This window comes from Wasmannia auropunctata, unplaced genomic scaffold, assembly GCF_000956235.1.
Source record: "Wasmannia auropunctata unplaced genomic scaffold, wasmannia.A_1.0 LD336090.1, whole genome shotgun sequence".
NCBI classification, from domain to species: domain Eukaryota; kingdom Metazoa; phylum Arthropoda; class Insecta; order Hymenoptera; family Formicidae; genus Wasmannia; species Wasmannia auropunctata.
Window position 1 is genome coordinate 3,768,726 of NW_012026800.1, and position 72,089 is coordinate 3,840,814.

General features: G+C 42.5%; 4 protein-coding genes across 6 annotated transcripts in view; 1 reads left to right on the plus strand and 3 right to left on the minus strand.

The window, feature by feature from the left end:
• The window catches only part of LOC105447957 (dipeptidase 1), a 76,305-nt gene extending 74,890 nt beyond the window's left edge, over positions 1 to 1,415 (plus strand). Inside the window, exon 10 of the mRNA XM_011686294.1 lies at positions 1,217 to 1,415. Within this exon, the coding sequence (XP_011684596.1) occupies positions 1,217 to 1,333 (117 nt within the window). The 3' untranslated portion in view covers positions 1,334 to 1,415. The remainder of the gene's footprint in view (positions 1 to 1,216) is intronic.
• Positions 1,416 to 11,132: 9,717 nt separating this feature from the next.
• On the minus strand, positions 11,133 to 35,180 carry LOC105447958 (cAMP-responsive element-binding protein-like 2). The gene is made up of 4 exons (XM_011686295.1): positions 35,001 to 35,180; positions 19,587 to 19,680; positions 13,657 to 13,778; positions 11,133 to 12,071 (listed from the first exon to the last, which is right to left on the minus strand). Exons 1-4 carry the CDS (start codon positions 35,037 to 35,039, stop codon positions 11,964 to 11,966), a joined length of 363 nt encoding a protein of 120 aa, XP_011684597.1. The 5' UTR covers positions 35,040 to 35,180; the 3' UTR covers positions 11,133 to 11,963.
• A 955-nt stretch (positions 35,181 to 36,135) lies between these two features.
• Positions 36,136 to 46,449, minus strand: LOC105447959 (ubinuclein-1). 2 transcript variants are annotated; one of them, XM_011686296.1, is made up of 12 exons: positions 46,080 to 46,449; positions 42,831 to 42,953; positions 42,655 to 42,756; positions 42,290 to 42,553; positions 42,033 to 42,207; positions 41,510 to 41,942; positions 41,254 to 41,415; positions 41,037 to 41,117; positions 40,749 to 40,784; positions 40,108 to 40,224; positions 39,791 to 39,970; positions 36,136 to 39,079 (listed from the first exon to the last, which is right to left on the minus strand). In XM_011686296.1, the coding sequence occupies exons 1-12, from the start codon at positions 46,272 to 46,274 to the stop codon at positions 37,825 to 37,827; spliced, it is 3,123 nt and encodes a 1,040-aa protein (XP_011684598.1). In that variant the 5' UTR covers positions 46,275 to 46,449; the 3' UTR covers positions 36,136 to 37,824. The 2 variants fall into 2 exon arrangements, with proteins under 2 accessions (XP_011684598.1, XP_011684599.1); XM_011686297.1 differs by lacking the exon at positions 40,749 to 40,784.
• Positions 46,450 to 46,840: 391 nt separating this feature from the next.
• On the minus strand, positions 46,841 to 51,605 carry LOC105447960. Of its 2 annotated transcripts, XM_011686299.1 has the most exons (10): positions 49,589 to 51,605; positions 49,318 to 49,470; positions 49,185 to 49,246; positions 48,908 to 49,097; positions 48,675 to 48,838; positions 48,221 to 48,573; positions 48,029 to 48,141; positions 47,777 to 47,884; positions 47,473 to 47,696; positions 46,841 to 47,149 (listed from the first exon to the last, which is right to left on the minus strand). In XM_011686299.1, the coding sequence occupies exons 1-10, from the start codon at positions 51,151 to 51,153 to the stop codon at positions 47,136 to 47,138; spliced, it is 2,946 nt and encodes a 981-aa protein (XP_011684601.1). In that variant the 5' UTR covers positions 51,154 to 51,605; the 3' UTR covers positions 46,841 to 47,135. The 2 variants fall into 2 exon arrangements, with proteins under 2 accessions (XP_011684601.1, XP_011684600.1); XM_011686298.1 differs by having other exon boundaries at positions 46,841 to 47,696; positions 49,589 to 51,604.
• Positions 51,606 to 72,089: the final 20,484 nt, after the last annotated feature.

Sequence of the window (72,089 nt, forward strand, 5' to 3'; positions counted from 1 at the left end):
ATTTTTTCATATCCCTCTTGGTATATGAAACATTCATTTCTTTCATTTCTCTTCGGATATTGCAGATGCAGCGTACCTTCAATCTTTGTATCTGTTTAATTAATGAAGATACATCTACTCACAAACCTCTATTAATTCTCCATCAGAATATATAACGGAATTCCCTGTACGTAATTAAGAGACGAGAGTAAAAAATGTAATAATATCAAATAACGAAAAATCAAAGCATGAAATTTTTCAACCCTCTTATCGTCGATCTCAATTTGCTGTTGGCGCACATAAATTACTATCGATACAGCAGAACCAAATGCGTTAATCTCTTCTCGGGATAGCGACTTTCGATCCACGCCCTGTACATCGGCGGCGATTTTTCGTCATCACGCGCGGAATAGGGCGGGCATGTCGCGAGCATCGCCTGCATCGCTGACGCGTTCGTCAGCCGTCGAAAGCTTCGTTTTCGGGTAAAGCTCGTGCAGGGTGAGGTTAATGGGCTTCACCCGAAAATTGATGGCCGCCGTGCATGCTCGTGTGAAATACGCGCATCGCGCCGATCTTTTTCCCTCGCGCGGGCGCGCGCGCGCTCGTCTTTGCCTTTCACGGGCGCGGGAGGGGCGCGCGGCCTTTTTATTTCACTCCTCTTACAATCGCCAGGCGCCGATTTTTCCTGAGAACATTCGCGGGATGCCCGCGGTCTTCCATCTTCACCGCGGCCGCCCCTCTCCGCCTCCGCGAGCTTTCAGCAGCGACGTCAACATTCATCGGGTTTTTTCACGAGCCACCGGAATGCACCGGAAGAAAAATGGGGGGAGGGCCCATCTTCAAGCGGATGAGGAGCATTACAAGCATACGCTTTGTAAACCTATCGATCTGCTCTCGCTGATACGGGCAATTTAATCTTCTTACGTGCGTCTAAGCGTTTCGAAAGCCTTACGTTTTCGAATTTGGGTATACATGCATGGTAATACTAGGGCGGCTCGCTTCGTCCACTTGCGACGATTCATGGACGTATAGGCATGCGGATTACAATGAGTGATCGACGACTGTATGACTGTGATTGGTAGTACTGTTCCATGTGCGCCAGACGCGCTTCGATGCAGGTCGGCGACTATGGTAAACGCGTATCAAAGGGCTAAACGTATAAATCACCGTAAGCCACGCTTTAGCAGTCAATAAATCACATTTACTACATCGCCGAATTTCTCTGTTGTGTGTGCAGATTCGCGACAACCTGGCCGCGGAGGGTATGGAGCCGCTGGAGGAGGAGATCCCGCAGGAGGATATAATCGGTCGCGATTACTGCCGTTACACCATAAAGCGCCTGATGGCGCCTTAAGCTGCCGGAATCCTCTCGGCGAAGCGCCGAGCGAAACGTAACTCGCAAACGAGTCGAGTGATCGAAACGGAAACAGAGAGATAAGAGACGGAAAGAGGGAGAGAAGGGGAGAGACGGAGAGAGAGAGAGAAAGAGAAATAGAAGACAGAGAGAAGCGAGAGAGCGGAAGGCAAAAGTTCACTGCCCCAGCGGGAGTAAAATTCACCCTTTACAACTTTACCCCAAGTTCGCGACCCGTTGCGTCTCCTAGAGACGACACGGTATCCGCTGCACATACAAATATGCACACGTTCTCTCTCTCTCTCTCTCTCTCTCCCCTCTCTCTCTCTGTCTTTTTCGATCCTCCTCGACGTTACACACGATTCTCATCTTTGTACGTAAGTAGGTAGATAAACTCGATTTCCGCCAGGGATCCCGGAGCCATGAGATATATGCAAATGCTCGCGAAGGATATATCGGGACGGTCAGTGGAAACGTCAGTACGTCAGTACCGCGACTAAGGGCACGACGCGACGCCGCGAATAAAAATTGCGGTTAGATTAACAAGGGGACGCGTCGCTTAAGTTATTCCTAGAGATAAAAGTATAAGAGATCTAACTCGCAAGTTTTACTTCCGTATACGTCTTTTAGCTTCTATCGCTCGATCTTTACGCGCATGTAAAATTCTCTGCGTTTTAATCATCCGCGTATCTGTTGTGTGTAATATGTATGTATAATCTCTGTTATGTACATACATGACTCTCTCTTGTTACATATTATTGCTATCGTCGGAGCAATATTTACCGCAATTAATTCTCGCTAATAAATATTTTAACAGCGTTCGCTCGATGTCTCTCGAAGAAAATTTCTAATAGGACTTTTGAGTAATTATTCTTAATTGCTTCTACCTATATAGAGATTAGGGTCCCTATTTGGAAAATTTAATTGTGATTCAATCGACTTGCCTATTTATTAAAAAATTGAATTCTAATTCAATCTTGCTTGCCGCGAAATTTGAAAAGATCCTCATATTTATTAACTGTGTCCAGTCTAATCGATAATGAGCAATAATAATGGTACGCCGTGTATTAATGAAGCGATGGCCCATTAATTTGAAACTACCACGAGTAGTGCTATTGTAGTGCTATTGATTACTCGAACGAGCTATTGGCGAGCCATTGTACAATTTAATTACTTACCCTAGAAGCAAAATCAAATGTATGATGAAATACATGCAGAAATTACGCTAAATGCGCTCGATAACACCAAATGCACGTGCGAGCTTTATATAATAACTCAAATTAGTGCTGTCTGCATCATAACTCTCATTCACAAATTTATCTAATTTATCATGCATTTACTTCGAGGAACAACGCTCCGCGCACAATCGGAAATTTTTTAAACTTTGAATAAATTTTAACAAATAAGGGAGTATAGGATTTTGTAAAACGCGATCGGAAACCACTATAGGTATCCAATTACTGTGTTGCGGTACTGATACGTACACTCGTCATGCGATAGTCAAATGAGAAAGCGTATCTCGCGTGCTTCGTTGGTAAAAGGGCCGGCCAATTGACTGTTAGTCAAGCTGTTAATGCGGCTGAGAAATGAGCTCGAAGCGAGGAGGGGGCGAAATATATCCGAAACTACAGCACGACAACGAGGCGGAAACATGCACCTTATCACTGCGATACGAAGACCAACGCGTTTGTATAAACGTTTAACAATTTAGCCACGGGCATACTCGATGTTAAAAAAAATAAAAAATAAAAAATTTGTACTCAGCGATTTCCTCGTCGAAGCCGGAACCAAAAAAAACTGTCCTAGTCAATAATTATGCTATGTATACATCACGACCGATTACTTACGACGAAACTGTCGATTATTCGCGTATGAGTGGACGATCGTTTGAGAATGGTAAAATCGCGTAAACGAGAAAGAGTGAGTGAGAAAGAGAAAGAGAAACGCGTGCTTTGCGTGCGTGCATTACTGTCTGTGCGTGTGCGAATGGCAACTTGTACATATGGTACCTGAAGTCGAAAAACATATTATTCCTCCAAGCACGTCAAGCCGGCCATGTTGGATCGGAGAAACCAGGTCACCGAGTGTCCCTTTTTAATCTAGACACGAGGCGCACACACAAAGTCGCGTCGATGGGTAGCTAAAAAATTTACGTGTGTCTCGATTGTAACTCTCGCGGTAGTTTTTTTTTTTGCGTTTGTTCCCTGACCTCTCTTTCAAACTCGCCGACCACGATTCCAGATGGTAGGCTTGACCAATCGTGATCATCGGGGAGCTACGAACGGGGCTAATCGCGAAGCGACTCTCTAGCGACCGTCGACCAGGGTTGACGGCGAGGATACGGTCGCTCGTAATAAAAATGTAAGCCTTTCCTACGATTTTGCACGATCAAAGTTGACGTCGTATACGTATACATATACGCCGTGCGCGTGTCGCGAATTTGGACACGATGAATTTTTTTAATTCTATACCGTAATTATTACCGCACCGTCGCCATACGATTCCGGATGGGGGTCGCAAGATATTTTTATCTCACGCGTACGCGCGCTCCGCTCTCGCATAAACTGTTTTACACCAAAATTTCATCATAGCGGAGAGCCCGGTGATTACATCGGAGCCTCGAATAAACGCATCGATTTCCCTTGTGCCACGACGATATGGTCGTTAATTTCTCTATTGCGTGGCAAATTCTATTTCTACGCGAATCGTTTAAAAAAAATAGAGATAAAAATGTGTTGGAAACGTATTTGCAAGTTACGTTTTTATTCGGAATAAAGAACAGAAATTTAATTATATTTTTTTTCCCGGGCAATATTATCTGGAGGATACGTGTAAAATTTGTGTAAAATCTCGGATCTCGTTTATTTCCATTCTATTGTTACGCGAAGGCAACACACGATACACAATCGAGAGTTAATCGAGTCGATCCCTCGCGCGGAATCCCATACGGCCGGACTTAACGATCGTTCTCGTGCGAAACGGAACGGGATCGACGAAACGCGAGTCTCGCAAAAAAACTAATATTCTATAAGGTTTCGAAAGTTACTGGTATCTAAAATAAATCCACGGCAAATCGGACGCCGTCGTTGCAAAAGCGACCGAGTCGTCATTTATTTCGGTCCTTTTCCCACATCTTGGTAAGTAGCATTAACAATTTGCAGCCTAAATTATTGACGGCCTTGCGAGTTTACAATACTTTGAAAAAGTTATAAGTCCCAATCAGTTGTAATTATAAAATATAAATCCCAAACAGTAAAAATACCAAAGTAAATTAGACACATAAATGAGATTAATTAAGCAAACATGATCAAATTTGATGACGATCTAAGTTACAATGGTATTCAGTAAAAAAAAACGAGTGTCCTTCACTGTTAAATATAAAAGGTTGTTTTAGTCACTAATCATGCTATGTATACATCACGACCGAGCTGTAATCCAATTTCTTGAGTTAAATAATATTTCGTTATTTTCAACTTCCATGTGTGTCAAAGTGTATTATTTTAACGCAGAATATGTGGTTAAAAAATATCTAATCAATCCATTTCTGTAGTTGAATTGTTTCTGAGTTGCTTCATTATTAAGTGCATTTACCAAAAATAAATTAAATTTGAATCAAATTTAATACATTTCTTGAATTAAATTGTTTAACTCTATTGTTTCTAGTCTTAGACGAATTTAATTTTCTTGGACCATAATCTTAAGAGGATTAATCTATCTTCCTCCGTAGAAGAAACAAAAAATCAACGATCACTGATCATCGACTCGATCATCGACTTCACGTGTGAATGCACGGTCATCGAACGGGAGACGGTGAGAAAGTTGGAAAAAAGAGAAGACGAGAGGGTCGTGTGTCCATAGATGAGCGGACGGCTTTTCAAGGATAATTAATTTCCCGGTCATTCTCGGAACCCTAACGAGCTCGTTAAAAAGTTTCGACACGTTTAGACCCGGATTCGACCATGGAAAAACCATTTAAGCTTCTTTCCAGCGTCGGACCTGCGGTGCTGAATGGACGACCGGGTTTCTTCGCGCATCCCCACGGCCACGTCTCGCAAGCAACTACTTTTTTCCCCGCTTTCCAATGTCTACCTCGCGCCGTTACGACCCACACCCTCTTGCACCCTCTGTCGCGACCCCTCGTCTCGCCGCCCGTTTCTTCGTCGTTCACCTCGCAGCCGTTCCCATCCACCTCGGCAGCAGCTTTCAGCTCTTTCTTGTCGTCGTTTGGCTGACATTCCGCCGCAGAAACAAGATGAAGACACGGGCGGGGGCAAGAGGGAAAAATAAAAAGGAGAGGGAAACTAGCCGCGAGTAAGGGAGCGTCGCGAACCACTACCGAGAGAGGGTCCCCGGAGGTACCAACCTGCGAGAGAGCCCACTCTCTCTTTGTTTCGCCTCCCGGCGAGATATCGGCTAAGTTTACTGTGGAAACTCGACCTATAAATTTCATCCCTTAATACGGAAGGGCCGTATAATATGAAACCGTCGAGTTATACCTCGCGGCGCCGTTTTAAGAAACGCCTGACGGCGTTACTCACTCGGGCCTGCTCGCGTTTCCCGGACGGAATTTGTTGGATTTGCAAAAAAGTTCGCGAACGATATTCCTGAGTGCTCCGCAAAGTGAGCGCGAGGCGCGGAGTAAAAAGAGGTCTTGAAGTTAAGAAAATTCTCTAGCCACATCTCCTGTATACAGAGAAAAAGAGAGAGAGAGAGAGAGAGAAAAAGAGCGAGAGGAAGGGAGGAGAAAACACGCGATGCATTATTTTACTTGCACGCTCATGCTATTACTCTTAACAGAAATAAGCTTGCGATGGCACATTCGCATTAAGGATTTGTCCTATATTCACTATAATGAATAGTTTAAGTATCTTTTCTCTCTTAAAACTCTAAACGGGAAAAAATAGTTAAAAGATTATTCGAGGATCCGAATAATTATTGCATGATGTATATAATAATTCGAATAAGATAAATGCGAATGTCTATTATTTTAAGTAATATATAAATAATTTTCTGTAAGATAACGAATAATCATTATATTCAAATATAAAATGATTAAAATAGAAACAAAATTATCCGGCTAATTATTCAAGTAAACGATAGTGCTGAATTATTGGAATTAATTCTAATTCTGCTCTTTATACAAAAGTATGTCTCAAAAATATCTGTACGTAAAAAATTGTGTTTCGAGTAAATGACTTATATATTTTCCGCTCTTACTTTGTTACAAATGCGGACTTATTAACGGAATTATTATATAGATACGATATTCGTTATACGAATAGTTTCACTGGTTAACCAATGCGCGCTCTGTCTGAAACTGTTAAGCGCGCAGAAAGCGCCTAGGGTGAACTAAGATCAGCGAGTCTCTTCCTTAGGTGGATCAAGTATATCTCTCCGAAATTTCGGACTTGGAGCGATACAAATATGGAGCCCCTGAATCTCAGCAGTGCCTCGAGGTGGCATCGTAAGATACCGGCGAACCTGTGTTCGCTCTGCGAAGCGCGGCGGTGGAATTAATGCCGCATTTGTACGGAATTTGGCCAACACTGGCTCGGAATTTGGCTTATACGATCAAGGAATCGTATCTCGTCGCGGTGGAAGTAGGTTTACGATTCGGTCAATCGTAAACCCTTGATTGCTCGGTCCTGTCGAGAGCCTTCGTCCCGCAAGGTACATAAACATCGTTGATTATCGCGAGGACAGTAAGATGTGGAGGCTAACTCGTCCGAGGCTGACAACTGTGAATATTATATCATAACGCGACCGATACAAGTGCCTTCGACTTTATCTCGTTCTCGTCTGTCGTAATATTTATATAAGTAGTTATTCGCTCTCCATGAAAGAAAAAAAAACGCATTCCGTCTTTCAAGAATTAGGAATAAAAGACTGATTGACATATAAGTCAACTCGGCTTGTGCTAGTTAGAGACATTTCGCGATATTTCATACCGAGGTAACATCGTCTAGATTAAATCGTACAGAAAGGAAGAAGTGCCCAGTATTTCAATTTATGAAACGAATTTTATGAATAGCCTCGGGTAATTTAATTTTCCAACATGACAAATTTTCGATATTAAATAAGTAATTAAATTAAATAAGCACTTCAAATTAAATTTCTGTATATTAAAAGTCGACTCGGAATTCGAGAGGAAATAAGGCCGCAAGGCACGACGAGTTTTATAAAATACTACATGTTGTGTATAGCCTGTTTAATTATTCAATCGCGACATTTGCTATTCAAACGATGAGACATAAAATATCGAACATGACGCGTGATCACGTATTCATATACGCTTGCTTTATTTTCTCGATAACTCGCGGAAAGAAGAGTCCACCCTCATAAAGCTTCATACATAAGAGAGAAACGGAACCGTAAGCCTATACATAATTTCATACATAATTTATGCCGCATATCCCATAAATAACCACGCGTGTACTTTCATCCTATACGCGGTATTTGCGTTCTTTGAGCGACGCGCGAAACGCACGCCGTGGGAAACGTTCCGCACTGCAGGGACTCACGCATACAATTCTTCCGTTTATTTACCCCCCTAAAAAAAACGTTTATCTTCAGCAACACATTTGAAAAAAATAAATTCAGTCTAGAGATATATCTTCCGCGACACGATTGACACTATATGATATATATGTGGGAAGCGTCAATTTTTCACGGTATACGAAGATAGATGTATGGACGGAACACATCTCGATCCCTTCGACGTCGCGAAATGCCCTATCTAGAATTTTCGATTCGAATTTTCTTAAAATGGTGTAGATATTTGGTGTAGATTATTTTGTGCAATACTTATCAGCGCTAATCGCATCGTATGTATGTAAAGATATTGCTACTCAAAGCAAGCTGCAACAGCCGCTTTGATACTTTTCGAGCTTTAACGTGGAAACAAATTTATCTTTTAAATTTTCGTGACTTCCCTTAATGCGAGAGTAATCCTCATTTTTCAGTATAAAAATTCGATATCTCGCGCGTGCAAATGACTGCAGCACACTGCACTGCCTTGCAATATCTTCGCGAAAGAATGGAACATTATAAGAATATAGATTGGATGTCGTGATCTGCTTACGCGTAATACTGTTTAAAATAACCGCAGCGACGCGATAATACGCCCGCGCGCCTATCATCCCTTCGAAGGCACATTTCTCTGCAGCAAATAAAGAGAAAAAAAACGGGAGAAAGAGAGGATAAGAGAGAGACGGAGATGGAGTTTCCTCTCGTTTCTCAGCTCACGTTCTCGGGCTTTGCGCGTCGCTCACCTCGGAAAATAGCTTCCCTTTACTTATTCTTCTCTTTTCCGCTTTATCGACTATACGTCTATCGCGATCTCCTTAATAAGACAAACCTATCGATGGATTGATGAATTGACAATATCATCGTTTTTTCAAATTTACGAATTTATCGCGAATTTGGAGTCAGTTCTGTTTTGAAAAATGTCGAGGGAATTTATTATTTAGCATAAATATCTAGTGTTACATATTTTTACACACAACTAGACCTCAATTCTGTTAAAATATAAACTTTACTGTAAATTAACGAAAGGATTAAAAAAAAAGTTTTTTAGACATCTTAGCTTTTAGACGTCTAAGTTAGCGGAGCAAAATGAGCAGAATCAATTCTAACTAATATATTTATTTGTTGTTAAAAAGTTACATTAGAATTGATTCTGTAATTTGTTCTGCTAACTTAAAACGTACCTTTTAGATAGATAGGAAATCTGTCTGAAGTTCAGCTCTCCAAAAATTCTTTTTCCCAATGGCGCTTTAGAAGCTAGGAGCTGGTGGTTCGCTATTTCACCGACAGAAATTCTAAATCAATTCTCTAAATTAATCAGAGAATCAAGATTGAAGCCTTGAAGATTGTACAGAACACGCTGAAAACGTAAAGTGCAACGAACCATCTCGTGGCTCATTATCACGTTGCACCCTTCGAGCAAAAGGTAGGTATTGACCGAAAACATTTTCGAACTATCGGAATAAATTCCGAACGTAGCGCGAGAATCCCGAGGTCGAGAGAGAGAGAGAGAGAGAGAGAGAGAGAGAGAGAGAGAGACCGCAAGTACTTTCCCGCTGGGGGATAGCCATATTTTTTCTCCTTATTTCCTGCACGTCCCCAAACGTGGCCGCTATTTTTTCACGCCGCAACGCAACTTTATGAACTCTGCGCCCGACACGTCCGTCCATCTGTCCGTCCGTCCGTCCAGCAAGAACACGCGTTTTCCGCGGTCAACGAAATTGAATGTCCGCAGTTTATGACGCACGGAATTGCGTATAATCGTAAACTGCCGGGTGTGAGAGATAGGCATACACGTGCATGGGCGCAACGCTCTTTACGATTTATGCAAGTGCCGTTAAATGCACCTCGCGTCTGAACATCTACGTCGTGAGATCAACGTCGCGAATGACGCGGAAAAATATTAGGTAATTATGCGTGCGACGCGACTTTATGCCCTTTTAACTCTATGTAACGCGGAATATTACAGATAACATGTACAAATGTGTGTGTGACTTAGTTATTTAATACATACTCAGGCGCACACACACACCACACACACACAGCGTGTAAAATATATCATCTCCGGACACTGTCACAACTAAGGCCATCGTGCCAGGAAGTACATTATGGTACCTACTATGCAGCAAGCTTAATAACAATGCGAGGCACTCGGTTCTTTGCTCGGTACTTTAGTACAATTTGATATTTACGGGGCAATATTTCAACTTTACACTCCGCCTAACACGTTGATTTATTGCGACCATGGCGAGAAAAACGACCAAGTTTTCCTCCCCCTCTCTCTCTCTCTCTCTCTTTTCCACTTCCGCTTTATAAACTGGCAAGATTTTCCTAGCGTTTCGCGCGTGAGGGACGTAGGGAGATCGATATTTCTTTCTTAATAGGAGAGCAAAGTCCGATTCCGCGTGCATTGTGGCGAGACGGTGATTTATGGGGCGACGTGATATTTGGCTAAAAATTTTGTTCGTGCTGCGTGTACGAATTTAATCTTCGCGCATTTTCACGCCACCTGCCATGCCATTTCGCTCGTATCAATGGCAGTTTTCGAAAAACGAGCTCGTGCAAAAATCACTACCAGGGAACATTTCCAATAATAGCGAATATCACAAAGTTAAACATCTGAATAAACCGATCTGACCGATCTCTCCGCGAGCTCACCGAGCGAGCAAAAAATCGGTAATTCGTTCGGGGAACGAAAAATAGAAAATATCATTAAATCAGTACAGGGATTACGCTCTTATATGCGCCACGTGTATTCGTGGCCGTTTTCAGTTCAATCGATGCCCAACGTTTGTAACGTCGTTATCGTCGCAATTATTACTACTATGGCGACATTAAGCTCGCTCGTTACCGCTCGAGTTGATTAAAAGCTTCGCGAGCCAAATTGCGAAACAAAATTCGTTTTAAATTTCCGAATGTAATCGCGATAACGGCGATATCGGATTCATCCGTTTTTTTTCTCCCTTCTTTTCGACGGACCGTCGAACGAGCGCGGGAGATGATATCATCCGCGAACGTATCGCAATCTACGTAAACGGGAGCGGAGATTTCGTGGCCCGCGATATATTCCACGTCAAAATATGCAAATTCCCGTTTCGCAAAACCGCGATAACGCAGCGGTCCAATACGCCCTTTCGAAATCACGCCGGCGGATACGCAAATTCTTTCGGCGCAAATGTTTTTCAAGTAATTCGAAAGAATTACGATGTTAAATTTCTCACGTGATGGAAAGTCAGAGGAAGGCGAAGGGGACGGTGAAACGTCAACAGACTTGTTTTTCATCGAAAAATATTGGTTTTATTCGACTATCAGACTCTTCCGTACACATATATGAATCAACTTTTTGCAGTGGCGTTTTATAATTTCTACAAAACGATGAATTCTCTTAGTGGGGTATATAAGAATATATACCGCGTGTCAGTAAAGTTCAAAACGAATCGATAAACAGTCAACGAGGAGATCCCGCAACGACGCCCTTTCAAACAGACAATACTGAATATAGACTTTGATATACAACGACCGTTTTCGGCCCTTCAGAGACGCGTAATAACAGTAATATATCTATACAATTACTTTCTTACATCGCAACGATCGTGTGAGGGAGGTACACATTCCAAGCGTGAGGCCGTAGACAAACCGACCGACGTCCTTAATCAACGAGAATAAAAATATATGTGTCAACGTAACGAGAGTCGCGATAACAAAATGTACGTATAAAAAAACAGAAGGTAACACGATGAGGTAACGAGGTAAATCGGGGATAACGATCCCGCCGTTTCGCGGGGAGAAAAACAGAATAGGGAGAAATTTCACTATTCGCATAAGAAGCGTATGCTCTCGAAAAAAGGAAGTTCCACTCTTCGCGGTTTCGTTCAATGGATCAATCGCAGTATAGAAGAGTATCCGGACATAAAAGAGAAAATTTCAGATTTGCCAGCCAATTATTCCCTATTGCCTCGAAGAACAGTAAAAGAGAAAGGGAGATAAGACGGAAAGAAAGCTCGACTACCAGGGGGAGGGAAGGAGGGGGTTTTCGATCGGAGGAACAAGATAAATGGAACGACTCGATCCACGTGACTTCCTTATTCCTCGCCTCCTTGGCCGCTTAGTTGCTGCTGGGCTGTTCCCGCTTCAGCGAGCCGAGTTCTTCCAGCATCGCCTGAAGTCCTTCGGGGACTCGTCCGGCGTCGAATTCCAGAGTCCACTGACGATACTGCAGAAAAATAACAAACGGTTGTGTGTGTGTAAGTTTCCGTCTCTCGGTCTCGGTCTTGTTCGTACTACAATAAAATCCCGTAGTGCCGCCAGAGATCTTCGGCGGAATCAGAAGGATTTGGGAACAGCCTCGTGGATACGCAGGAACGCCGGACTCTTGTCGGGATTTTTCAACTGCTCCTCTTACTCGCTCGGCGGATTAATCGAACCTCGTATATCGATTAATCCGCCGACTCATTGATATCGAATATTTTCAGGACACGTCGTTAACAAGCAATCCGTACAAAGACAAGAAAAGCAAATGCAACCAATCAATAATCAATAAACAAATAATTTATTTCAGAGCTTTTCATAAGCACCTTTGTTCTCTACCTAACGAATTTCATTCAGATTTATTGCTACAGAGCAATATGACAATCGAACAAAGAGAATGCTAATTTTTATATAAAATCACGGAAATTATTTGTACAAATTATTTTCTAAAAGAATAGAGATCCGCAAGAATAAATATTCACTGCCGAACGACCGCGCGAAGTACTCGAATAATTCTAACAAATACGAGTGCTTTTCTGCGAAAGGACAAAACAAAGCAATGAAGATGCGAATAATACTTTTAGTCCGTATTGCTAAAGAGCGAACCTTTGTATTCCGCCAGAACTTTACACTTTTGCGAGTAACAACGCTAACTTAGTTTGCACTTCGAGAGAAGGTTTAAGGAAGACGATAAGGAAGACGATGAGAGAGGTGAGGAAAAGAAAAAGTTACCGAGGTTCTCCAGCTTCCGAAGAATTTGCTTTGCTTTATGTTCAAGATACAACTAATTCGAGGAACTTTAAAGCATATCTTTTTTCTCGAAAAAAAAAAATAATAGATCTTTCTTATGTATTATAAACTTTGTTTCTATTTTATTCGATTAGTATTAGATATACTACTATCTAGTAGCATAAATAGAATTCAATCAAAATTTGATGTAAATTTTTATATATAGGTATTTAATTTTCTCATAATTATAAACGATAATTTATATATCCTTTTATACTTCAGTTTTAGAAAGTGCTGCAGAGTGCTGTTCCTTATAAAGTGTAAAGATTGCTATTGTTAATAAAAATTATATAATAATTCTCTAACTATAAGCTATTAAAACTCATAAACTTTTCGCGAATTAAAAACGTGAGAACAAATATTGGAACATTGTCCATCGTTTATTTTTAAATGCATCTTAATTCGATAAAATACATTTGTATTTAAGAAAGTTAGTTACCAAGACAGAAATATCGAAAGTGAAAATGTTAATTTCCCTTCGATACTTTCACTAAAGGAAGAATAGCATTCAAGTTTTACAAGGTATAGCGTCGCAACTTCACTTTCCGCTAATTATAGAATGGTCTGTCTAACAAAATTTATTAATACAAGCCGCAATTCATTCGCGAGTACTTGTCTTGTCGTTGCAAGCACGCGACTTGTTCGCCGCAATAAACGCGATCGTTCATTTCTAAAGGAGAAAATCTTGGCTTCTCTCCTCGGAAAGAGCCCTCCATTCTCGTTCGCTCTCGCTTTATGAAAGGGTTAAGAATATGACTCACCATCTCGAGCTCCTTCCGCAGAGCAAGCACCGCCTTTTCTCGGTCGGCCACGAGCTCCTCCAGGTACTGATACCTCAGCTTCTTGCGAGCACGGCACTCCCTCGCACTCTGCCGGCTTCGTTCTGCAACAGAATAGCAAACGAATGAAGAGGGTGAGAAAAGGCGGATCCATATTAATACAGGAGGAATCGATCCATGCAAAGCGTGGTCGCTCCCGTCCGATCCCCGGGAACTGAAGTTCAGTCGGCGCCCGAATTCGCACAGAGCATAAATTTCGCCCCCGCGGTTCTCGGGCGTCAGGTTGTGACGTAACGGCCCAGCCGAGTGGCAGATATATATCGCGAGCTCTACAAGAATTCACGATTTAATAATGTCGCCGAACGCGCAAGACGCATGGTAATGCCGCGGCATATGCGACCGAAAAGCGGAAACTTTTACGAAGACGGACGGTGTGTTACGGGTAAAGCTATGATTTTGTTCGAACGCAAGGAGAAACGTATAGGGGGAGGGGAAAATAAACGTGTCGCATGTCGGATGCCGGGAAAGAGCTGGGTCGAAGGCACGACGAAATGCGAAACCGATTTAAATAACGACGTCGTTGCAATCTGAAATCTCTAATATTCAAATCCTCGAATTCTGTATACGGTTCTAGAATCTTATCAGATCGTCGGTTTCCCCGTGCGTTTTATATTCCAAAATTCTCTCGAACGTCGCGATTCCTGAATTCCGAAAGTTTCCCCGAGATTCTTGCATTCTAAGGCCCGTATTTTTATTTCTTTACAGTCACGTTTCTGCAGCTGAAGAGCCCCGCCGAAATCCCGAAGTCTTTGCGCGACGCGACACGATTTAATAAATGGATAGAAAATTGATTTAATTAATAACACTCTATATCTATAGTCAGTGAAATATAAAAAATAATACAGCAGGTTAATGTACATAAATGTTTTAAAGGTAATAAATTAGATTTTAATCTTCAAACCAACGTTATATTTAATGAGCTATAATAGCTTTCAATGATTGAAATTTATCCGAGGTACAGAGGCGGAATATTCGGCACACGTTTATTGAGTTTATTTCATAACGCATTGTAAAATATTTCGCAATGGTTGATGAATCGGCTATTTTTGAACATCGTACAACCAGAACGCTGAAACGCTCTACCCTGCTCTACCCCCGCGCGGGGATTGGACTCGGTTAAACACGCAGCGGCGCGAGCCGCGTGACGACGCATTACCTCTCGAGATGTAAGCGCGATAAGTAGCCCAAATGCGCGGTTGTTAGCTTATACGACGAGCACCACAGTGATTATCGAATCGCGTGGTGACTCTCTCGTGTTTAACAATTTGTAGATACATCAAGACAACGATCACTCAGCGAAATGATCACTCACACGAATATAATTTGACTAACGTTCACTCTAATTGATATAAACGCGAAGAGCACACAAATCGCTGGATTTACTGATGTGAGAATGCGAAGTATTGATTTTTTTTTTTAATACATTGTGCGTTCTGCGAACGCTAACGTGTTCGAAACGAATGGCGCATGCGATATTAAATCTCAATCGCGGATGCGGGTGTGAGGAAGATAGCTTCTGCGATCCTTTCTACGATTATCCTTTCATCGGAATGTAATAAATTGCATGTCGCGTGCGATTAATGTCGGCCGTGCCGCGCGAAGTGTCGCGCGACCGTTGTATTCTCACGATTATCTGCGCGCGCGATTTAATCGTAATTAATCGTGCTTTCGTAAGTGCTGTGTTGTGCAAATGCAACGAAAAGGAACAAGAGGCCTAGAAGACGCATCGAGCAAGCGACCACAAGGTAACTTACCTAAATGATTAAAACAAGAATTAAGAGAAAAACTGTCAGTCATAAATACTTAAAAGAATTATTCTTTCCAATGTGATATATAATTACGTCAAAATATCTATTTGAAAAGCAACGAATTCAATGCGCGCAATAATAAAAAAAAAACAATTATTTTAAATGCTGTAATAATTTCAATTATATTTTTATATTTTGCAGATCAACGTAGATGCAATGTAATTATGAACTCCGCCGCTACTGATAAATGAGAATTAAATTTTTTAATGTGAAATAATGTGTAAAAATTGGATCGTAATACGATTTTTATATGTAATAACATCAAGCTACTATTCAGAATAATAAAATAATAATAATGATATTCAGACAAATACAAGCACAAATCCATCATAAATTCATTGCTTTAAGATTTTGATGGCTAAAATAAATTAAAATTAATAAATATTAAATTCTGGAATACAATTTTATTCAATTTATTATGCCTAGTAGAATGCGCACGTACACGAGCTAGTAAAAAAAAAGTTTGATATGTTGTTTATTGGCACATTTTAATCTTTTATTACGTGACTAAACATTGATTATACAAGATTACAAGATACATTAATTGTTTGATATTTATTCAACAAATTCATAAATATTTGCCAAGCATACACATGCAGGCAAAATTTTCGGGAAATACAAATAAAAATATTATGACAATAATTAATATTAATAATACATTGATATTAATTTAGGCGATATTTTTTGTCAAAATAAATGTTGAATAAACTTTTGAATTTATTATTTATGTACATAAATAATGAAAAAGAAAAATAAGAAGGCAATAAAATAAAATTTTTTATTTTCTGCTTCTTTTTCTGTGCTAACTTTAATTGTAAGCTAGCACAGCCATTGTTTTATGCGAATAAACTGGAGCAAAAAAAAATCGATATTATACAACGATTAATTAGCAAATTTATAGCAATTCATTCTAAGTACACAAATGATTTCTAATCAAAATAAATTATCGAATTGTCATAAGATATCTATAAAACTTTATTATGAATTCCTTGCTCTTTCTCTTTTTCTTTGTTTTAAGATTTAAGACGCGGTCTAAGATTACAAATACGAGGTTGAAATTCTCACAAGCACGAAATTCTGACTACTGAGATTTGTAGCTTCGATTTGTAGGTTCGAAGATTCTTTGATTGCGAGTTAAAGAACTGCTATAGATTTCCGAGAGTTTTCGTGTTATCAGATTGTTAAGTAGTTTCACAAATGGCGAATTCCTTTCTTCCGTGGACATCCAGGAATAATAAACGTCTTTTACGACGGAGGTTCGCAAACGCGTTATCGTTCATGGCTCGCCAGACTCGCCTTTTACGCGGCAATAAACGTCACTCGTCTCATTGCGGACCTTTAAGGGTGACCAGAGCCGCCACTGGTGAATTTTCGCAGTGAAGCGCTCGATCGGAGACCAGGCGCCGTAAATTTTATCGGAAAGAGATTCGTCGATGTCGATTGGAACTGACGCGCGATCGGCGTCGCGCCTCGGAGATCGATACCGGTGCGCCGCGGAAAATTAAGCGTTCTCGCACAGTCAATTTGTGGCTCCATTTAGGATCTCATTGCGACGGCCGACATCTGGACCGAATCGAGGCAAAACCCGAGTGAATTTAAATAAAGCCGGTTCCGTAAACCGTAACGGAGGAAAATGTAGAGTTCGTTCATTCGTTCGTTCGCGCGGCCAAGTACGACGCCGGGGAAAGACTCATGCACAATTTCCGTCGATATGCAGGTCGTCACGAATCCACAGGACATCTTTTTAACGACAGATAGGAGACAAGCTGAAGAAAATACGATTGTTTTTACCCTTTAAATAGATTGCAATTGCTAAATCGACCATTGCGATAGAGGATCCGACAAAAACAGTGAATAGATAGCTGAAAATTCAATTTGTCAGAGTGAGAATAACAACTTTTTAATGAGAAAATAAATTCACATAAAACTCTAAAAGTCAATCTGTTATAAATAATTAATAAAGCGAAAAATCAATATTTGCGATAAAATGGAAAGTTTCGGTTTTAAAACAATCAAAAGTAGTTTTGCAAAACAAAAATGTTCTGCAATACATTGCTGTTCTGTAAATATTATTTAATCTTCAGTTTGCGTGAAACTTAAATGATAATCAGCCGCAAAGTTTTCGCTTCGCTGTAACACCAACTGCGAATTGTCTATAACCAAGAAGAGCATCGGGTGAGAGATACTGCATGTGCTCGAACGGCGTGTGCGTCCCGGAAAGGAGGCCGCATCGCGGTCGGGAAGGAACCCCGTTCGGTGGCGAAGGCGGAAGAAAGGGGAGAGAACGAAATAGCGCGCGCTAGGCGATTATAAAGTTTCCCCGTTCCCGAATGAGAGGACCACGCGCGCGCGTTCCAGAAATAACCCCGCGAAATTACTCGGCTGCTGCTGCTACTGCTGGTCCATGCAGAGCAGCCACGGCGCGGCATCAGCGCGGCGAGTTAGTTTCCCTTCCCCTCTCCGTCTATCCTCTCGGCCTCTCTCTTCCCGCTTTTGTTACCTCCGAGGAGCTTCGCGGCGGCGAAATGGCGGAATTGCAAAATAGCCGAACGATAACCGTACGGTAAGAGCGTGGCCGGTAATCCTCCCGCCCGTCGTACGCCGGGGGTATCGAGAAACCGCTGCGGGTATAAATATTCATTCGCGAAAGAGATAAACGTTTCTATTCGACGATTCGCACCATTTCGCGCAATCCTTACAGCGTGAACGAACGTGAATGCCCTCCTTGCGGAAAAGACGCGCTATTACCGCGTCTATCAAATCGTTTTAATCAAGAGATGCGCTGGACGTCGACACGCCAACGAGTATGCGCGTAAAGTCGGAGCGCGGCGAATGGCCGATATCTGCTAGGCCACGTCCGTTTCATTGTCTCGTACAACGCGTTATCGTTCTGTTTTACGCGAGTTTTCGCACCTCGGATTAAAGGGGCGAGGTTGACGAGTTGAGACGTCGGATAGATAAAGTCAGGCCAGTGGACGGTATCTGCTAGCGTTATTATTCCTTTGATCATCGATTTTTCACGCGTATATTTGCCTCTCAGATTTGCGAACTAACATAGAGAAAAAAGTCTGGTAATGGCTACGAAATATTTGTAAATATTTGTATATCAATATTTTGTTTAGCGTATTGGTGTAATATTTAGTAAATATTATCAAACATATAATAATAGTAACCAACCGTTTGATAATAATTACTACATATTAATATTTACAAAAGCAAAATTAGCATTTAGATGATTTTAATACTAATCGAACATTTGCTTGAAATTATTTCACCAAAGCTTCATCTAGATTATTATAATTAGACTTTTCCCAGTGCAGTTTTACCAAAAATGTAATAACGCATTTTTATATAATAATAATTTCCAGTTATAATGAATCAACATAAAATCGATCAGTTCTCGCCGTATAATTTATTACATTGCCTGCACAACAAATTAAAGTATCGAGCAACAGAGATGGGCAAAATGTAATCGAATCAATAATTGACCGCGGTCGTATTTTAAGTAATCAATGACCTATAATTTACAATAAAATATTAATCAATATTCGATTATCATTGAATAATAAATAATAAAAATAATCATCGATCGCAGTTAAATTATCAGTTGCAGTTTGCGCAAAACAATTATATTTTTTATTACGATTTTGATTGAATAAATTAACATACGTTATATTACAGCGATTCTAATAACTTCGCGATAACTCCGTTTCATTTTATGATTATTAGATGGTGATTAATGAGCAATGATGGCAGACCGTCGATGTAATTCATATCTATGCATTATTTAATGGTTTTTAATTACTTAATTACTGATACCAAATTATTTCACTAATCCAATTGGAAAAACAATCAATTGCATTGCCGCGCAATTTCGTTGCAGTGCTTATCACATAACGAAACAATTTTAATTCTAATCGCAGCCAAGATAAACAATTTATCGCCGATAAAATCGTGTCGTTACAAGCGATAACGGCGCGGCGAAGTGAAATGTTGAAGCAGGTGTCTAGGATGTCAACAAGTATCCTTCACGTAGCTACTTACCGAGCTTAGCTTTCATGTCCGCCTTGTCCGCCGCCTTCCTTCCAGGCTTGCGTCCCCTCTTGCCCCCCTCTTTCCGATCACCGCGAGATCCCTCCTGAAAAAAAAACCGCGATTAGTTGCGGAAAAATTTCGTCATATCGTAAATATTAATGAGTTATGAATTAAATCGACATATCGTACGCTTTCTGACACGATCGAGCTATCGTGCGTCGAAATACGAGATCAGCCACTCGTTAAAAGCAATTCATTTTGCAGCCGCGGCTTCGCCGCTGATCGGCTTTTACCTGACTGCGCGGAGAGAGAGAGAGAGAGGAGAGAGAGGGAGAGGAAGAGGGGGAGAGAGAGAGAGACTAGTGAATAATTCTACCGGGAATTGTTCATGATTAATGATCGCACCACAGGTATATTTGCGCGAGGGAGCAACGCGCGACGGTGACAAATCTTGCGCGAGAAGCCGAGATGGCATTAAAAATTGACGGCGCTACAAAACGCGCGGCTGGATTATTACGCGGCCTACCGAAACGAAATCGCGAGCGAGCGAGCGAACGCGCGCGCGCGCGCACCGCGTCGTGAATAATTCGCCGCCAGGGTAATTTACGATTCAATCGGGCCCGCGGTCTCACGTACGCGCGCACACGCGACCGCCATAATACCGCTTGATCCGCGCGCCGGAGTTTCGCCCCGATTAATATCTTGAGCGAGACACGGCGGTGTCGCTTTCAATGGAAACAAAAGCTCATTGTGTCGCCGGAGGAGAAGGACCGAGAGCCCGGCGGGAGAGTCCGCACCGGTGAAAAGCTCGGGGATGAAATCGTCTCCGCCGCCCGCGAAGATCCTCCCTCCCGATCGTAAACGCGAAATGAGCAATCACCGTATCTCGAGTCTACGAGGGGGGAGGGGGAGGGTATTCCCTTTTTTTCTTCGCGGCCACAAAAGTGCAATGAGCGTTATTCAATATCCGCGAATGCGCGACCAAACGGATGCCTAACAAATGGCCGCCTCGCCGGCGACACAGTTAACTCAGAGTTACGAGCTTTATGGCCGTAATCCAGTCCGTCAGATGAAATCGAGCGGAAAATGACGAGACACGAACAAGATAGTCGCATTAATTCGCTTCTCTTATTTCTCCCTTCCTCCTCGCATTATATAGTACAAGTCTTCAGTTTAATTTTAGTTTCAAGATTTGGAAAAGTCCAGGTTTAATCTAAAAATCGTTATTTTAATATCTGCTTATTTCAACATTTTTTTTTTTTTAACGTGCTAAATAATTTTGAAATTGACGTGACACATAGCAGACATGTTTGTCCCTTGTGAAATTTGGGGGGGAATTGATTTCTATAATTACTAAACTTATTCTTAATATATTTGAGTGTTTTCTTGCACGCGGCAAATTGGGGCTAAAATAATGTACTTATTTATTAATTGAAAATGTGTTACTTAAAATTATTTGCAAGCCGTAATCTTTGATGGTTCTCTATAAACTCGCGCGCTTCTTGGCGCTTCATATACATCATCACGAGACAAGCCACACAGTATCGCCCGGTCGTTTCCTACCCCGTGGTTCCCAGAGAGATATTATTTATGCAAAGTATACGTTTGTCGTGCATACAAACTGCCCCAAGTCAAACGAACGAGCGGCGCGCATACATTTTCGCGAATTGCATTTTCGCGCAAGGTTCTCATTTCGTTTCGCGACGAAAAAACCTGGGCGACTCTCCTCCCATGAACAAAAACGATTTCAACGTGGAATAATTACCTGGAGGAACAATTTCGCAGACTTGGGAGATACACGGTGGACGCGGACACGCGGACGCGACACGCGCCAGATAGAGAACGCGCGCTCACCATCTTGCCGACGAGCCGTTAAAATTTACACGCCCCACGGGCACGGGTTGTTGCATACCGCCGCGGCCTTTAGGTATGCATACGCGCTCAGGGGTGACAAAATACGAATTCCGCGTCCCCTTTTAGGACCGCTGTTTACCGCTCTACGACCCGTCCGCAACCTCTCAATCTTATCTGGTATTAAATCTCCCCGAATCCCGTTTCTTTCCCACTTCCCCCCCCTGAGCATTTCCGATCTTTTTTTTTAACCGGACTTAACTACCCTCTTCGTCGGTCACCGAACTCTCCTTTTCTTCGATCCACACGACCCCTTTTTTCCTCCACGTCATTGTGTGAGATAATTAGAATTGATTTCCGCATACAAAAAAAAATATAAATACGTCATAACTACGAAATCTCGTGCGGAGAATTACACAACAGTCTGTAAATCGAGAACACAGCGTACACAAATAGAGAATTGTTCGCGGTTGCATATTGTAATGTATTGCAGTTACACTGACTGATATGGACGTAAACATCTCGTTAACAAATACAATATCTCTTAGGTAATACTAACCCAGGAATATGCAGTTCCTGCTATATATTTTTTCGATACAGTCAGCTTTTTCCAGTAGAAATTTATATCCTAATTAAATAATGAACTTGAGATTTCCTCAGAATTTCCAGCGGAACAATTTAACTTTTAGAAATGTAAGCAGATTATTTTTCGATTAGTTTCAATCAAACCTGACTGTTTAAACAGAAATATAATAAATTGAATAATCGTAAATAAATGGTAGAACAATTTACAATATTGGCTTTCAAAAAATGTTCAACTAAACGAATAAAAGATAGTGCAATTCATTCCGAGACACTTCATGTTTGATGAAAAACACTTACATGTGTTCAAATTGTTTCGCTTCTCTTAATCATTTCAATGAATAGAATTTTTAAAAGTCACAAGAGAAAGCTTGGGAAAACGCGGCTCATGCAAACTGTCGCTAGGCAGAAATAAAGCATGTCTTGCCATTAGTTTATCTATGACGAACATTTTCTTCAAAGAATCGCGAATGACGGAAGACATGAAATAAACATTCAGTAAAGAGTCCCCTGCACTAAATATTTTCTTTCACTAAATATCAATACTTGAAGACAGGAGAGTATTGAAACACGGCGACTCTTTAGATGCACATTACTTAAAACAACCTCAATAAAGATGGCAAGTTCGTGCACGGAGAGAATTTCCTTTTAAAATTTACCCTGAAAATTTCTTAATCGTGGGATTACAACATAGTATTTTGACAAATTTTACTGTACACTACAATAAATTTTACTGTGCACTACAATAAATTTGTTGTAGTACATATTTTAAAAAATAGTGAAAATCATATAAAATTCGTCGAAATACTATGTTGTCCTACGATTAACATGATTTTCAGAGTAAATTTTAAAATAAAATTCTCTCCGTGATGTGAATACGTTATGTGTGTGAATGAAGTTACGAGCGACATTATTACGAGGCATCACACGTCATTGAGAGCGTATAACGTCTTTAACACGCGAGCGAAAGTAAGTTCAGAATTAGTGTAATAAATCGATGAATGTGTCGCCGCGATATCACAACGTGAAATCACCGTCATAGAACACGGACGATCCGCGGCTGTAAATCCTTCCGGAATCTGTCAGACGTTCCGCTGACATTGACATTTCCGTCTACCTCCTTGTTTCCATCCGTGTCGCGCACCCGCACATTTCCCAACCGCAGACGCGCCCCACGAGTGCGCACTGCAGACTCTAAGATAATTCCGATTCCTTCTCCTGCACACGACAACCCATTGACGACGGCCTGATCGACGTATATCCGATCAACGGAGAAACAATCCGTCCGTTTCCGGACTCGGCAATTGCCATTTACAATTCCCGAACGCGGAAGGTAAGGTGCATGCGCGCGCATAATACAACAGTAAACAGGATATCAAACAGACTATTACATCGAAAAATTTCCATAAAGTATATTCCGACAGTTATCGACGCACCTTTAATTACGTCTTTCGTTCATCCCAATCATATATAGTTATACAATGTCTTTTCACATCCTTCATGATGTGAAGGGTTTGAAAATGAGAATGATGGAATATTAAATACAAATTAATATTAAAATCTCCAAAATGCGCATCCTTAGCAAAACAGAATACATCATTCTCTGTTTTTAAATAACAGATTCAGAATTGTTTCATTGAAAACCAATTTTACTGAATTATTTAAATTTACTATAATATATCTGTACTTCAAGTAACAATCTATATGAAATCTATGCCATAGGACATCGCATTTCATTGATATATATACTGTAAGATAGAAAAATATGAAACAAATTTCGCAGGTATACTCTTCCCGTTCATGTGAGCGAACGAACAAACTCACGCGTTCTAGTACCGAGAGCTAATACCATTTTCATGGCGCTTGCGATTTTAACGGTCGTCACAACTATCGGAGGTGAAACGTAAGGTCGTCGTCGCGCGAATGTAAAATTTTACGGTATTTTTCACCAACGTTCTTTTCTCGTCGTTATCAGCAAAAACATGGGAGGCAATGTTTCTCGTTTAAAAAGTAATTTCAGTTATCTGAAACTCGATTACTTGATGCCGTTACAGAAAATTGGACACGGTCCTACCGCCGGAGTGCGAGTTTCCGTAAAGGCAATATCCTCCGTTTTAATTTTTCTAATTTGCATTTGCATAGGAAAAAAATCTGTTAACGCATTATCGACGTCCTTCGATTTTTTTTTTTTCAAGAATATTAAAAAACTGGCAGTCCCTTCTACATGCACGCAAAATCTCTCTCGCCGCAGAAGCATCATGCGAAAATGTATACAATGTCTGCCAATATTCTCTCAATAGATAATCTCAAGATTACATAATAAAATATTTTGTTTTTTAAGGAAATACATATATACTCTCTCTTGCCGTAATGACAAAAAGATGGAGGCGATAGCCCACTTTATAATTTTGCACTGTAAGCCCTTCTACATACAACGCTTTCACGCCACTTCCAGACGTATAGCGCGCGTGCTTTTTTCTGCGGAAGCTAAACCGTCTAGAAAAAACGTATTTGCCCTAAAAGCAGCGATGTAAAATGTCATTATCTTTTATGGATACATTTTCTGCACTCGTATCGGTCACACGCTCCCAACGTGTATAAAAAAATAGATTTTTTTATCACTTAAAAGGACTAAAAGGAATTACTAAAAGCAAGCACCGTGCAAAAAATAAAAAAAAAACGGTGCGGCGCGTTCGGACGGTCGGACTTAAAGCTCCCTGCCGTGTTACCATTTTAACATTAATCAAGCCGTGGCACGCTTCAATGGGAACCCTTAACGTCGTCTCGCCGCGGCGCGGCGGTGAGCCGGATGCCCGATACTACGCCACCGCCGCACCGGATGCCCGTAAAGCATATTGTACACAATATGCAGCGGAGATGCAGCGACACGATTCGCGCCGCGTTGCCATCACCTTTACGCCTTCGGGCCGAATGCACGTCCTGACGTCCGTTAACGATAATTTGAGATATCAACGCCGATACGCTCTCGGCGGAGATATTAAATTTCTGCTACACAGATCTACACGTGCGCGTTCCGACCTACTCGCCGCGCATGCATTCTTTAGTGACAGAATTCTTCGAAATGCACTTTAGTGCGAACGCGAAATTATCGAGAGATTTATAGTTTTTATGGCCCTTCCAGTTAACCAAGCTTCAGAAGAGAAAACGGATGGTAACATCATATTTTCCCAATTTATTTCTGTTCTGTCCTTTAGTTCTGTGAATTTCGTTTTAACGGAATTTTAAACTACAGCTCTGTTATAAAAATATATAATGTTAAATTGGGGAATTTAAAAAAATAATGAGATAAAACCGGACATTATGAAAGGAAAATCTAATTTGCACAAAACTACCGCGGGATAAACAAAAAGCCTCTTTTTGTACGTTTATATAATACATCGCGATCTGAAAATTCGAATTATACGAATTTCGTAAAGTAAAACCTCAATCAAAGCAAACTCCGGTATACAGGTCTATAGATACATAGAGGCATGTTACACGCGCAGAAAGAGTCCATTTTACCGTTATAAATTAAAACAAGGCAAATGTTCTCGCTGTAAACTGGTTTGCTGGAAGACCCAAATCCATTTAACTTTATTAAAATTTCGCTCGGTCTTGTAAGTAAATGCAGTACACCTGAAAAATTCACTTTGCCCGAAATCCGCTTAAGGATATTACCGTGAAATATAAATAAGTCTCGGGTCGCTTCTGCAAAGAAGCATTACTATTTTCATCATTCAAATCTTCGAATATGTTATTCCTTCACGAATCTACCGCACGTCTCTCTCTCTCTCTTTCTCTCTCTCTCTCCTGAATTATTACGTTTTTTTATGAGAAATTAAGCTAGCTGCAAAAACCGAAAATATTGAATCCATAGTTTTTCTTTATCTGACCTGAATAGCCGCCATCAGAAAATCAGGAGAAGAAACGTACCTCGTCGATCAACGCGATAATTAATAACAAAAAGTGCGGATAGATTATATTACGCTGCAAAATCGAGTTAACGACGCGAGCTCTACTTTACGGGTTACCAGTCATTTAAAACCCTGAGCAAAAGCCATTCATTAGATCGCATTCCTACCTCTCGCGTACCACCGAACGAGTCTCAGGTGATCGCTTTTCGAGAGAAAACTCTTTAATTACGATCACTGCCGGTTTTACCGCCGCCGCTGCCGCTGCTGCTGCCGTCTTTTACGCCACGGTTTTTTCGAGTTGCACGGTACTCTCGAATTTCGAAAAGAGGAATAACGTGTGCTTGCAATTAATTTCTATTATTAGCCAAATTATTCCCGCGGTCTCCCCCCCCCCCTCTCTCTCTCACTCAGCGTGTGACCCTCTCAAATACATTAAGGATTCGCGTCGCGATTCGCTGCGTTTGTTTCTCCCACTTCTCTTATTCTCCTCTTAGTCATGCAGTTTCTTCTCTCACATACTCGTGATTCGAAATCACCCACACTGGACCCACTCATCTTCTCCGCTCTGCTTCCGGGATTATCTGTTTTTCACGCTCGAGTACCCCAACGAATTTCAGCGTCGTTTGACACGGTTTTATTAGCGTGGTTAATTTTAATTGCCAGAGTAACCGGGTTTGTTGGCCGTGCGTCGTAATTTCCTTCCAACCCCTCCATCTTCATCATTTTCGCCGTTTTGTCTTTACTCCCCCGGCAGAACTACCCTAAGAATATTACAGTAAAACCGGATGTCCGCGGAAGGACACGCGCGCGCACAAGAGGCACTTCTAGTTGGCTTTACTATTTTTTTTTTCTCCTACCCCCTGTTTAAGGCGCTCGGCGGAAAATGGACGTTAGACAAATTGGACTAAAGTGGACCGAAATGGAACAAAGTAGACGTAAGTGAGGGATAGGAACGTTTTACCATGGTGGTAGCCGCGAGAGGTAAAAGCCCGGCTGCTTTCCGCGGTTAACTCTTTCGTCTTGAATTCTCATTTTGCGAAATGATTTACGGAAGGAAATTTCGCGCGTGTCCAAACTTTTATAATCACCCGGCGGCGATTAACGTTAATTTATTGTCGCGGCAAGGTCCTTTGGCACCGAAAACTTGAAACGTTCGCCGGGCCGCGATATTATATTTCGTACTGTGCAAAAAAAAAAAAAATGCAAGCTTGCCGGCAAAGGGGACGACTCTGATTAAAAAAGTCACGTTAACGTTCCTACGATTTAAATTCATGCGGATATAAAATTTCGGGCGTAAAAGGATTTTTAGCCGGGCGCGAATTTGCCATAAAATTTTCATCGTGCGCGTAAACGTGGAATTTACGGTGTACAATTTACGTAAGTTTTCATCAAGATTTCACAATACGCCGCGCTGAATATACACGCACAGTCTCTTTCTCTCTCTTTCGCGCGCGCGCGCGTCCCGCGCGCGTCACTCACGGTAATAAAGCACAAGCAGGCGGTGAATGCACGGTGCAAGAATTACCCGGATTCACCGTGCCCACGACCTTATTATTACCTCCATTCGATGGTTGCACAATCCTCCGATCCGCTCACGCCAACGGGGTCGCACACATTTTGCCGCGGGTGGCGCGATGCAACGTTACGAGAGCTTATCTGTTTCGAACACAGAGGATTATTTTCGTCGGTCCTCCGCGCTCGAAGTCCGTATTTAGCTCACCGCGTTACGTTCCGTTCGTACGTAAGACTTTTTAACGACCAACGAGAGAGAGGGAGAGAGAAAAGGAGAGAGAGAGCTTTTACGAAAGTTACAAAGCCGCCAGCGGTAATTTTGGAGAGCGGATTTCGACCTCGGGAGTAGTCGAACTTTGGTGACATTTTAAGCATCTGGTAACATTTTTCTCGGAGTAAAATGTTTGCAATTTTTAAATCCTTCTCTGATAACCGCGCGTGGATAGACACGTTATAAACCAGACTTTTGAGCTTATATACGATTAACTCACCCTTCATAAAGATGTTATTTGATTTCGCGTTATTATTGCGGTAGTTTTACGCACGCGGGTATTTTTGTGGTGCTATGTTTTTTCTTTTTCTTGTCATTTTTCGAATAGCGACAAAGCTGCGAAGAGAGAGAGAGAGAGAGAGAGAGAGAGAGAGAGAGAGAGAGAGAGAGAGAGAGCTGCAGTCTCGGGGAGTGTACAGTAGCGGCTTAAAGCTTTCTTGAGCTTTTCCAGGTCATTGTTCGTCCCGACTAGCGTAACCGGAAGAGAGTAGGAGGCACGGAAAGAGGCGGAGAAAGCTCCCTCGTAATTTTCCAGCCGCGCCGCTGTGCTCCAGCGACGTTATGTACAACAATGGACGGGGATGTTTCGCGAGTACAATGGGCTAGTGCGAGCGAAATCATTGCGTGAGCACCAAAATCACGTAAATTTCGCCTGCCTTCCGTCTCCCCCCCCCTCCTCAACGCCCCCGCTGCGCGTACTCCCGGCGCGTATCACGGCGAAAATATGTTCGTATCCCCGATATAAAATTAGAATAAAAAACACAATCTCCATTGTATCTCCGTAATGTCCTGTTAGTTGCAACAAAAAAAAAAGTGTAGCGTGAAAATAGAATTTAAAAAGTCAGTAAATTACCGTCTATATACGAATTTGTAAATTAAATATAAATATATAAAAAATATAATACCAAAGAGTTCTTCGCGGTAGTTTTGATAACGTAGAAAGTTTTGCCCCTCCCGACTTGATTAGACTCGGGAGCTATGTGCTTCCACTTCGTCGAAAATTTCTTCGAGATATCGAGATAAAATTGCACACGCCGCCTGGTATATGTATCGCATAATAGCATACCGCGAGGAAAGTATATAGAGTTGAACGTATAACATTTTCCCGCTCGCGCATACGAGGCTGATAAGGAGACAAAGAGAGCGCGCGATTGGATTTATGCGATCGTATTCGTCCACGTCGCAGACAATAATTTATGAAAGTCAAAACGACATAAAGAGCGCATGCATGTGTGCGCGAAGGAGGACGTAGATCCTGACGACATGCAGAGAGGAATAATATCTTGGAATATCGCGAGGCGGATAAAAATTCGCTCCGCCACGAGACGTCGATGGGAGATACTACAATCGGTCGAAGCCGCCAGTACGCATGTAATCGAAAATAAGAATGATTCAATACGAGTCGCGGCGACGCCGCGAAAGAGACAATGAACCGCGTGATGTGCGCGCACTTTGCACACCGTGCCGACGATTCGTTGATGCGAAGTTTCCTTCCCATCGAAAGCAGCGAAGTCGTGTAAAAAGAGTGAGGCAAGTGCAGCGCGAGAAAACTATAGTTCGTAAGTTTCATAAGAAGTTCTGCTAAAAACAAAAACGGCACATGTCGGGACATATTATATAAGGCAAATTTGAGGGGAGCAAGTGGAAAGTGCCATAAATCCTTTAAAGAATTTAATATACTTTGTCTGCTACCCTTTAGAACGCGTTTTTTAATGTTCTATGCTCGCAAGAAGTAACGTTGAAAGTATGAGAGATAGATATGAGCCGAGGAGGATCACGCGACTTTGCCTTCCTCGCGGATTTCCTCCTTTAAGAAGATCCTCCTTCATTTTGAATAAAATAAATAAGAATTTATTTCATTTCATGAAATTTTCTCATTTATTTTATTTAAAATGACATTTGTTTTATTTCTCTCGTTAGACTTTTTTCCCCATTTGTTTTATTTGAAGGCTGCATAATATAATAACATAGAAAATAAGATCTTACAGTCTCAACGCTTTGAACGCGTAAATATTCATAATGATAAGCATTATAAGACAGATATTTCTCTTACAAAAATTTAATTTAATATACTGGTTAATTTAATTTTAAAACTTATTTTGAGTTCAAAGCTTTTAATACTCAAAATAAATAATTAATCACTGCCTTTCAATATTGAATTTCTAAGGATTTACTTCAGAGTTCTTTGTAATGGTTCTAAAAACGGATGAAGATAAAGTTTTAGACTTCCGCAAATTCTACCGATGAATTCGACGTAACGCAAGCCCAATCTCAGACGAGGCATTATATAACACTTATTAGAGCCGGTAACACCGCCACATATTGCGCTAAAGATATTGCGCCCGGCGAAAGGTTCTTTTGCACAATGTCGTGCAACATCTGGAGCGTTTCTCGTGATAACCTGGCTCGTCGAGATACGACTCGTAGCGCGGCGGAACGAGTGACGGCGCTGAGAACGCGAGGATCCTCTGTTACGTTACTGCCGGAGTGATGATGCTCGGTGCAGCAGCAGCACCAGCAGCAGCACCAGCAGCAGCACCCTAAAGCTGTACCACCGGTGATGGTAATGATAACGAGAACGATAACGCTCGCAATACCGACAATCGCCGGGACTGCCGCCCGCGAGGGACGTTAAAGTTCTGCTCAAATTCAGCGGGAAAGAGCGAGAGAGAAAGAGAGATGATGATGACGGTGCTAGATAACTCGATGAATATGATATCTCGAAATATTTCACACGCGCAAGATGTTCCTCGAAGCCACTGGACGTCCTTATCGCTATGAATTCCGTGGATGAATAGTCGAGATTCCAAAAATACAACAACATCAAGGTGATCTATATTCCACGCAATTGTTAAGTTTAAAGAAAATTTAAATTTAAAATATTTAAATTGATAGCTTGCAAAAGTCGCGCGGCAACATACGCTGCGCTCTGATGATTATTGCGTAAAACATAAAACTGCAGTTACGTCGCAAAGGGTCATCCGCTTCCTTCTTGGTAGGCTTTCGTCATTATCACGACTTCGATTAAACGTTTTTACCGCGTGCATCGAAGCGTTTCGCGTAACGCGCGTGCGCGCGTGCACGCCTGCATCGTCGCGGCGATGCAACGCTCGAAGAAGTGCACGAAGGACAACGGGCGATCACGTACAATCGTAATTCCCCGCTCGGACACGAGATTGCGAACCTTGTTTCCAAGGACGTGATACGAAGGAAATATCGCGGATTCGTTAAAAGACGCCGCCTGCCTCCGACGCCTTCGCCTACGAACCTCAATTACTTCTCAACTAACCGAGATGGTACTCAGTGGATTTCCTCGTAACGCAATGTAATACGAACCGTTTCAGAACTAGTACACGGAGTCTTTCCAGTCACGGATCCTTCATCAAATTTGAAATCTTATCCTTAGCGAAACTTTCGCGTAAAAACTTCAGTCTATCACAATCTTTTGACTTCGCATAATAAGCAAGCCAATCAGAAATTAACAAATAAATCACAGCAAGTACATTAAACAAAAAGACGAAAAATCTCTCTATTTTTAAGAAAAAAGAACAATCCTACACGGAAAGAATTTTATTTTAAAATTTACCCTTAAAATCATGTTAATCATAGGACAATATAGTATTTCGACGAATTTTATGTGATTTTGATTATTTTTTTAAATATATATACTTATAATAAATTTATTGTAGTGTACAGTAAAATTTATTGTAGTGCACAATAAAATTTACTGAAATACTATATTGTCCTACAATTAACATGATTTTCAGGATAAATTTTAAAAGGAAATTCTCTCCGTGCATATTTTAGTAAAAAGTAAGAGTCTAATTTTATCTAAAAAAAGTCTCTTCTTTTATATTAGTTTGTACTATCTCCAGCTGCACGGTATGTATAAAAAAAAAAACATAAAGTACTGATTACAAGGATGCGACAGTCCGTACGAATGGCATTGAATTGGTAGAGGCAAGAAGAGACGAGAGAGATACGAACGTGAGAGATACGAACGTCTGAATTAATGCTGCAGTACGCAGTAGAGATAAGGTCACTATATTATCATATTAAATCCAGATATTCTATATCAGATATAATAGCAGATGCGTACGAATATAAATATTAAACAAACATTAATATATATTTGAAAAAAGATTGACGATGTAGCGAATTCGATTAAACGCAATAGTGCGCATTGGTGCGCATTTAAGCCGTACATAAATTGACATAAAGATATATATGTAAATTAGAATAAAAACGATTTAAATCGCAAAATTCTCAATACATTCTATTGTTTGATAAAATATATATTTTATAATTCAAAATATTTGCATTTCATTTATATATATTTATTGTTACTATAGATTAAATCGGTATAAATCGGCTTTAAATATGCATCAATTTGCGTACAACCGCTATAGGAATTAAGTTCAATTTTGAAAGATTAATTGGATATTTATGTTTCGCCCGCAAACAAATCCAAACAACTCTTGAGAAAAATAGGAATTTCAAATGCAAAATCAGATTTCTGAATAATTGCCTCTAATCTCTCAATAATTCAATCAACAGGTATTACAATGGGGTTTCATTACATTATATATTAAGTACATATACATATAAAATTTTAATACCATATACATACATATTTATATGTATATATATCTTGTAATTTTAACTATATAATGTATATGTATATATGTTAAAATTACAAGTAATAAATAATTTTTAGTAAGTATAATTATATCATATTTGTAACTCCTCCCTAAGTATAAGTACAATACGACCTTTCTAAATATAACTCAATCTCACCGCCGCAACTTGCCCGAGCGGCTCTTTGCGCAACGTGATGCGTGGGTTTTCCATTCGATTCGTTCCGAAATCGACAAAGTAGGCGACGGTAAAAACCCTTCGTGAGATAAGCCTCGTCAAATGCAAATACGAAATACGAACACGCGGCGGCATATATCGCGAAACGCGTTGCTCTAAGAATAGCTTCGCGATTAGTCGGCGTGCGTGCCAGGTACGTGCGCATCTAGGCCGTGCATTTTGTTCCCTTTTTCGCGCGAAAAAGCGGCACGCGCTCAAAGATCGTGGACCACCCCGGCGAAGAGGAGTCGCGCCTACGACGATTGACACGCGTCGTCGCTGAATTGCGCAGTAGCGTCGCGGGTGGGCGACGCGGAAGCCCGCGGCGCGGCGGGCTCCGAAATCGACCGGTTTTCTCCGCGCGGCGCGTCGGCGTCGCGACGGAGAAAACGTCGCGACACTTTATGAATTACGATCGTCTTGGACGGGGCCGCGAGCGCGGGCGTCCCAGTTTCGTCGCGCTGCGCCGCGCCGCGCCGGCGAAGCGGACGAGAGAACGCGAGAGAGTACGAAAAGGAGAGCGAGGAGGAGAGAACGAGCACGCGCGACACATACGCGCGCGTCGCGACGGCACACCGACACGAACGACGGCATGAAAGGCGCCGCTGCCGCGCCGCGAAACGTTACATACGCGTGTGCATATAAGGCGTTTCTCGCCGCGATACGGGACGGGCGCGCGGTGCGAAAACGGAAACGCGTTGTCGCGGCCGAGGCGCCGCGGCGTACGTGCGACGGCGTCGCGACGCCCGGCGGGCGGCCACGCCGGGCGCCGTGCGAAAAATATCTGGAGGGAAAACTCACCGGTGCTACGCGTCGTGCGGGCTCTGTCAACTGCGCAGTTCACGGGCCAAAAGGCTCACAGGCGGCAGGGACGTGACGCGCGCGGCTCGCGCCCGCGGCGGCCCGCGGCGTAGCGGGCCGATGGCGCGGCGGTGACGCTGGCGTCACCGCGCGGCGTCTCGCGGAGGCGCGCCGCCATTTTAATTGCGCCGTCTCCGACCCCCGCCATCGCCCCCGTTCTGCCACGGATCGGGAGCGGAGCACGGACGCTACGACGAACGGCGCGTCATGCTCGACTCTCGAGCTTCCACGAGACATCCGCGATTGGTATTTTCTTCGCGCGCGAAACTCGCTCGCGAAGTACAAATCGTCGCGAAACACACGGAGCGAATCGCGTCCTCACATACCGGCGGCGCGTTCCGTGACTGACTGCGATTCGAAATCTATCGAGGCGCGTGTCTATCGATACTGCGAGTATCGAAGTATCGAAAGTCGCGAGGTCCGTTCGTTTCGCTCGCGACGCGTCGCTCTCCTTGCACTCGGCGTGACGTTAGCATGCGTCCGATCTTCGGAGGGAAAAAGAAAATGAATTGATGAACTCGAAGCGCGCAATCGGAACAATCAGGGACTACTATTAATGTATAAAGTTCACACGATGTTTCCTCCCCCCTCTCGCCCCAGTGTTCTTAATATTATACAAATGAGTAATTAATTTCTTGCATTATTAAATTTTATAACGATTGTACGATGTGTGTTCACGTATCTGCACGACGGTCGTGCACCCATCGCTTTAATGAGCAAATAATTTGAAATACGCGACAATCAATTTCAGGCAGTTCTCAGAGTTAATAATAGCGATTGCGTAAAATGTTCAATACCTTCCGACACTCGTGACGATCCGCGCATAAAACTCACTCTCGAATGATTGAAGGAAAATGCAGACTGCAGAACGACTCGAACGCGGTCGGCCGTGGAAAGCGACGACGCGAAATCCAAAATGTCAGACGACGATACTGCGTTTCGCGAAGTCGAAACTCGGATTACTCGCGTTCGCTCGTTGCCCGCCACTCTACCTGCGATACTCGCCGAAAGAGGATCTCGGAAACTAATGTTAAACTCGTAAAATCGATCGTAAAAAGTCATCTCGACGCCCAAAAGCGGCCGCGGATAGAGAAACGAGAGAGACTATTTGAATCGCGGATGGCCGCGGCTCGAATGCCTCGAGTTCGATCGACGCGGCGCCCGCAGCGCCATCGCTCGGCGGAAGGCGGCACGCGAACGAGCGACGGCCGGCGGCGGTGCCATCTGTCGGGAGGAATGCCAAGCCGAGTCAGGCGCCAGCCTGACCGCATGAACGAAATATCGGCCAGCGAAACGGCAACCCCCTCGTCCGTCCCGCCCGCGCTGCCCCCCGCGATCGCAATCGATGCGAGCTGGGGTGTCGGGACAATTGCGATTCGCGCGTGCCGTCGCGGGATCGTCGGACGCGCGAAACGCGCTGTCCCGATCGTCTGGCGCGCGCCCTCTTTGCACAATGTGGTGTAATCCCGCCGTGCGCGCACGCAAGGACCCGTTCCCGTTTTCCCCATGGCAGGTTTGCGTCACGCGCGAGCACATTGTCAGGCGCGCGCGTATCGCCCGAAAAATCGCGACACTCACCGTCTCGTTCTCCGCGATGCACATCGGCTCCACTTCCATGGCGTTGCGCTACGTACGGCGTCGGGTGACGGGCAGGTGCGCGCGCTCTCGGGGTGGCTCTCGCTCTCGCGATGGCGATCGTCCGTAACAGTTCGCGACGGCAACGTGTGTCTGTTTACAAACACTGCAAGGTCACACATCAGACCGCCGTCTCCTCCCCACCTTTCCCGCCCACCCCCGCTCACTTCAGACCGCGCGTTACGTCACGCGGCGCGCGAACGTGGCGGCGCCGCGCGACGAAACGCCGAGTCGGTCGTCGAAAAATGCGACGCGCGCACGCACGATTGACAGCTCGATGGCCTGATCAGGCCTGATTAGGGCGCGATGAGCGATAAGCGAAAATATGAGCGAGGTCAACTGGATATGTCGGAAGCTGATAAGAATAATTCGATGGGTTCAAAGGTCAAAGTGCGAAAGACGAGCGCACTTTTGCTTCACGCGTTTTGCCTTCGAGACACCCTGTAAATTGTGCGAATTTTTCCAACCTGATTCCATTTATTCTTAGAACTAGAAGAGGAAATAAAAAATAAATGAAGATTAAAGTTCATCTACACATTAATAGAAATAAATGTTATTCCGCATTCTGAAATTGTTGAGAATCGAAGGCAATGACGCAATCCGTAATTGCTATTCGAGATATTGAACATGTAATAAAGTAAAATTGTAGTTTTCTTGTTCGTACTAAAATAACAGCGAAAATTAATGAAATGTCCGAGAAAATATCGTTAGATCCCGAATACGAGTGGATTGTACGAGTCTGTACTAATGCCTTCAACGTGTATCTAACAATGATGCACTTTATATTTTACGACAATACCTTAACCTTGCAACCAGAAAACTCTGGTAAATCGGACAGCTAAACGCGATTGTAAAAGTAAAATCTATGCTAACCCGAGCATGTATTTTGTAAAAAATTTTAGAAATTTCGCTCCTGTCCTACACGCTATTCATGGCGGCGTTGGATCTTTTCGCGTACTTTATTTACCAGTAAACACAGACTATAAATAAAAGGGAAAACTTCGGAGTAAGGGATGCAACACACGTCGCGCGATGCGGAAGAGGAGGGTAGAAATCCTATGGACTTTTGTAAAAAATATTCAAAACTTATATTTTAAGTCGTCTTAGTGAAAATTCTCAATGCGGAATTGTACAAGACGTTTTTTTTTTCATTCGTATTCTAAGTATTATAGGGGTAAAACGGGGGAAGTGGGTGGGTAAGGTATACGGTATATAATACAGTACTAGTCATCTTTATGTGTTCCAAAAATATTCTAGTTGTCTCTCTCGCTCTCTCGCTCTTTCCACACACTCTCGTCCTCACACACACGTTCTCTCTCTCTCCCTCTGTACTATCTGTCTATTATTCAGTCAAGCCACATACAAAGCCACACAAATTTGCAAGTCGAGAAAGCAACGGATGCTCGCACGTAACCTTCTTGAGCTAATCTAGTGATAATCGCACTCTCCCATCTCCAACGTCCCAAAGCGTTGAAGAATACATTTTATTGTGATGTTTCGACCAAAAGAAAAAAAGAAAACAGATCTAGCGCGAAGATAATGTTCAGAGTGGAAGTATTGTGAAATGTTTTGCTCTGACGAAATAATACGCGTGTCTGATACCGCAGTTTCGCATTCTAATCCGTTCTATGTAATCGTCTCAATCTGTTCACAATTATAATTATATGTGAAGAGTCGCCAATCCATTATTATAATTGTATCTAACAAATCATATTTATGAAAGGCATTAATGCAATTTCGAGATAATATATTATATTGAATATTAATCGTTCTTTTTTCGTTCGCGTACATACATTATGATGATTGTGACAACCGAAACACAAGGAGGAACAGTACACAAGACATCTTTTTCTCGCTCTGTGATATAGAGTGGTCAACAAATGACAAAGAAAATATAAAATAAAGCTTCACGAACGCCAATAAATCCATCCCTATAATTTTTATAAAAAAAACTTTAATGTGCTTATGTTTACAATTAAAACAAAATGTCACACGTGTGTAGCCAATAGTATTAAATGCCAATCTCTGGATTAATCGGCAGAATCACAATAAAAAATCACAGGCGACTCGTCGAAAAATGAAAATAAAATTCTCGTGGACCACCCGATTCACAGAGCGATTGGACGCTGTTCACTTATTTACAAATACTTATTAAGGACATACATACACCGAACGAATGACGAACGGAGAGCAAATCTGAATTTTCATTAAAGTTCGAAAAAAATGTATATGAATAGTAAATATGAACAGAATCTAATTTATGTTCCATTTAATCATGAAGATGGCATGGAGGGTTTTAAATAAATTAAATTTTGCGTTCGCTGTTCGCTCGTTGCTCATTCGAGAAGTGTATCCACATCTCTCGAGAGAGTTCTCTCTACTCTAGAATTTTATAATTTATATAGTTAATCTGTACACATACAACTGAAGACTACCGCTAGCGAATTTATAATGTATGTACACAATTTGGCGATTTTTTTGTTTGAAAATATTTAAAAATCCTTACACGACATACACAGTATGATCGCTATAAAGCTATATTCGACAGCTGCATACGTTTTATCTCGCCAATAAATGGCGTCATATAAGTGGAAGAAGTTTCCATCAGCCTTCGCTCGATCGTTCATACGAAACGAAAAACGTAATTTACATAAATATATTGAGAGTCTCGCCTACTTTTCGCGAAATTGATAACTGGATTGTTACTACCGTTCCCAAGAAAAAAAAAAGAGAAAGCTTCAAATCGGCGATAAAATATGTCGTTTCTCTACCATTGCGCTTCTTCCTTAGACCTAATTTTATCTTCCTTCTTGAGATACAATCGTTGATAGTCCTCCTGATAGGTAACATACTGCGTGTTCGATTTACCAGGCTTTTGTATGGTACCACCGACCGGCGAATTATTGGGGGAGTATTTCATCTCTTGTAACTCCTGCAACTCCTTCAACGATCTCATGACCATCTGGACATCCTTCTCCTGTTCCGTTGGTTGTACTGCGTTTGCCAAGCTGTCGTCCAAGGTAATGAAACCGTCTTTCCGTTTATCGGCTAATCCTCGCGGCGAGGAGTCGTCGTTTATGATCTGACTGAGGAAATTAGTCGCGGCAATCGTTTCCTCGTTTTGCCTCTGTTCCTGTTCCTCTTTCGAGAGGGTCGTTTGCTGTGGCATAGGCACTACGTCTTGATTAATAGGCCCTATCTGTTGCTCGATCATCTTGTGCTCCTTCTTTCTCTTCTTCTGATCGTGCGACGACTTATGCTTGACTTCCACACCTCGTTCTCGTTTCTTCTCCTTCTTCTCGGCGACGGCGGCCTTGACGACCGCCGCCGTCGCGTCGACATCTTTGTCGTCTAATCTCTTGTCGGATTTAGCGTCAGCATTCTCCTGCAAGAACCTGTGTTTCAAGGCCTGTGCTGACGAATGGGAAGCGTCCTGTCTATATACGGAATGATGTCCAGCTTGGGTAATTTCGTTCATTTTAGGATGGCTCACAGGTTCCGGGCATGGTGTAATAGAAACTCTATCCTTTATTGCCTCGGTTAGCTTTGTCGACAGTTTGTCGTAGTCGACACGCGTTATGGACAGAGAACTGTTTGTCAAATCCATGAAATTGAATTTCTCGACGTGACTCTTGGCTGGCTTTTGGGCCATTAGTTGTGCTGTAGGGACTACGGAAATTTTACCAACTGTAAAATTATTGACCGCGACGCACTCCTGCTGCTGGCTTCCCGCACTGTTCTCCGTGTGCTTGTCCTTATATTTATTACTATGCTGTTGCTTCCTATCGATATTGACGTCGTTAGACTTCGCTGTAGCTTGACTCGCAAAATTCGTCGAATTCTCACCAATGATCGGAACTTTAGATACAGTCGTGTTCGTCCTCTCGTTCTCTTGCGGCAAAAGGTTATTCGCGTTTGTCGCGTCGTTCTTTGCAACAGTATTGCAAACTTGAGTATTGGCAGAAGCGGTAACGTTGTTTGCACTGGCCATTTCTTTTGGTTTCTTCAATTTCTTCTTAATGCTAAAAATCATAATAATCCATTAATGATGAAGCAGCACGTGAATACCGACATCAAAGGAATGTGTAAATACAAGACAGGAAGAGAAGACAAGCCGTACATAGTAAGAAACAAAAGTGTAAAGTTAATTATCTGTGTGCATTTAATAACAATAACAAAAAGGAGTGTATGCTAACTAACATAACTGAAGCAACTTTTGCATGTACAAGAAACTAGAAAAAGCATTCGAGGAACAAAATTAACATTGACATTAAACATTTGCGTACAAGTTAATGTTATAATCTCATATAATCTGGTTATGTCTACAAATGCGTTAAATTGAGTATCACTCTCGTAGAATATGACTTTTTTTCTAGGAATCCGTTAACGTTTCGTGCGAAGAAGTAGAAATCAGTATTAATCCGTTACACCTTCCTAAAACATACAACAATCAAACAATGAAGCGATCAATTAACCTTCCTGACATAGTCATGTGACGACAACGCGGCAGATTTTCTTGACCGCAAAAAAAAATTAGTTAAATCAATCTTCTTGATCCTAACTTTCAGACACGCACTCCTTTCACTTTGGTAAAAAATAGGAAAGAAACCATAGTAGGGGACTTTCATGCATGAAGCGAAGCACAAATAGCGAAAGAGTTCTCTTGTAACGCTTGTAAAGAGTGTATCCAACAATTGAATGTAGTAAATTAACGGCAAAATAATTGCACTTACGCGGGTTCGACTGGACTAGCATATTTTAGCAAGGTTTGCAATCGTACATATCCGGGCGGCCACAATGGTAAAACATTCGCATCCATGAAAGTAGCAACGAACGATTCCATACTCTCCTTTCTTGATCTGAGAATTTTGAAATAGTGTCTCCTGGCGTTTGCAATTTCAAGAACGAGTTTCCTGAAATTGAGATTTACAGAAATACATGTCACATATATTCACAATATATTCACATAACCTGCAAATGTGTAATAACATTCGCGTGATTACACATTTGCAGGTTATGTGAATGACATAATTTTTGATCGATAACACACTTTGCTTCGTCAGTCCAGGGAAATCGTTTTCGTGGTATTTTCGGCTTTTCCGCGTTCTTAGACGAACCATCTTCTTCGTCGCTGCTCTCCGCATCTGCAGGCGATCCCTCCAAACCCCTGAAATGGGATCAATCAATTAATTCGGATGAAGATAATATTATGAAGATTCATGATTTCGCGATGACAAAGAATGATGATCAGCATTTGTTGCGACAGAATTCCGCGATCTTGATCTCTGCTTTAGTAATAATATAAAGTACATAATCAAATCGCCTAGTCATCGAATTGTGTCCCAGATCAAATGCATAGTTTTTTCTCGTTTGACACAAAAGATGAATCTAGTGATGAACTAAACACTGATACTGATGATAAAAAGCCCCGCATCTTCCTCTGCTTTCTCAGTAATGTGACAGATGAAGAATAATGACCACGCTAATAAAATGTCTTTTTCTTCTATATGCAAACACAATTGATTGTGTGTATGAGAATGTTGATAATAATTGAGAGAGCAAAAGCATGTAAAGCATGAATAGATTAGAGGGAAGAGATTGAAGGCAGTAGAAAAGAGAGGAAAGATAAAGAGAAAGAGCAGTCGAAGAGGCGAGAATAGAAAGGGGTTCCTCTTACGAGGGGCGCCTTACCAACAGTACCGATATATCTCCCAGTATAATTGAGGACTGAGAAATAAAAAATTACAATAAGTTTATATTTAAGAAACTATAAACTGTAGTTTTATATGTACTATCGCGGCAAACTGGATTCTTTAATTCAACTGCATTAAATATCATAAAACCTTAACAATTTATTGTATAAATAGAATTAAGACATAATTTATTATTAAAGAGCAGAATATTGGATTGTCGCAAAAAAGAATAAAAACTGCGACATACCAAATAACTACTAATACGACATGTAATAAAGTTACTCACTTTTCATCGGCAACTTTCTGACATTCCTTCATATATTTGTCCATAACTGATGGCATAACATTATCGATCAGCGCCTTTAATCTGTAAAATGTTAACAAACCTTGCCAAACTCAAAATTTTCAAAGAACAAGAACAGATAATTTTTATATTGTAAATATAAGAAAAAGTTTCTTACACATATTATAAGTATACAATTGAAAAAGCTATTATATCTTACTTTTGCATCGGTTCGTTCACTCTGTGCTCAGCATCTTTCAAATAAAGCTTCTTCGCCCTGCTGAGAAGAGTAATTTTACTACAAGGTAAAAACCGCACTAGATGTCCGTAAGTTTGTAATCTTATGCTGGGCGAATTCAGCATTCGCAGTTTCTTCTCTAAACTGTAATAAAAGAAAGTAAAACGGATCTTAGAATAATTTTCACAATTTGCGTAATTCGTATGTAATTTAGGCAATTTATAACACACAAACTTACTTAAAGAGCACTTCGTTAACTGCGCTATTGAAGAACTTGCTTTTGCCGTCTTTGCTGGTTTCCGCTTGAGCCTTTAATTTATTCACTATCTCTCGTATATCATCGGGTAGATTCTCGGGCAAAGACGCTTCTTTATTCTCCATTTCCTCGCCGTCAGATTCAACGTAAAGACAAACGCGAGATTTCCCCGAATCCGTTGTGTCACGACTCGAATCGTCGTCAATTGCTCTCGCTGCTGCATTGACGACGCTCTCTATCGCGTCGTCGATGTTACTGTCTTTAGCTTCCAATCTCTTTGGATCCACCTTCTTCGCGTCGTATCCGTTACTATTGGACGATTTCTTCTCGAACTTTTTGATATCGAACTTTTTCTCACTTATTTTATTTTTCTCTGGCTTCTCAGACTTTTTCTTCTCCTCTTGATCTTCCGAGGCTGAAAGCGAGAGATTATTCCATAAATAATGCATAAATCAAATATTTTTAACAACTTAATAAAAATATAAAAAGTGAGAAATATATTTACCTGTACCACCCTCAGCATCCGTCGTCTCATTCTTCTCCTTCCGTCTCAGCAGATCCAAATCTTGTTGAGAATTTTGTTGCTGCGCGTCCTGCGCCTGATGATTTTGCGGTTTTTTCCTCTTTTTGCCATTCTCGTGATTGACTTTCTTCTCGCTATTTTCCTCAATTTTTCGTCTCTGTCGATAGGCAGCATTACGTTATACGGAGTAACATACGACGAACGAGGCAAGTAATATCGTATATTTAAAAATTAATTACCTTTCGCGGATTATCACCAGTGATGTCTTCCGTCTCATCGTCATCAGAGGAGCTAATGATTCGCTTATCTACTCTTTTAGGACTATCTACATCTTCGGTATCCTCCTCGCTACTTTCGCTACTCTCCTCATCGTCACTATTGTTATTATTATTATTGTTATGGACTAACGAACGTCTATCGGCTGCTCTGAACTCAAGGGCCCCGCAATTAATATAGAAACCCCCGTGCGCCGTGGTCATCTCTTCGGGTACAATTTCATCATACTATTGACACAAAATATTAGGATTGCATTAAAAAAAAAAAAACAAGTGGATGATCTTTGATAATATTTTCTCGCGCATCGTAAAAGTGGGATTTCACGTACAGCATCGGTATTGTCGATGAAGGAGTCGTTTTCATCATATCCTGCGCCCAAGTCCACGTAATCGTCGTACTTGTGCCTCTTCTTGCCCATAGTAGATGTTCCCTGAGGCGAACGGAAAATAATTAACCCGTTTGTCAATTTAATACCAAAGGTCAGTTTTATTATATCAAACGTACGTATTTCGCCTCGAAGCGTCTCGCCATGTCTCTAAGCTTATCCTCGTCATCGTCGTCGTCGAATGGATCCAGTCCATTAGTTGTATTCTCATCTCCCCTCTTTTGTTCTTTCCTTTGCTTTTTCTGCAAAAGTAAATAGATTAATTAATTTGCGATCGCTCGGTTGGAGTACGCGTCGAAACCGTCCTGTTGCACGTTCGCGCACCGACCCAGTAATCCACAATTAAATCGCTCGCTATCTCGCTTCGCTCTCTGTATCCCACTTTCACTAATTTATAAAAAATTCAGATCGATCAGATAGAACAGACTGTATCCGTGTACGCGCGCACCCGTGTATAAACTCTCAAATCCGGTTTTCAATGTATCGTTGACAATGATCAGACGTGCAACGTCTGCACCTTTTTTCAATCAATATGTTTATTTTTAGTAAATATATTTATAGTAAAATTTATTTCAAAAGTACTCTATTTTCACGCATAAAGTACGAAACAACTTAATCACTTTATAAATGCGTAACGCAAATATATTTTATTCAATTTCTCCTAAACAGATAATTAAGAAATTACTAAAGTCTCAATGACTCAACCATGAGTCACCACGTCTCTACATGTACAGCGAATGCTGTGAATTAAAGATCCTCGCGGCGATTTTTTAATAAAAGGCCTAACAAGAAAAATGCGTAAATTCACATTAGTTTATTTGTCGAAAATTACAACTTTAATCTGTGTGCTCCCCCCCCCCTTCCCTCGCAAGACAAGATTATTGATCACGTTCTCAGAAATAGAGAAGATTAAAGAAAGACAAAAATCGAAAAAGAAGTGCCAACAAAAGTGGCGTGTGAGAATTCTGCAGAGAATGAACCGACTTCGAAAGGGTGCCAGACGTGTCCAGCGATACCAGGAGCGCATAAAGCAGCCGCAGCGTCGTCCTTGCGATTTCGCGCTCTTTCCATCGCGTTCGCGCCGCGAACCACCTCCTACGGCCTCCTGTTCCCCTGTCGAAGGGACGCCGAATCGAGCGATTGATCCTGCCTGCAACGTGGTTATTGACGATCGAGGATTGGTTCTCTTCCCATTTTTTTTTCCCCTCCCTAACGCAAACGCGTTCTCGATCGAATCGGAGCCTTGTTAATCGTCCAATTAGTTACTCAATTAATCAGCGAGATGTAAACGCGCGAATCTATACGGTATCGCTTTCCCTCACATCGCTTCGCCGCTCGCGGTTATTATCGGAATTCTTAACACACATAAAAAAAAAACGGATACGGAGGCTAACCCAGTAACGCGATTACATCGCTTGATGAATTAAAAAATTCAGAGTAAAATTGAATGGGAGAGAAAAATGCGGGCACAATAGCCACATGGTCGAAACAGTGAAATAATACGAGAAAGAGAGTAGTTAAAAAAATAATAATAAAACGAGCTTAATGAACACCCAGCCGTGTATCAAAGAGGTAGGATAACGTTCGATTTTCATGAACAGCCATTCCGCATTTAATCGCGCGATAAAGCCGTACGTTAAACAATCCCCATGGACCCCGGTGGTCGATCGATTTTACATTGCGAATTTTCGAAATGCGCGCCCCCGCTACTTCGAAATTTGATTCGCCGGCGAATACGTGCCACGTTTTCGAAACACGTGCGCGAACCAAAACAAAGCTGCAAATTGCACGCAGCAAGCGGCGCGGTCGTTGATGGAAATAAAGCGGCGTGGGCCGCAAGAACACAATCTACCGAATCTACATTCCGGATGAAAAAGAGGAGAAGCGAGTGCGAACGTTTTCGGAGGCGATTCGTCGTCGCTTCTAGCCTTCCGTTCCGTCAAACCCGTCGTTTCGGCGGGACAAATGCGATTACAAGCGGTGAAACGACGAGCAACGTACTTCGCATATAAATATTTACTTGAAAATAAAATATTTAAAAATATGGAAAAATAATAGATATCCGAGATATTTGAGACCGTCCGATAATATCCATGAATTTCCGATTTATTCGCGAGACAGAAAAGATGATCTCGAAAACGGATAAATCGTCTAATCACCTGGGGAAAGAGACCAATTAAATTAGAGTTTATTTATTTATTTATTTCGTATCTCGCCACTTGTGTCAGAAGGGGAGAGAAAGGGAGGAGACGCCGAAGCGCGTGACACGCGTCTCGAGCGGCGTATTCGATACGTGCCGGCGGTCACGAGTCTCCTCCGGTGCATCGATCTACAATTCAGAAAGGAGAGCCCCGCGGCACGCTCTCTCGCGCGCGCGTGAAATAAGAGACCTCCGTGCGCGCGACACACACGGCGTGAGCGTGTGTGTCGCGCGCTACTTCTCTCTCTCTCTCTCTCTCTCTTTCTCTCACTCCCTCTTCCCGGTCGCGTTTTCCGCGTATCCTTCTCCCCCATGCATCAAGACCCCGCCGGACGAAGTATGTACGTGGCTGGCGAAATAGACCGGCGTAGACTCTGCACACACGAATAAGGCATCGTCGCCGCCGTGTGCGTGCGTCTCTTTTCCTTCTTCGAGGAGAGAGAGAGAGAGAGAGAGAGAAGGCAAGACGGAGACAGATGAAATGCCGGACGATCGCGCAATGGCAACTCTCGTACAGACGTTTTACGAACAGAAGGGACGCGCACGAAGCGTCCCCCGCGTTTCTCCCGCGAGAGAAAGACAGAGAATAGCGCGCGTCTCGAGGATGCAAATCTGACTGACTGACTGACTGACTGACTGACTGGCGGCGTCCGCCTCGTGACAGCGTGCGGACGGCGGTGACGTTGACAACGCGCGGATACTCCGGCACGGCGGAGGACCACGAATCGATCAAGGAACCATTTCGGCCGCCGCCGCCGTTGCAACCGCCGTCGTCTGCCGTCCTTGTTGTCGCATGTGGGCAGACGAATTCCGGCGCGCACGAACGGGCGACGTTGCGTGCCGCGTGACAACCGCGCGGAGCGGCGGCGCGCGGCCACCTCGAAGATTCCTCGCGGCCCCCTCGGCGTCGACGTCGACGTCGGCCGTCGATAGAAACACACACGTTCCGCCGTGTCTCCTCTCTCTTTCTCTTTCTCCATTCCCCCTTCCCCTACCACGCACTCACACACGCTCGCATTCTCTCTCTCTCTCTCTCACACACACATCTATCTCATTTTTCCCGTATGTTTCGCGTGTATGTCACGGGCTTGACATACGGTCTTTTGTTTCCCCCCCGCCCCCTTCCCGCCGGCAGCGAAGGGTGCGGGCTGACCGCGCGGTGGCTCACCTCCGCCGACTTGAGGAGCTGCGCATAGTTGAACTCCGGGCATGTCTTCTCGTTCGACTCGGGCAGGGTGAGCGCGAAGCGGAAGGAGGGCGCGAGCTGCTTGCCCATGTTCCCCTTTTTCTCCTTCTTCGTCGCGTGGCCCAGGGGCTCCGGGAACTCCAGGGTCTGCAGGGGCACCCGTTTCGCCTCTGACATTCCTTTTACATTTGCACCGAGCCTAACGCGGATCACGGAAACACTGCGGGCCGTGCGACCTGCGACCGCGGCAACATGATACACACCTCCTCGCGCCACTCTCTCTCTCTCTCCTCGATTAAACACCGCGCGGACGCCGCCGCTCACACGTCGCCATCTTCGGCACGACTGTTTTTAGAGTGCGCCACGGACGCGCCGCCGCGACGCCGCCGCGCCTGCGCCCCCCGAGGAGTGGCCCACTCGCCGCCGCCGCGGTCGCGTTTTCAACTCGGCCTCGCGCGTTGTCCAATTGAAGCCGCAATCAGCGTCAATTTTCAACGCGATCAGCCATGTTCGATGTGGACCGACAATAGGTGGACACGCATCTAGATACTCGTGCATCGTGAACGATAACGTCAAGCAGCTGATCTGACAGTTGTAACTTGAGTTTTGAACTTGACACGTGATTTTAAACAGCAAATTAATAACATGATTAATAAGAAGAGAATACACGATGCGCGATAGGGTGAAAGTTCGCCGTGCCACAGGTGAATTTTTTCGAAACCTTGAAACGGATAACGATGCAATATTATGAGAATCTCGTATCAAACTTTATTAAGATGATTAATACAGGTCCTTGCTTGACAAAGTAGCACTCTTTGAGAATGACACTTTATCGTCGTCATGGTTTAAATACTGTTACAAATGTTGGTTGCTACCTATATAGTATACCTATAAGTATTTGTACATGTCCCTAAACACGATCTATGTTACAACATATCTCATTTATAAACTTTTAAGAAATCTAAATATTTTACATTATTGTAAATATTATATCTTATAAGCATACATATAGATGTGACATGTGAGACATAAAATATCTCACATTCCAGTGCCTGTAATAGTAAAAAAATATCAGTCTTCCAAAATATAATATCTTGTAATATCTACACCGTAATTGCATGTATTTATGATCTCTAGGATAAAATGTGCAAAAATATTAAAATCTAAAATACATACAATTATCAGCTTTAAAACCTGCTCCAAAATTAATGCATGTTAATTAAAACTACAAATTGTACACGGCATTCTTTGACTCGCTTATAAAACATTAGAATTATAAAAATTTGATATTTATGATCTCTAGCCAGTCTTCTAATTGCTAGCTAAGTAGCTACGTCAGTGTTCTTTGCTATTTTAATTGCCGAAAACTGCTGACCTAAGAGCTTCATCACATCGGCATGCTTGATATTGCTTTTCTCTTTTTTCACCGAGTTGTAATTCTGCTTCACATAAAGCGCGAAACCGGTGGGCTCTCTCATTGGCGTCTGCATTTGCACGGTGCCAGACTTTGTCGTTTTGTTAATTAACAATTCAAACTTTCCATGACAACGGCCACATCGCTTTCTCTCAAGGTCCAAGGATTTTGAATGCCGCCCAAAGCTGCAAAAGATAATATACATTTTAGGAATGACAAATTTTAGAATCGATTTTTAAAGGTATTTAATTGCAATATCCAGCACCTGTATCCGCAATTTATGCATCTGTACGTGAACTTAGTCTTAATTTTATAACGATGACATCGGGTAATTGGTGGCAATTCAGGAAATGTCTTCATTGCTTTGTTAGTCCTGTAATATGAAATAAATTATGTAAAATTCTGCGAAATGATCGCTATAAATAATTACTGCACTCGTTACTGAATTTTATAGTAAAATAAAAATTTAATAAAATATAATAATCTGATAATTATAAAATATTGCATCATGATATACCATCTTTTCCAAAAAACTCCGTGACCACCCTGATCACCATCTATTAGCCACACTGCGGCATGACACATTTCATGAATCAAAGTATCTCTCAGTCTATCTGGCGTATCTAAAATCTACAAAAATAAATTTATTTCAACTATAACTGATTATTTATACACATATAACGAGAAAAAGAAACGAAAGAGAATATACCTTTGTTGCTAATACAATCCTTGAAGATCTAACAGTACCACTAAAACTCTTTACAGACTTTCGGTTGTAACATTTTCCGGCAGTTTTTCTCAGAGAGACGACCCATTCAAGCAACATATTTCGAGGTAACTTATTGTCAAATACTTTCTCGTTGTACAGTTCGTACAATTTTTTACTTAACTCTTCCTTGTTTTTCTTGTAATTCAGTCTGTATTTTTTTGCATGCGGATGAACGTTATTCATTGGAACTGTATCTGACAAAGATGCTAGAAAGCTTTTGTATCCCACAGACTTAGTCATGGTTGATTCAAATTTAGGTGCTGCTTTGGGTGATATTGGTTTTTTGGCAACGTCTAAAAATTAAAGATAATCTTGTTAGACGCAGGCTTCGTTCATTAATATTTCAGGCTATTTTCATTTCCAATTTAAACAAATGTTATCCTGCGTTGCTTACCTTTATTACGTATGTATTTCGGCGGTACATAATCTCCGGGATCAAATTCGCTCGTGCTAGAACTTTCATCGTCACTGAACGATAATTTTCTTCCTTGCAAATATTTGGGACTGCTGGATTTATCATCTTCATCTTCCGTATCCGTATCACATATTACCTGAAGCCTATTTCCAACCAGATAATGTTTAATTAAATTCAATACTGCTATTTGAGATAAATAACATGTATAGTACCGTTTAATTGACGCTGGCACTGGCATGGATTTGGTCGTGCTACTTGTAAAAGCTGTAGGATTTGTCAATGCACTGTGATACAGGCTTTCAATATCACTACCTGATAATGATTCATCATTAATAAAACTATCCATTTCTTTTTGTTTTCGTTGGATATTTCTTCCTCGATTTAATTTAATGTCATTTTCAACTAAAACATAAAATTTATTTCAAAAAGAAAAAATTAGCAAATTAGATTTCAATAAAGTACAATAAAATTTACAATAAAATTTCTTACCCAAGTCAGACTCATCCGAATCTGAATCTACTACATGATATTGATTCTTTGACACAGGTTTCCTGTAATAAAATATAATTCATTATGTTTTTATTAAACCACAAACTAATATAAATAAATAAATATATATTACCGTTCTGTTTGGACAATCCTATTTATTGGTTGATTAGATGTCTTCCGTGGTTCTGTTGTAGGAAGTAATACATTGGTTTTATCTCTCCACGATGTCCTGTACTTATCCAAATCCGAATCTATTACATGATATTGATTCTTTGATACAGGTTTCCTGTAATAAAATATAACTTATTATACAATTGAGATCGGAAAACGATATTTAATTATTTAATCATTTATTACGTTTTTATTAAACCACAAAATGATATAAATAAATAAATATATATTACCGTTCTGTTTGGACAATCCTATTTATTGGTTGATCAGATGTCTTCCGTGGTTCTGTTGGAAGTAATACATCAACTTTATCTCTCCATGATGTACCATACAGTTTTTCTAAAATATCAGCACAGTCCATTTTCTTAGTTTCAAGTGTATTTACTACTGTGGAAGTTTTTTTCTCAGTCTGCGCCTTTGGTAAAGGCTTTGGTTTATTATCTGGTGTACACACTGCAGAATTATTCTTGTATTTCTTCAAATATTGGTCCAGAGTAGTTTGACGCGTCAAGAATGAATGAACCACTTTGTCAGAGTTTACAATTGTCCTCTCCTTTTCGTCCGTTCGCGTCTTATTGATTTTCTCTCTATTATTTGGAGTTTCGTAGTTCTGCTCCAATCTTTCCAGGCTGCTGTTTCCAGAGTTACTGTTTCTAGTACTTGGAGGTATGGTATTCAAGGAGCTGTCGCTCTGAGAATCAGAGCAATTCATCAGAAGCCATTTCTTGATTTCTTTTTTTTTCTTTTCGGACAGAGGTCTAAAAGAATCCATTACCTTTGATACATCAATACTTGGCTTGGATGGTTCAGATAAATCCGTTCGTAAGATATCATTCTTAAGGCTGGAATCAACAACGTCAGAACTATCATTGAGATGCTGTACTTTTCTATTATAATTTGTAGGTGATATGGCTGGATGCATTATATCATCCTCTATATCTGTACTCTCGTCAATTATTACATGTTCCTCTTTCTTCTCTCTGGGAGTATCGTACACGACTTGCGTATACTTTATATTCTTCAAAATTTGGTGCGTGTCTTTCTTTGTAAGTCTGATTTTTCCTGTACTATCCTGCTTTGGAGTATTGTAAGTTGGATGTCTACTGGAAACACTGGGACTATTGTATATGGCACAGTTCGGTTTAATTGCTTTACTTGTCTTTTCAGTGTTATATTTTTCTCTTAATTTCGAATCCACTTGTTCTGTACTTGATATGGGACTTCTGTTAATATGTCTCTGAGAATCGTTGATGAATCTTGCAGGTCTAATTACATGATCTCTATCATGGCTCACACTGCTATTGGTAGCAGTTTTGTTATTAGTTAAGACATCCTTAGAAGCTAGTAGAGCATCAAATAATCTATCAGACGTTGATGAGGCATCGTTGGAAATTAACGACGTCTCTGTAGGTACCTTATTTACTTGCATAACAGTTTTATTTTTAGATTTCTTTTGCACTGAAAATTCATTGCCAGATCTGACAGCTTCCCACGATGAATCGGACTTCCTCTCTTGCTCGCTCTCTGAAGAAGTCTCGAAGAAATATAGCCTCCGATATTCCTGACTCCTAACATTAGAAGTCGAGCTGGATTTCGATTTCGCATCACTCTGTGTCACTTCGGGGGACGAGCTACAACTACTGGAGTCGCTAATCACGATAATATCATCGTCGTCCTTCGTTCTCTTGCTCGTAGCAAATCGTTGCAGCGAAGAATCTTCGGTGGAGCCCTCAGAGAGTCGTAAATTAAAGTTTTGCGAATCGTACACGGAGTTACTCGTGTACCACGCAGACGTCATTTTCAATCTCTTATTTTTTTATTTCCCTCTAAAATAACGTCTCTCCTGCTATTTTTTCACGAATAGCACTTTGTAGATCTCAAGGTTTTCCACAGCTATGATTTTTAGTAAACAAAATAGGTCACGGAAGGAGAGAAGAAACGATGTCAACACAATCACCGAACACGTGGTGATTCCGAGGAAGGATTAAAGAAAAGGTCAATGGGATTTACGATGCACATTTACGTTTATCACACTGCACGTTGACACTCCAGTGGATCTCTTTATCAGGTTATGTTAAATAAAAGTGGCATCATCGTTGAATTACAAACAGCAATCACGCTCTCGTGTGCGTACGTCCGCGAGCCGCGAGGTAATCAAGCATAAACAAGTTCAACTTTTAAATCCGCCAGCACTGCCAGCAGGCCGGTCCGTTAAAATTACTGCTGCCAACAGAACGGAGGGTTGGTGATCACTAGATTGCCCGTACACCAGCGCCAGGACATCCATTTTTGAAACAGGTACTACGTAGCTACACATCTATTTTCTGACATTGTCGATAAAAATCATAACGTCGAAATTGCAGTCGAAAATGGATGGGTGCTTCCGTGCTTTTCATTTAGTGACACAAGTCGACACAAACGTCATTTTATCCTTTTCAGCATTTAGTGAATCAGAAAAACAAAACGATACGTGTCACTATATAAACAGAAAGCACTTGATGTAGTTTGAATCTGTGTTACATCAGAGATTTCTCTCTGTTGTCCGGTATCTAGCAAACTATGTATACAAATTTAAACTTATCAAAATTGTATAAAAATATAATTGGAGAACATGATTAGATAAGAACTTTTATTAATTGAAATTTCGAGAATCTTACTAAGTTTCCTAAAATTTTAATTAAGATTTTATTAATTTTATAATTGAATTAATTCGCATGTATATTTTAACAACAATTTATCGGTCGATGTCATTGTTTTTACCATAAGAACAAGTCATTTAGTCAGACAGCCATTGCGCTAGAGGACGCTATTATATTATTAACTACCAAGCTTTCGTGATGTCCGGACCGGAGACGCCGGAGTCTGTCTGCGATTGTTAGCTGTGAACAACAAAACCAAATGGGCATGTATCTAATGGGTGTATCCTCTTCACCGGCAGCATTTTCCAGACCGATGAAACAAACCAGGTATCTTTATGGTTTTCGCAATAAAAACCTGATATTTTCCCGCAGGGATCTGATGCGCACAATCATTTCGGTTAACAGTTTTATCTCACGGACTCGAGCACAATATGTATAAATATACTCACGTACGTATGTATATTTATACATTGTGTACGTATACATCTGTTTCGTAAAATGAGATGCAACAAACACTCATGAAAAATTGAAGCGAGATGAAAATGAATTAAGAGCAATGAGAAAAATTAGAATAGAAATAACAAAAATATGTATCTGACATAGATACAGAACAAAATTGCAAGAGCTAAAGCTCATTTTTTATTTGTATCTTTTAATTTAAAAATGAGGATTACGTTTTTGATGAATGTTTCACAAAAATATCTCATTTCGAAATATCAAATAATTTCTTCTGCTTCAAAGAGCTGCTTTCTGCAGAAATATTAATTCGAGATGTAGCTTCGACTTTCCTTTTCAAATGAATAATATCCTTTAATTTTTTACGTATCTACGAATTATATACATATATATATATTTTGTACCTGTGAGCTACCGTATCCCGCTCGCTCCTCGACAGCCAACGCGAACTCTCGCGAAATAGTTTCCGCCCGACGAACGTCATTTGTAGGAGCTATTCAGAACTTTTCTGAACCCCGATTCCAGATACCTCGCCACTGCGCCAGCGATAATTCTAATTCGGAAGCCCGCCCCCGAAATGCCCGTCAAACGAGAACGAAACTCAATCAGGATCCCATCTATCGTATTATTCGCACAAAGCCAGACCTCAGATTGGATTATCTATTCGCGTTTCCCGCCACACATTATGTACTCTCGGCAGTATAATGCTCATGATGCGCGCGTGTAGCCGCAACAGGAGATTATACCGTATCCACGATTAACCCACGTACGACCCTGATCCCGATATTTTGCGCCCGCGCATCCTTGTAACGCGCCGCGCGCTGTAAATTATCTGGACCACCGAACCACGAAGAGATTGAATTTCGCCGATCCGCGGCGGAAAGAAAATTCGGAATGTCTCTCCTATAATTCGCGCAGATTATATTATTACTCGCGGCCACGTGAATCAATTTCACGAAGGAATTTTGAATTCACAACACCACGCCGATGCGTTTTGATAAAAAAAAGAAAAACGCGGCGGAAAGAAAATTCGGAATGTCTCTCCTATAATTCGCGCAGATTACGTTATTATTCGCGGCCACGTGAATCAATTTCACGAAGGAATTTTGAATTCACAACACCACGCCGATGCGTTTCGATAAAAAAAGAAAAACGCGGCGGAAAGAAAATTCGGAATGTCTCTCCTATAATTCGCGCAGATTATATTATTACTCGCGGCCACGTGAATCAATTTCACGAAGGAATTTTGAATTCACAACACCACGCCGAAGCGGTTCGATAAAAAAAAGAAAAACGCGACGGTTTGCATACCGTGTGCTTTAAGCGTAATGAGCTGCAACTTGCGCCGCGATACATCCATTAACGGCTGTTAAAGGGCATTTTTATCAAAGAGCGCGACGAGAGGAAGGGAGAAGGGCAAATCGTCCGGCGCTGTTTATATCCAATTTCGACGGTCGTATTTCAACGAATAGCCGCGGCTGCGGCTCCATTCTGGCTCCGAATCGCCGCGTCCGATCTCCGCGCAAATCCGAAATTGATGGTATCGCGCCGCGGCACGCGGCAGCATTTGTCGGTTATTAAGCGTAGATTAATCCTTTTAGCACGATATTGAATGTAAAAGCCCCACGGGGGTGGAAATTATGGCAATTACGTTTAGTTGGGATTGAAAAGTATTAATGAAGTCCGAGGCGAGAGAGTCTCGCGTGGTACGGAACTTGCGTCACACCGCCGCGCCGGTGTGTGTCGCGCAAGAATGTGGAGATATCAGCCGCAGCGCTTATAAATTGAAAGGCAACGTGAAGCTTTCCCACTGATTTATGACCTCCTTCGGTTCTCTTCTTGCTTGCTGTCCATAAAACTTGAATAACACACAAAGCTCGACGTAATATAGAGATAACGAGGCAATGATTACGCGGATGATGTCTAAGAGGCGACTTTCTTTTTGCCTGGAGGAAAGGAAACGCGAAAGTAAAAAAGTATGAAGCGCATTTTCTTTGTGCGTGCTTTTCGGAAAGAATGCTTGCCGCGAAAGTAGAGCGCGCGCTTGCTCGCTTAGACACTGCTCGCTAATCAGGGCATATTTAATTTTCCAATAATTGACTAAAAAATTCTTCACTCGCAATTACTTGTTATTTCGAGTGGAAATTAATAACGACATCAATATGTTTGGTGATATTATTACTTTAGATTTGAATCTCTAAAAGTTATTTTATTGATCAGTAATAATTCAAAATTCTTCATGTCGAAAATAGCATAATTAATTTGAAAAATTCGTTCTTTCTTATATCGCAGAAAATCGTGTCTTTGCAGCGCTATATTCTTGTCGAATTGCTTGCGCTTTTCGTCGGAAGAATTATTTGGATAAGGGTAATCAGGAGAGTGTTGCCTGCAACAGGATGAGAGATTTGCAAAAACCTAGTCGTTAGAGCGCCCTGCGATTTTTTCGCGATGAATCCCGCGAAGGAAGCGCATCTCCTTTTGTTGCGAGCCCGGTGAGGAAGGTCGGCCGGCCATTGTTGGAGAGCTCGACCGAGAGCCGAGCCATTCTTGACGTTAAATGTGATTTAACGCGGGCGCGGGATTTCTCGAAAGAAACGGGACGCGCGCGCCGTGCCGATATAGCCGCGACGCCGTTGATAAAAGCGGTCCGCGTGTCAGAAAAACAATGCCAATACGGATAATGACGGCCGCCCACGTGAGTGTTGCGGTAAATATGGACAGAGTAGCGCGCAGCGGCGATTGGAAACAAAGAAGCGCTCTCCACAAAAGCCTCTAGACACTTGGAAAATTACGACAATCCGGGGCGTAGCCGAAAGTAGATTCACCCGTTCACCAGTATCGAAAGAATCTTCCCGTTCATTCACACAAATAATAATTCTCGCAAAATAATAATTTACACGCCCCCATGAAGCGCCGCGCGAGGCTCTCCGCATCAACCTCTCAACTCGGTTGTTCTCAATCCACGTTCCATTAACGTTTTCTTGCGGCCGGTCTTGAGCTAACTTTCGGTTCACCCGGTACAGCCCGGTCGCTAACGAAGGTAATATCCTCCGAGGCCCGCCTAAGGAAGTTGATTTCCGCAGAAGTGCGTTAATTGCCGGCTTTAACTGACGGTTCGATAACGCTCGATTTCGGCCGGTCGCCATTAATTGCCCCCGAAATCCTTCAGCTCCCTGGAATTCAGGATGCTCGGGTCTGCTTAACGGGGATATCACGCTTAACAGGATGTTTACAAATTGAGGATTATCTTAGGTAAATAGGATAAAGGACTTAGCGGAGACGAGGGAGGAAGCGCGCGTGTGGAGTGGGACCAATTCGAGGAAAAAGGAATATTTGACTATTTCCTTTTCCCAGAACAGCGGAACTAATCGATCGATCGATCGGCGACGTATGCTCGGGAATGCCAATTCTAAACGTGTTTGGCAAATTGATCCCGCCCGCGTATGTAGTATATACCTAATATATATCCCGACCCGGATAAAAACTCTTCCGGCTGATGGATTATTTCTATATGCACAAAGTACAAACTGCTCGTATAACAGTTTCGCGAAGATCTTTCAATTTGAATCTCGATTTCATGGCGATTTCTCGTGCTTTGCGTCTCCTCTCGCGTAAAATGAAAAAGGGAGAAAAAAAACCCGCAGACTCCGTTTGATCGAATTCAATCAATAATTGCGCATGCCGATGCCCCCCCGAAGGTTGTAACGGTTTATCCGTTTGAAAATCAAATGCGGGATCACGTGGTAATACAAATAAATCAAATTCGTTCTAACGTTTTTCGCTTTCCCACCGGGAAATACCACCGGCGATACACTATCTGAACGATGCCGTTTTTCTGTATCATGTCAGATTCATGAGGGTATCAATTCCCTGATAACATCTACAAAAACATCCGTTTTCGACCCGGCCAACCTGTAACTCCGTGTAAACCCATCTCGAATATCTCGGGGAAGAGGGGGAGGCGAGGGAGGGGGAGGGGAGGGAGACGGAGAGGAAAAAAAATAGAGCGAGGGGGAAAGAGGGAGCGAAAATAGGGAACGCCGGAGTGGCCGGCGTCGGCATCGGGCGCGAAAATCTGCGAGGTTTACCAGCAACTAGTGGCGTCGAAACTCCGAACCTCCGAACCCCCGAGAGAGCCCTACAACCCTCGTATAACCCACTCTTCGCGCCCCTTCTTTGTCGAACAGAGACGGAGATAAAGGTATAGAAAGATAGAAAAGAGAGGAGAGAGGGGGAGAGAAAGAGAGAGAGAGAGAGATCGTTCCCCCATTTTCCACGAGAGAATCCTCCCTCTCGCGTCTCGCGTCCGCCACCCTCTCTCTCTCCATCGCTCCCTCTTCCTCCCCCTTCCATATCTCGCACGCCGCGTTCCTCTCGCGCGCTCGCGCGTTCTTCGGCCTCTGGAGCGAGTCGCAGCATCCGTTGGACCGTTCCGGACTTCAGTCCACGTCGAGAACGCGCCACCGTCGGGACCTCCAGGAGTGACAGCCACCCGGAAACTCGCGGCGCCCGACGTCGCGTGCACGACACTATCGTCACTCTGTATCGAAGTCCACCAGCAATTCAAAGCTATGACACCGTGATCTCTTCAACGAGGGGTATCTGAAGATAGAGAAAAACAAAAGCGAGAGAACGAGAGTCGTACGTAAAAAAGCCTCATCGTCAGCGTGCTTGAATTTTACGGATAACAATTACCTGAGAAGAAGCGCAATTTCTTCGGCGTGCCGGTTAATCCGTCATTAGTACAAGTAGCCGATCAACTGTCTCGGTACCAGTCTCGCTTCGCTAATTGGTACCGCTCAAGTACACACGCAGGTGCGTCAACCGGAGAGATCGTGAAGTTCCCGCGGGGCACAGAGGTCGGGTTAGTAGTTAGCCCTAAAACTCGTCAGCGGGTTTCCGTCAACGGAGCTCTCCCCGCTGCATCCCGTGAACGAGACAGGACGAACCCCGCTGGATGCCCTAAGGGTTCGTCCCCCCGGGGGCCCAGCCGGTCGCCGGTTCTGATGCCGACACGTGCTAAGCGCGATCGTTGAGGGTGCGGCGGTGCACAGGGGAAGAGCAGAGCCACGAGGGCCCGCGGGGAGAGCTGAAGAAGAGGGATCTCGGGCCGGGCGACTGCCGGGAGTTGTTGCCCAGTCCCGGCGAGGGGGCGGACATCGGGCCCGGATGCTCGCGAGGACAAGACGCCGGAAGCGCTGCCACGTTGGAAGGGAAAATATTGACGGCCGTCAACAAGTTCCTTACAACGTCCCCTTTGGTTAACAAGGTCAAGTTGCTGATGGTGAGTCTCGCTTTCTCTCTCTCTCTTGTTCCTATCTCTCTTCCCCTTTCTCTCTCACACGCATTCTCTCTCTCTCTCTCCCCCTCTCTTCGTTCCCCTCTCCATCTTTATGTCATCGATACATACCGAGAATGTCCGCGCGGCCACTGACTCGGCCCCCGTCTAGTTTCCCGCTTTCTCGACGTAGGAGGACGTATGTGCTTCGACTTCGCTTTGAATGCAGTTAGTTCGCAGTTGTCGCACGGCACTCGTCGCGATTGTACCTTCCGCCTCCGGGAAGTTTCAGGGTAACGATGTTCGCCGTTACTGCGAGGAAGGTACAAGATATCGACATGATTCCGATTTCTGATTGACGGGGAAAATTGGTTTTTGAAGTTAAGTTTCATCCGCGTCCCGTTTCTTCCCCCCCCCCCTTCCCCGCAGGAGAACGTTAAACTAAATTTTTTAATATAATTAAGAAGTAGAATATCCTGAATTTTTAATCGCGCGCGCGAACAATGCTCGGATACAATGGTTACCCGATTGCGAGTTTCGGCTCTCGGGTGTGTTCACAAAGTTTGACCGAAATTGTGTGGCTTGCAGTATAATATTAACTAGTAATATGTAATACTACACAATAGTTTTGTTACAATTAACAGCGGATATGTTAAACATCATACATTCGGCTAAACATTCTATTAATCTACCGACACGTGAACTTAGTATATACGACTGATTATTAGAATTCCTCACTTAGTTCGCGCCGTGTATAATTTACGTTTATTCATCGACATATTGCGGCTTCGGATAGCTTAACCGTTCCCCGCTTTCCCCGCGTCGTGGAGAGCCTGACGGGTCGTGAAGCATAATTGTCGATCCACTTTGCGCCACTGATCGCGTGTCGACGTGGCACTCGAACGTTTGTCACCCGATACCTATTTATTTTGCAACGATATGGGATTCGTTTAATTTTAGAAACTCTTGCCGCGAAAACGGTAACACCTTGAAAACACCGGCGATTAGTAGAAATCCGCGAGTAGTTTGTCGCGACATAAATTCGACGAAATTTATGCGAGAGAGATAACTGTTTAGAGATCACTAATGCGCGCTTTCGGCGTTTCATTAATTCTCCAACAAGTATTTCTTCGTCGTAAGCATCATTGATTGCTAGGATAATTAGGAGCGACATAATCAAAGTTCGCGCGCGCCGAGCGAGGGGATAACTTTTAAGAAATAATTATATTAGTCGCGCGCGCAAAAACTTTTATCTTTAACCAACTTTCGCGAGTTAACTTGCGTTTCGGTAGGACACTATTTGCAACGGTGCGCTCCCAAACGGACAATAATAGCTTGGATAACTCCCTTGGAGGAAAAGGATTACGGTCCCGAGCATGGCCGCGGTGTATTCTCAAAAATTAGACATACGCCGCTGCACATTACGATTGTATCTTCCCCCCCTATTTGTATACACTCCCGTTTTTTCACGAGAGACATTTCCTCCCCGATTTTCTACCGTTTCTCCGTTTAACGTGCCCCGAAAGCGTTTTACGTAAATTTTACGAAGAAATTTCCGTTGTTTAACTCGAGGCTCAGCCCATCGAACTGCTTAGGCATTAAGGAAGACACTTAACTTTTAACGGCTGTGCTAATGTGTACCGTTCCGCTTTTCATTGATAATTTACTTACCCGAATTCCGGGGGAACTTCGGGCGCGCACACCTGCGCCCTCGTTAGACGCTTTCAAAGGACAAAGTTGTGCCCCGCCGCGAGCGACGCGATCCGTTAAAAATTCCCTTAATTGCCGGAGTTGTCCCCCCTTGTACAATGGAGAAGACAAAATATTTACTCAGCTGTGTACGTGCAGAACCGTCCGGAATATTATTCGTTTTCTCGGTTTCAGTAACTCGGTTTTGTAACGAATTTGCCAATTCGACGCTAAACGCCGCAAGAATGTTGCGGGGATGTTACGGAGATTTCCACTTGGTTTTTTATTTACGAAAACCGTGTGTGTGTGTGTGTGTGTGTGTGTGTGTGTGTATATGTGTGTGTGCGGGTGCACGTCACGCTGAAATAATGTGCAATTAACTGCGTTCCTGCGTATTCGTTTACACGCAATTATGCCGCCGACGATCAGCGATGCGTGATACGCGTGCTTGCGTGCGCCCCTCCCGTCCCCCCTTCCTCCACCCTCGTACCCGTCACCGCGCCATTGTAATCCGAAATGAAAGCCCCGGGTTGCATGAGCCAGGTATGCCCATTTTTTTTTTTCGATAAGTCAATTATCCACTTATAATGGCCTATTGATTGGAGCCAGATGCGACTAAGTAACGAACGTTGGATGGAAGAGAGAAAATAAAATCCATGTCGGTACAGATTGCGATGCCATGTACAAAGGCGAGAGGAAAATCTTTGTGTGTCATACATAAAACATGTCTTTTTTTTTCACCCTTGTTTATTAATGCACAATCAAAATATCGGGATGTATCCATGGAGTCGCGAAGCGCGTAGGAGGGAATAGACAATTTTTAAGGATTCGTAAATCGAAGGCGCTCAAAACAGCAACACCTTGTTCAAGCACACGGCAAAAGCCGCGGGGTAGTCTTGCTCTCGTCAGAAAGGTGTGCGTTTCCGTGTGATCGCCGGCGAAGTGGTAGCTGTCAAGCGTTATGTCAGACGGGCGGCGGAAATATGTATGTATCTCCCGAGAACGATCGCGTGACCGCTGCATCCTGAATCGAGATTCACGAGCTGCGAGTCGCGCTCTTCACACGAGCATTATTTCTAATCGGGGTATAGCGATCCTATACGTATTACCTTTTCTCTAGGATGGAAACGTGGAAAGTGAAAAATTTCTTCATTAACTTGAACGATAAAAAATTTCATTTTTTATCGCGTTTTCGCCCCGGGGATAAAAGGATACCATCAGATTTGTATCCGTAGATCTTCGCGGACGAGCGAGGGACGGAGGTACTCCGAGCTTATTTCGAGCACACGCCCGAAATAAGATCGCCGTCTGCCGCGCATTAGCCGCGTTAACCGCGGGATCATTACTGCGAATGCGTCGATTACGGGAGTTCAAAGCGAGGATGGCTCGGCCGACACTTGCCTGCGGTGACGGGACATCGAATATCCGCCGCTCGATATAACGAACAAAATGCCCTTTGCCCTTGCCGCTCCCCCTCCCTCTCTCCTGTCCCCCCGTCTCTTCAGAAATATTTAATTAGCCTTAATTAAAGCGGCGAAGTGAATTAACGCGGCGTGCACATGGCTTTCGATATACAGGCGCGTCCGCGGCGGCTGTTCGGCGTCGCTCGCCGTAAACGCGTCTCCCGTTTGCGCGCACGGATTTGAAGACGGCTTATCGCGTCGAGAAATTTTCTTCGCGAATTAATTATTATACATTTGAGAGACACATCGGAAAGCGGAACTCGCTCGTTTCAAGATATCTGGCGAAGTTGGAAAAATCTCTCACGTGTGCAGAATTGCAGATACAACAGAATCGCCCGTGGCCAGTTTTTTTTTATGTCTAAACTAAAATAGAGACGTTCAACGTTATATTCTGTTACGTGCTTTTATCTGGAAATGACACGTGTGATACGTACCTATTAAAGTTGTACATCTATATAACTCAATATTAAGATGAAATAGAATACGAGCTTTTTCCATATTTTTAAGAATTTATATTATTTATAAAAATAATAAAACATGGTAAATAATAAAAATTCTGTATTCGCGGTAATTACGTTCTGTTGGAAAAACATAAAAATACTGGGAAAAGAAAAATATACATAATAATCAAAACTACATATATAAAAAAAATAGATGTAACAAAAAATTAAATGTTTTCTTTTTTATTGTTTTTCGTTTATTGCATTCGTTTCGAAATTTATTTAATATTTCTTATTTCATTTCGCATTTTCCTTCTTCGTTTGCTCTATTTTAAAATGTAGAGATATTTTTCCAATTTCAAGGAATTTGTTTTTCCGGAAATATGTAACGTCTATTTACTTCGCCCTTTCTTCGTACGTCGTGTCGATGCTTTGCAGAATTTTTGTTCATTAAATTCCTCGCAAATAAACGACTTTTACGCTTGTGAGCATGAGAAACGGTATCAAATCGCGAGATACGAACGAGGAATGCGCGAGGAATATGGAATTTCTGTTATGCATGTCCGTAGCGGATTCGTGATCGGGGTCCAATAAACCTCTCCCTCCCCAATATGACATCCCAAAACTAACCATATATGATTTCAACATAACGATATATTTGCATGCGATATCATTCGCATGTATGTATCTTTTAGATGTGTCAGCCCTTACATATGTATACATATATACATTATGTCGGCGATGTTATCCGGACTGCGCCACTTCACAACGGCGCCGGGGACAAAGTTCCTTCGTAGAAATTCCATTTTCCGACACATTTCGGCGACACCGGGGACCGGTATACATGCATACATACACACACGCACGCACGCGTGTACACACGTGCGTGCCGGGAGCGCTGTTTAGATACGGGCGCGCGCTGAAGCGGAAGGGGACGGCACGGTCCGAGCATTGTCCCCCGGGGGCGAGTCTACGACTTTTGCGAGTAGGTGCCATACCCCGAGTGCCTTTATCATGCGACGTTACGTTCCGCCCGCGCAGACGGGAAATTCCGGCCGAGTTCGTTGTCGTGCGGCGAGACAAATAGGGCGGAGACGCGCGGCACAGATACGAGACCGGCGACACACCGGGGAACACACACCGGCCGCTTAAATACCGTCTGCGGAGTCAATTGCGATAGGGTTTACCGATGTACAGATAGTATAGTTCGCGACAGGTCGTTACCGCGCGACGCGTCGAGGTGGGGGGGGGGGGAGAGGGAGACGCGTCGCGATTTACGGCCGTAAATCGAGCCGAAACGCGAATTCGCGACGAGAGTTCTCGCATAGTTGAGAGATTAACTACTCTCCGCTACGCGTTGACGTTCGATATCGCTTTAGAAAACGCGGACGGCGTTTTTGAGGGCGGCGATAAACTTAGACGACATTAGAAGTACTTAGGTTCTCCCGAGAGCTGCGTCGTCGTCGTCGTCAACGTCGTCAATTTCGTTATAACGCCGGCGTTCCGCACGAACGGAATCCTTATTTTATTTACTGCTGCCGTTATGACTGCACTCGCGCGATCTACCTAACGCGGCGTCATACGTAACATGCAATATAGCGTCGCGAGATGGTTTACGGGAGGCCTTTACGTGACATAAACCGGAGACGTGGACGCTCGGCCACTCTCCGGCACGCAACTCTGTAACCCTCCGTCTTCTTCGTCTTGTATAAAATCGCGCGAAGAATTTCTCCAGGCGTCGAAATCCCTCGTGATGACTAGCACGTCGTTTCCCCATCCCGTGAAATCGATCGTTATCTTTTCCGTTCTAAATTCCATCAAATCGCCTAGTAAAAATTCAATATTTACATATACGCGGCGGCGAGGAGCGACATCGGAATGACACGCGGAACGATTCGCGCGTTAATTTTAATCGAGGACCCGGCGCTTTTTGCCCACAGAGCGCATATGTGGGCACATTACGAGTGCCAGTGTAACTTGTTCGTGCGAAAAACACTCGGGACTTTCCTGTGTGGTTCAACTTCTTTAATTAACGATGCTGTTTGGAACACTTTTAACAGCAGCGCGCGCAATTCCCGGCCGGGCAAAGACGTCTCACCCGCGGGAAAAGCTTGGCGACTAACTCTATTAAGTAGAACATCCCCCGTTCGTCGCGCGACAACGTGCAACGTGTCTCTCAGCCCGGTCCGATATAGACGCGTGTGGGCGTCCCCCAACTGAAAATTCACGTGTGGGAATGAAAACTTCGTTGGAGAGCGCGGGCACGGCGCGCCGGAACTCGCACACCTTCTTAATAATTAACAATTCGCGACGCGTATACACATACAGGCACTTTGTGCATGAATTCGATTTTACCCCGAGGTACGCGCGCTGAACGGTGGCAAAGTATGGAAATGAGAACACGCTCTCGGAAAATGTCCCGCGGCGAGGCGCGCGCATAAATCATAAGCTTAGAAACGAAGGGGTAAGCCTGCCGGGGTACATCAGGGATTGCGTCGCATAAAGATGACGCGTACAGACGACTTAATAGGAAATTGAGCGGGAGATTTTCTTGTAATTCGATTACATCCCGGTATGTATCGGTAACCCTCCCCTCCCCCACTACCGTCCCCCGTGCTATACATTCGAGTTGCATCGAGATATCTGGTGCGATCGCCGGTGTGAATTCAATAGCTCTAATGCGTTTGGTCATATCGTGAGATGATAGCTCATATAACGCTTGTGTCCCGCAAATCGTTTGGTCTATATTTTTTACGGTTTCTTAGAATTATCTTTAGAGCAAAGGATGTACAGCGCGCGTAACACGAGTGTGCGCTTAAAATATATTTTACGAAGCTTGTATTTTAGAGCGTACTTTCGGCTCCATATTTTTACACGCCGCTGTATATACCGCTTTTATATCCTGAAATACGACTGTTTTTAAACACGCACAATGGCAACTTATTAGTTAAATGGACAGCGGTAATATTCTGCCGCTCAGAAAAAAATTGTAATGAAAGCTGGAGGTTTTTTTTTCTAGAAAAAAAAAATTACATACAGGTACATCCAGGTAATATAATATAAGTTCGCGCCAATTACGCTCTCCGCGTATCGTTTCCGCCTTATGAAAGAGTTAATTAAATATTCCACATATATTTCATAAAAGTAATAATAATATAAAATTAGGCTCTCCACGCGAGGAGGCGGCGTATATAATTACGGATTAATCCATATTGCAAATGCTGAGTACCGTATACGGCCGCATGCGACTCGGCATAAATTTCACGCGGGCAGATTTATGCGCGTCCTCTTTCATATAAATGAATATCGTTACATCAGTTTCGCGACACCGCGATGTATCGCGTATTGACACATACTGAGGCGTATCGACGCAGATGTAGGGCGTATTGATTATATTGCGCCGCGGGAAGTTTTTTTTTTTTTAAAGCGTGAGAGAGCGGTGAACGAAGAAGCCAGGCGAGGTGTATATACGTTTAGATGATCGTGAGCAAGCAGGCTACACCCAATCATGTCGTGTCCTCCTCGGACGATCATCACTGTCGTCGGCAGCGTGCATTATGATCCATTATACTACCACGAGAAGTGGTATACCACGCATTATTCGACCCCCTGTATACGTACGTGAGAGGATGTGAACCATTACTGAATCATTATCGTCCTTTCGCGCGGCTTTCTCGCGAGATTTTCGCGACGTCTCGCAAGCGAGCGTTTCGCTTCCAAGCGCGGTCACGGTGATAAGGTGGTGATGAAACAAATTATCGTTCCTTACGCTTAACAAATTTTTTATTGTCACATCATACATTTTTAATGGAATATTCATCCGTTCTTAATTGAGCACGAAGGGAGAGGAGGAGGAGGGCTCCATAGGTGAATTTCAATGATCTTTACTCGAGATAAATCGAGCGAACGAAGATCGTGTAAATATTTTTTTACGGAAAATAATTCTCGCGAAATTTTGAATCGAGGATGCTTCCGTGCTTGCTGAATATCAGCGGACGGTTTAATTGATAGAGTGTCATTTTAAAATGTCGTGCGGGGAATATTTTACGGCCACTACTAATGCGATTCATAATTTCATAATCCGATCTTAAGTAGCGCGAACAAAAGTGCGCGCTCGTCACTGACAAACTTACGTTTAACCGAGTCCGCCTCCTCCGCGCACTCTTATAAAAGTTTAATTGACCCAATTGATTAATATCGGACGGCAGCGGGCTCCGCGAAACGAGTCTCCGAATAAATTCTTCCCGCGGAGAGGCAAAATTTTAATGGTACTTTAATTACACATAAATTAATGTCATCTGATTGTACGAATAATATGATTTTAACACATGATTACATGAATATTCAAATCGCGAAATCAAGAGAAAATTCTTCTCGCAAGTAAATTGTTTATATCGCAAAGGAGTATCCGAACGCACGGGATCCGATAACAGATTTCTCGAGAAGAAAGAATGCGGAATATATTGCGGATAAATTAATCTTTTTCTAATTTATTTATCGGCGACTTTTAATACGTGGTGCGAAAGCATAATCAATATCTTTGTTATCAGCACGCCCGAACCGCAATCTTTTTTGTAGCTCGTATTTTATCAGTGAACTAAATTCAGAATGATAAGACGCTTATTTGATTCTCCAAAGAGATATTATGTTTTGAGAAATATCGCAGCCGGGACATAACGCGACTCACGGTTGCACGTACGCAACGATTATTCCATTAAGTGAATTATATACTCTCCCCCCCTCCCTCTCTCTCTTTCCTCAATCTAATATCGTTAATGGAGAGTCCAATTCATATACCGAGTCGGCGGCATTTTGACAAAAACCTATGTCCGGATGACTCCTGAGTTCGTTCCAGTTTGAAAGATAGAAGGGGACGCATCGAGCGCGACAGGATGGTTAACGCGATAAAAAACTTACTCGACGCGCTTTGACATGAATGAGGTTCACTGTAATGATACTAGAAACGTATGCGTGGCCACTAACTTGTTACAGTTACGCCTATAATCGATGCTACATTCATCAGAATCGTGAGGCTGTTAGCATACGAAAAGGACGGTTTTGCTGAATTATCAAAACAATTGTGTCAGAATAATTTATCAAAATAATTACGTAGGACATTCAAGCATGATGCTGCTGCAGAAAAATGTTGACATTTTAACAACCAGCTTGAATGACCTACAATTATTTTGACAGAATAAAATTCAACAAAATTTATTTCCCTGTCCTGTATCTAGCTAAATTTTTAGATATTTCAACAAAACCATTCTTTCTGTGTACGCTTTTGTTCTTCACATTCACGAATCGACGTTGTCGAGTCCATTTCGTACAACAAAACGCAGTGCTACTCGCGTACCTATATAACGTGTCACACGATTCGTTTCGGCACTGAAACGTCCAGGCGTTTGAACGGACTCTCTCAAAGAGTCAACTAAATTCTGCCTTCGAAGAAAGAAAAAAAATTAACATAATCGGTGGATTCATGCAAACTGTTTCGCCCACGAAAGCGGATTTCGCGATGACGCAAAGTTTCCGCGATGTCACTCTCTCTCTCTCGCTCTCTCTTTCTGTCTCTTTTTCTTTCTCTCTCCGCGTCTTAATGCACACTTCCTTCCTGAATGCGTTAAATGAACGGACTCGCATTTAAATCGACTTGCCAGGCCCGGTCTGCGCATTCGGCACCGCGGTGTCGTTCGCGGCGGCCGTTTCTCTTGAACGTTCCCCCGTCGTAATTTTATACGGAACCGCATTCATTACGCCTCGGATAAAGGCGAGCAAAAGTTAAGAATTATAGGCGCTCTCTCTCTCTCTCTTTCTCTCTCTCTCTCTCTCTCTCTCTCTCTCTCTCACCCGTCCCGACGTCTTTCTCGCTCCGCCCGTTGGTGTTATTGCAACGTTGAACATCATTCATAACTCGAGTTCCACACGAGCGAAAGTCAACGATAACTGCACCGGAGAAGCGTTTTCCTGTGCACACACGCCGGGCGACGTATTCCAGCAGGAATATATCTATTCCGCCGGCCGCGTACCTCCTGTTGCTCGATATTCTATAGATTGTGTAAAGAGCAAACAAAGGTGAGCGCGCGCTGAATAAATCGGTCATCCCCGGACGGACGGGAACCACTGTGTGTGCAATCTTTTTATTACGCGAATCTGACGCCATTTGGGAAAACGTGAAAATTCGAATTCGCGCGGTAACGCGGACACCGGTAAACGGGCTCTTCGAGTCTTCCGAAAAAGTATCTTCTAATTCTTGCTGTCGCGCAATCAAAAATTCCGAAGCCGACGAGGCGAGAGGTTACAGAGCTCAGGTATACACCCCGCGGTGCCTCGCGCTGCAGCGCTCGCACTTGAATGTGCTTCCCTGCTGCAGGCAGGTACCTTAAAGTCTTTGCTGAGTAAGCCCTCGTTTTACCGGGAATCATGAAAAGTGAGGACACAGGGGATGGAATATACGGGAGAGAGAGAAAGAGGGAGAATTGCGAGATACATCGCAACTGGGTGTCTCGTGGCATTTCAGACCGGAGGTGGGGAGAGTCGCACTGATCTCTCCTCCTCTCCGGGTGTCCACCCTCCCTCGCTCCCCTGTCCCGTGTGCTTCTCATCCCCAGGTTTCGGTCCCACTTTGCATCCGCCACTCGTCCTCCATCCCCTTTGTCTCGGATGTGAAGCGCGTGGGCGATTTTCGTGCTACCGCGCACTTGATGCATCCAGATGCGGCCGGAATGCCGGTTTGCGATTCGCGCCCCGGCACCGATTTTAAGAACTCCGGGATTCCGCCATGTGCGATTTTTCGCATTTTTCGCGATTTCAATATCCGTAAATCGAAATTCGAAATCCACGTGACTTTGACGATCACGGACGCATATCGTGTGATATGCGCGCGCCTACGTTCATAGATATTGAATATTTGCTTTTTTTTTTGTGAAAAGGAAAGTAAAAATCGCTTTTTAAGCGCATTGTAACGGATGTATTATGAAACGATGTTACATCTCTGACAATTGCTCGCTTTCCGGTTCAGCGATCAGTTGCACTCTGATTGCGATACATTTTTCTGCCAAAGGAAAAGTTTTATCGTCTATCGTTTGCAGCACGCGATTTCGTCGGGATCCCCCTCCGGAGTTTCTCTTCCGTATGAAAAATACTAAATTGCGTTACGTAACGCAATTTCGCGATGTCGGACGCGCGGAAAAAAACGTGCAAAGGTACCCACGAAGCGAAGAACAAGTATTTGTCGCGCAACAATGCGTCCCGCATTTTCGTGGTTGGATTATACAATTTATTTTTTAGACCGCTTCAGAACTAGCAACAGATTAATGAGCGAAAAATATAATACAGCACGATTCGTACAAGTCGTGCACTTTTAGAATTAGTATCATTATAGAATTTAAAGCGCGCATATCGTGAATGCAATATATTTAAAAGTAGTATAAATTTTACAATGTATATTAAAAATATGTTAACAATGTGTTGGAAATCGGAATCGCAGTAAAGAATTGTTTAGGTAATGACGAAGAAAAGTATACGCCGAGTGCTCGTGGTGCGTATTCAATCTTTCGCTTTTATATCTCCGCACCACTATTCACCATCGGCTTGAAACGCTGTTAAGGAATGAATGGCGCAGGCGATCCTTTGTGCTGCGGTTTATGAACTCGAGCTAAGAATTATATCGCCTTTCACCGTTTATCAGTCTTGCAATAAATTTCGATACACTTTGACCAGAAAACCGCGCGAGTCTCTCAGTCGCGATCGACTGATATTTCAATAAAACTGGCCCAGCGTGCTTTATTGCGCTTCCGCTTCGGGACACGCGGTCCCTTTTACGAAATCGCCAATCATTTATTTATCCCATGCTAATAATACCGAATAGCGCATTGATTTTACTTCCATTATTACTGCCGTTGTTTAAATTAACGGATAATTGCAGTGTACGCGTATGTGTGAATTTATAATTTCGTGAACCGGAGATGGAGGGGGAGGTTCCATCGAAGTGTACACGTTATAACAATATTTCGTTTTCCAAGCCTACGCGGAATATGGATATGGAGTGTCGGCAAGCGGCCGACGTGTGTTTTCTTTCGATCGATCTTTTATTCTTCACTGTAGCGACTCGTAATGTAGGCACCTGCGTTCCACGTGAGGGTGGTTTGTTTTTTTTATACGCGCGACCTATTATTACATCTCGTATTATCGATTTGCACTTTAGTCTTTTAAATTATTTTTAATTGGACTGATGAATGTATTTATTTTTAATCATTAATGAGGATTTTGTCCATCATTATTTATCTTTACTAATTACCAATTAATGCATTATTAATAAAATATCACTATCGATTGACATTACAAAAAGGCTTTCTATAGAAATCTGATAATTCCAAAGAATAATTTCGCGATTATGTTCGCGATTATTATTGATAGTCGGATTAAATCTGCGAAACTACACAGAAAGAATAGTTTTGTCGAAAATCTATCTAAAAATTTAATTAGATGTAGATCTGAAAATAATTTTGTTGAACCATCAAAATAATTATACAAGATTCAAGCATATTGGTGTAAAAATTTTATTTCACTAACCAACCAGTTTAAATGTCTCAGAATTATTTTCATTATTCAGTAAAATTATTTTTAGATCTGCATCTAACTAAATTTTTATACATTTCAACAAAACTGTTTTTTTCATGCAGGAAATTACTTCTTTTAAGAATCAAATAACAATCTTTAAAGCGACGCGATATTATGTCTCTGGCGATGTATATTAATTCTGCCTCATAATAACTGCTGCAATTCGGATCAGTTTATGAATGTTACGGCGCACAATCATTAGGCTTATCGAAATCGCAATTATATTCGACGATGGCGTCGTGCGCGAAATCGGTTGTAAACAGGCGGTTAACCGCAGCGCTAACGAGTTCATCCTCAATGCGTCTGTCGTCCTCCCCGTTATGGTGATTAATCGGTTAATTCCTGGTAATCTCGCGTATCCACAATCGAAAACGACTGATAAACCACGTTCCTCGATCTATATCATCTTTAGCCGTCATCATCGTTCTTTTATTCCCTTTTATTCTCGGTAAGGTGAACGCACATGGAAAAAATAGTTTTGTTAAAGTATCTGAAAATGTAGCTATAGGTACAGATCTGAAAATAATTTTGTTGGAATTAAATTCATTAAAACAATTATGAAAGAATAGAATTTCATTCACTTCAAGCATACAAAGTTATCAAGAAGGGGACATGGTTTACAAATAACTCAACATTCATCAACCCGTCCCTTTAATTTAATAAAACAAAACAAAGAAAGCATACTTATTCAAATTTACTTTTACTCTATAGCACAGCTTGAACATTTCGCTTATATTCTACGATAAATTATCTTATACTTATCCTATCTCTTTCTCCTTATTCCTAATTATTACCTTACTCTTTGTTCTAAATCGATTCCTCCACTTCTCTTATCTCTTCCTCTTTTCTTTTCCTCCATTTCCCTTTCCCTTTTCTTCCATAGTATCTTAACCTTTCCTTAGTATCTTAATCTTTTCTCTATCTAACTTCTCTTTCCCTAACCGACTTATTCTTTTTCTTTTATCTCCGCCTAACTTCACAAACCACTCTTTTACTCTCAAACATTCCTCCACGTAATGCTCTAAACAGTCTGTACTCAACAAAAAACATATCTCCAATACTTCTTCTTCAACCAATATTTGTTTATCTTCTCTATATTTTCACATTTTAATTTCAATGCTCTCACCAATTCATTAAAATAATTATCTTTGACACTCAAACTTTGCTAGAATGTTAAAACTTTTAGCAGCATTGCTCACCATGTTTAAACTTTCTACGTAATTATTTTGGTCAAAAAGTTATTTTTTAGTTATTATTTACAAGTTATTATTTTTTAGTTATTATTTACAAGATAAAGTCAAGACAATTACGCAGGATGATATCTAGCTAAATTTTTAGATACTTTTAGCAAAATCGTTCTTTCCGTGCAGTCTCGGAGATTTCTTTTTTTTATGCTTTAATTGATCAGATCGTACGGTTCATTTTGCAGGAACTAATATTACTTTATATTTTACGTTAATTCGACATCGTTTCAGCAGATTACGCGATCACTCTTCCTCCCGAGAAAATAAACTCTTTAAACATATTCTCCTTTTCTTTCGAAATTGTTGCGGGCGCAAGTAAGGAGAGAAGAGCGGTATATTATTATATTACGCGACATATTCATAATTTCGACGAGAGCGATAATTTTAGCGAACCTTGCAAAGAGAAACTTCATGGGAATTAGCCTCCGAATTGCCCTGAAGGAGGGAGTAAAACGAGGGCTTTGTGTACGCCTTAACAGGATGCTCGACGACTGATGTAGTGGGTTGTGTCTTATCTGGGTATCTTGAAAAATGCTGGCAAATTTTGCCCTGAGATTTCAGGGCTATCCGCCGAGAGGGGACCTCTCGGTGCCGCGGCGCTTCTGCTAAAATCGAAACGCGCGCCCGAGAGGCAATTACTTATCCGCCGGCGCGCCGATGCTTAAGCTATATACCGCCGCTGTTGGTACACGAGGGAAATCGAATCACGGACGAGAGATCGACCGTTTAGATCTGCGCGGCATTGAGAGAGAGAGAGAGCGAGAGAGAGATTATTGCGCGCTCGTTACAAACTCGCGGTATTACGTTAATCGGCCGATGTATTACAGTCAATTTGGGAAGCGTCGGCTTCTCCATTGACGTCACTGCCACCCCGAGGAGGAACGATGCGAAGGAAAGATGCGAAAT

What these genes read in the sequence shown, in the direction of transcription:
- LOC105447958 (XM_011686295.1), bottom strand. Translation starts at nt 35,039, where the DNA reads ATGGAAGTGGAGCCGATGTGCATCGCGGAGAACGAGACG. An exon ending in GCATCGCGGAGAACGAGACG is followed by an intron (nt 19,681 to 35,000) that starts GTGAGTGTCGCG and finishes TTTTTTTTTCAG; the next exon opens with GAGGGATCTCGCGGTGATCG. An exon ending in TGCGGAAGGAGCTCGAGATG is followed by an intron (nt 12,072 to 13,656) that starts GTGAGTCATATT and finishes ATTTTTCTGCAG; the next exon opens with TATCGTCAGTGGACTCTGGA.
- LOC105447959 (XM_011686296.1), bottom strand. Translation starts at nt 46,274, where the DNA reads ATGTCAGAGGCGAAACGGGTGCCCCTGCAGACCCTGGAGTTCCCGGAG. An exon ending in AGCTCCTCAAGTCGGCGGAG is followed by an intron (nt 42,954 to 46,079) that starts GTGAGCCACCGC and finishes TTACTTTTGCAG; the next exon opens with AAAAAGCAAAGGAAAGAACA. An exon ending in CAGAAAGTTGCCGATGAAAA is followed by an intron (nt 40,785 to 41,036) that starts GTGAGTAACTTT and finishes TTTATTTCTCAG; the next exon opens with TCCTCAATTATACTGGGAGA.
- LOC105447960 (XM_011686298.1), bottom strand. Translation starts at nt 51,153, where the DNA reads ATGACGTCTGCGTGGTACACGAGTAACTCCGTGTACGATTCGCAAAAC. An exon ending in AGGATTGTCCAAACAGAACG is followed by an intron (nt 49,471 to 49,588) that starts GTAATATATATT and finishes ATTTTATTACAG; the next exon opens with GAAACCTGTATCAAAGAATC. An exon ending in TTCGGATGAGTCTGACTTGG is followed by an intron (nt 49,098 to 49,184) that starts GTAAGAAATTTT and finishes TTTATGTTTTAG; the next exon opens with TTGAAAATGACATTAAATTA.